Source organism: Lethenteron reissneri, chromosome 1 (assembly GCF_015708825.2).
Source record: "Lethenteron reissneri isolate LAM-NWPU_2019-01 chromosome 1, ASM1570882v1, whole genome shotgun sequence".
NCBI lineage: Eukaryota > Metazoa > Chordata > Hyperoartia > Petromyzontiformes > Petromyzontidae > Lethenteron > Lethenteron reissneri.
In genome coordinates, this window is record NC_083779.1 from 9897730 (window position 1) to 9968178 (window position 70449).

A 70449-nucleotide genomic window follows, 5' to 3' on the forward strand; every position below is an offset into this window, starting at 1 on the left:
CTACCCCCCCTACTCCACCACCCCTACTCCACCACCCCTACTCCACCGCCCCTACTCCACCACCCCTCCTCCACCACCCCTCCTCCACCACCCTCCTCCACCACCCCTACTCAACCCCTACTCCACCACCCCTCCTCCACCACCCTTACTCCACCACCCCTACTCAACCCCTACTCCACCACCCCTACTCCACCGCCCCTACTCCACCACCCCTCCTCCACCACCCCTCCTCCACCACCCCCTCCACCCACCACTACTCAACCCCTACTCCACCACCCCTCCTCCACCACCTCCTCCACCACCCTACTCCACCACCCCTCCTCCACCACCCCTCCTCCACCACCCCTCCTCCACCACCCCTACTCAACCCCTACTCAACCCCTACGCCACCACCCTCCACCACCCCTACTCCACCACCCCTACTCCACCGCCCCTACTCAACCCCTACTCAACCCCTACTCCACCGCCCCTACTCCACCACCCCTCCTCCAACCCATACTCCACCACCCCTACTCATACCCATACTCCACACCCTCCTCCACCACCCCTCCTCCACCACCCCTACTCCACCCTACTCCACCCCTACTCCACCACCCCTACTCCACCACCCCTACTCCACCGCCCCTACTCCACCACCCCTCCTCCACCACCCCTCCTCCACCACCCCTCCTCCACCACCCCTACTCAACCCCTCCTCCACCACCCCTCCTCCACCACCCCTACTCACACCTACTCCACACCCCTACTCACCCCTACTCCACCGCCCCTACTCCACCACCCCTCCTCCACCACCCCTACTTCCACCACCCCTAACTCCTCCACCACCCCTACTCCACCACCCCTACTCCACCGCCCCTACTCCACCAACCCTACTCCACCGCCCCTCCTCCACCAACCCTCCTCCACCAACCCTCCTCCACACCCCTCCTCACCACCCCTACTCCACCGCCCCTACTCCACCAACCCTACTCCACCACCCTACTCCACCGCCCTACTCCACCACCCCTCCTCCACCACCCCTACTCAACCCCTACTCCCCACCCCTACTCCACCACCCCATCTCCACCACCCCTACTCCACCACCCCTCCTCCACCACTCCATCGCCACCACCCCTACGCAACCCCTACTCCACCACCCCCTCCTCTACACCCCTCCTCCACCACCCCTACTCCACCACCCCCTCCTCCACCACCCCATCTCCACCACCACCTCCTCCACCACCCCTCCTCCACCACCCCTACTCCACCGCCCCTACTCCACCACCCCTACTCCACCGCCCCTACTCCACCACCCCTCCTCCACCACCCCTCCTCCACCACCCCTACTCAACCCCTACTCCACCACCCCATCTCCACCACCCCTACTACCACCACCCCTACTCCACGCCCCTACTCCACCACCCCTCCTCCACCACCCCTACTCCACCGCCCCTACTCCACCACCCCTCCTCCACCACCCCTACTCCACCACCCCTACTCAACCCCTACTCCACCACCCCTCCTCCACCGCCCCTACTCCACCACCCCTACTCCACCACCCCTCCTCCACCACCCCTACTCCACCCCTACTCCACCACCCCTACTCCACCGCCCCTACTCCACCACCCCTCCTCCACCCACCCCTCCTCCACCGCCCCTACTCCACCACCCCCTACTCCACCACCCCTACTCCACCACCCCTACTCCACCAACCCTACTCCACCGCCCCTCCTCCACCACCCCTACTCAACCCCTACTCCACCACCCCATCTCCACCACCCCTGATGGCGCTGGTGATGCGGCCCGTTGGCTTTACCCGCGATGGTGTAGAGTGCTGTCACCACCAGCATGAGCACCGTGGAGAGGTAGAGGTTCCACCCGAGACACACGTGGATGAACAGCGCCCCCGAGTAGAGGTCGGTCTGCGGGCGCGGCGAGGGTGGGCGAGGGGTTGGTTGCGACGTGGCTAGCGCACTGCTCTTATCAACCCGCATCCCGAGTTTAATCTCCGCTTATGGCTATCAACGGTGACGAAAATCTGAACGGGGCGAGGTCCTCTCCCAAGTCAACTCAGTCTGTGATTGAGTACTTGGTTTGGCGTGTAATCATCAGCCCTGGTGAGACAAATGCGGCCTGGCGTGGTCCTGGCCACCACCTCGTACCGTGCTCGCCTGAATAGATGCTCGCTAAGATGAGCACTTGCTTGCCGCAACAACCCGTTAAGGCTAAAACGGCAGTATTTGTGTGGAGACACAGGGAGTGTGTAACCCGTAAGGCTAAAACGGCAGTATTTGTGTGGAGACACAGGGAGTGTGTAACCCGTTAAGGCTAAAACGGGCAGTGTTCGTGTGGAGACACAGGGAGTGTGTAACCAGGTGAGAGCCCAAGAGAGTCTCGTGTGCAAGAGTGACCTGGCCACTAACATGACAAGAGCATGAAGTGAGGAGGGGGAGGGTGGGCGCGCAATGTGCGCGGAGTGTGTGTGGGAGAGGTGGGGGGCGCAGGGGAAACGCGGGCGCGACTCTCACGGAAATCTTGGTGAAGACGGAGAGCAGGAGGGAGAGCGCGGACAGGTACATGCGGATGCGCTCCCCGCCGAAACGCTTCTGCAGGTACTCGGGCATCGTCACGATCTGCAGCCCCACACAGCGCGACGCGCCCTTCGCTGGGACCTGGAGTCGAACCTGATTTGGAGCTCCCAGCCCCGAGCTCACTGACCCACTCTCTCATCCACTCATTCCTTCACCCAACCATTCACCGCACTGCAGGTCATCTCACTTCCCTTCTGCTGCTTCTCTCGCTCTGCTTCACGGTGGAATTCCCTCCTCCCATCGTCGTCCCTTTCCCCCAAGCTCTTAGAATAATAATAATAATACTCACTTTGCTCAATGCAAGAAACGCGTGAACCCCCGAACCTATTCCAGAAAACTCAACACATTTCTCAGGGACACTATTTGTGTGTGGTCTTCAAAATAAATGTATCTACTGGGCGACGTTTTAGGCAATGGCCTTTCCTACTCGAAAAGTCGCCTGTTATACATCATGTTTGTAACACCCCCCCCCCCCCCACAGTGGTATTGGTGAATGTGATGAGTTGTGTTATTTGTGCACCACTGCCAACGGAGTACAGTATCGCAAACTTAGTGCTGTTTGTTGCTGGCTGCTTGACGTTTGGGCCTGTGTCGACACAGCGAGGCGGCGAGTGGGGGAGTAGGGGCGAGCGGGTAAAAGGAATGGGGGTGGGTGGAGGGGAAAGGGGGTGTGGGGGGGGGAGCCCTACCTCTGCTGAGATGTACACGGGCACGAACACCCAGGCGAGCGCCAGGAGCACGTAGGTGGCCTGGGAAGGATCGGAAAGACGCGGTTCGGTGAGGGGGGTAGTGAGGGGGTAGTGGGAGGGGTAGTGAGGGGGGTAGTGAGGGGGGTAGTGAGGGGGGTAGTGAGGGGGTAGTGAGGGTGGTATGTGAGGGGGTAGTGAGGAGGGGTAGTGAGGGGGTAGTGAGGGGGGTAGTGAGGGGGTAGTGAGGGGGTAGTGAAGGGGGTATGAGGCTGAGGGGGTAGTGAAGGGGGGTAGTGAGGGGGGTAGTGAGGGGGTAGTGAGGGGGTAGTATGGGAGGGGGTAGTGAGGGGGTAGTGAGGGGGTAGTGAGGGGGGTAGTGAGGGGGTAGTGAGGGTGGTAGTGAGGGGGTAGTGGGGAGGGGTAGTGGGAGGGGGTATGAGGGGTAGTGAGGGGGGTAGTGAGGGGGGTAGTGATGGGGTAGTGAGGGGTGTAGTGAGGGGGGTAGTGAGGGGGTAGTGGAGGGGTAGTGAGGGGGGTAGTGGGGGGGTAGTGAGGGGGGTAGTGAGGGTGGTAGTGAGGGGGGTAGTGAGGGGGGTAGTGAGGGGGGTAGTGAGGGGGGTAGTGAGGGGGTAGTGAGGGGGGTTGGTGGGGGGGTAGTGAGGGGGGTAGTGAGGGGGTAGTGAGGGGGGTAGTGGGTAGGGGTAGTGAGGGGGTATGAGGGGGTAGTGAGGGGGGTAGTGAGGGTGGTAGTGAGGGGGTAGTGGAGGGGGGTTGTGAGGGGGGTAGTGAGGGGGTAGTGAGGGAGGTAATGAGGGGGGTAGTGGGAGGGGTAGTGAGGGGGTAGTGAGGGGGGGGTAAGTGAGCGGGTAGTGAGGGGGGTAGTGAGGGGGGTAGTGAGGGGGTAGTGAGGGTGTAGTGAGGGGGTAGTGAGGGGGGTTGTGAGGGGGGTAGTGAGGGGGGTAGTGAGGGGGTAGTGAGGGGGGTTGTGAGGGGGTAGTGAGGGGGGTAGTGAGGGGGTAGTGGGAGGGTAGTGAGGGGGGTAGTGAGGGGGTATGAGGGGGTAGTGAGGAGGGTAGTGAGGGGGGTAGTGAGGGGTGTAGTGAGGGGGGTAGTGAGGGGGTAGTGGGAGGGGTAGTGAGGGGGGTAGTGAGGGGCGTAGTGAGGGGGTAGTGAGGGTGGTAGTGAGGGGTAGTGAGGGGGGTTGTGAGGGGGGTAGTGAGGGGGGCAGTGAGGGGGTAGTGAGGGGGGTTGTGAGAGGGGTAGTGAGGGGGGTAGTGAGGGGGTAGTGAGGGGGGTAGTGAGGGGGTAGTGAGGGGGGTAGTGAAGGGGTTGTGAGGGGGTAGTGAGGGGGTTGTGAGGGGGGTAGTGAGGGGGGTAGTGAGGGGGTAGTGAGGGGGGTTGTGAGGGGGGTAGTGAGGGGGTAGTGAGGGGGGTTGTGAGGGGGTAGTGAGGGGTAGTGAGGGGGGTAGTGAGGGGGTTGTGAGGGGGTAGTGAGGGGGGTAGTGAGGGGGTAGTGAGGGGGGTGTGAGGGGGGTAGTGAGGGGGGTAGTGAGGGGGTAGTGAGGGGGGTAGTGGGGGTAGTGAGGGGGTAGTGAGGGGGGTAGTGAGGGGGTAGTGAGGGGGGTTGTGAGGGGGGTAGTGAGGGGGGTAGTGAGGGGGTGTGAGGGGGTAGGGAGGGGTGTGAGGGGGTAGTGAGGGGGTAGTGAGGGGGGTAGTGAGGGGGCAGTGAGGGGGTAGTGAGGGGGGTAGTGAGGGGGTAGTGAGGGGGTAGTGAGGGGGGTAGTGAGGGGGGTAGTGAGGGGGGTAGTGAGGGGTAGTGAGGGGGGTAGTGGGGGGTAGTGGGGGGGTAGTGAGGGGGTAGTGAGGGGGGTAGTGAGGGGGGTAGTGAGGGGGTAGTGAGGGGTGTAGTGAGGGGGGTAGTGAGGGGGTAGTGGGAGGGGTAGTGAGGGGGTAGTGAGGGGGGTAGTGAGGGGGTAGGGAGGGGTAGTGAGGGGGGTAGTGAGGGGGTAGTGAGGGTGGTAGTGAGGGGGTAGTGAGGGGTAGGGGAGGGGTAGTGAGGGGGTAGTGAGGGGGGTAGTGAGGGGGTAGTGAGGGGTGTAGTGAGGGGGGTAGTGAGGGGGGTAGTGAGGGGGTAGTGAGGTGGTAGTGAGGGGGTAGTGAGGGGGGTTGTGAGGGGGGTAGTGAGGGGGTAGTGAGGGGGTAGTGAGGGTGGTAGTGAGGGGGTAGTGAGGGGGGTAGTAGGGGGTAGTGAGGGGGTAGTGAGGGTGTAGTGAGGGGGTAATGAGGGGGGTGTAGGGGGGTAGTGAGGGGGTAGTGAGGGGGTAGTGGGGGGGTTGTGAGGGGGGGTAGTGAGGGGGTAGTGAGGGGGTTAGTGGGAGGGGTAGTGAGGGGGTAGTGAGGGGGGTAGTGAGGGGGGTAGTGAGGGGGTAGTGAGGGTGGTAGTGAAGGGGGTAGTGAGGGGGGTTGTGAGGGGGGGTAGTGAGGGGGTAGTGAGGGGGTAGTGAGGGGGGTTGTGAGGGGGTAGTGAGGGGGGTAGTGAGGGGGGTAGTGAGGGGGGGTTAGTGGGAGGGGGTAGTGAGGGGGTAGTGAGGGGGTGTGAGGGGGGGTTAGTGAGGGGGGTAGTGAGGGGGGTAGTGAGGGGGTAGTGAGGGGGTAGTGAGGGTGGTAGTGAGGGGGTAGTGAGGGGGTTGTGAGGGGGGGTAGTGAGGGTGGTAGTGAGGGGGTAGTGAGGGGGTTGTGAGGGGGTAGTGAGGGGGGTAGTGAGGGGGGTAGTGAGGGGGGTAGTGGGAGGGGTAGTGAGGGGGTAGTGAGGGGGTAGTGAGGGGGTAGTGAGGGGTAGTGGATGGGGGTAGTGAGGGGGGTAGTGAGGGGGGTAGTGAGGGGTAGTGAGGGGGGTAGTGAGGGGGTAGTGAGGGGGGTAATGAGGGGGTAGTGAGGGGGGTAGTGAGGGGGTAGTGAGGGGGTAGTGAGGGGTAATGAGGGGGGGTAGTGAGGGGGGTAGTGAGGGGGTAGTGAGGGGGTGTAGTGAGGGGGTAGTGAGGGGGTAGTGAGGGGGGTAGTGAGGGGGTCGTGAGGGGGTAGTGAGGGGGGTAGTGAGGGGGTAGTGAGGGGGGTAGTGAGGGGGTAGTGAGGGGGTAGTGGGAGGGGTAGTGAGGGGGTAGTGCGGGGGGTAGTGAGGGGGTAGTGAGGGGGGTAGTGAGGGGGGTAGTGAGGGGGTAGTGAGGGGGGGTAGTGAGGGGGGTAGTGAGGGGGGGTAGTGAGGGGGGTAGTGAGGGGGTAGTGAGGGGGGTAGTGAGGGGGTAGTGAGGGGGTAGTGAGGGGGGTAGTGAGGGGGTAGTGAGGGGGTAGTGAGGGTAGGGGGGTAGTGAGGGGGGTAGTGAGGGGGTGGTAGTGAGGGGTAGTGAGGGGTAGTGAGGGGGTAGTTGAGGGGGTAGTGAGGGGGTAGTGAGGGGTAGTGAGGGGGTATGTGAGGGGCTAGTGAGGGGGTAGTGAGGGGGTTAGTGAGGGGGGTAGTGAGGGGGTCTGTGAGGGGGGTAGTGAGGGGGGTAGTGAGGGGGTAGTGAGGGGGGTAGTGAGGGGGTAGTGAGGGGGGGTAGTGAGGGGGGTAGTGAGGGGAGTAGTGAGGGGGTAGTGAGGGGGTAGTGAGGGGCTAGTGAGGGGGTAGTGAGGGGGGTAGTGAGGGGGTAGTGAGGGGGTAGTGAGGGGGGTAGTGAGGGGGTAGTGAGGGGGTAGTGAGGGGGTAGTGAGGGGGTAGTGAGGGGGTAGTGAGGGGGTAGGTGTCTTCCACATGTTGCTCTACCGCCCTCTCCTGGCGAGCCGGGGTATGGATCCTCGATGCCCACAGAAAATAAATTCACAACTTTTGTGTGATGCACCAACCATCACTGACTCCACAGTGCTGCATCACAGGCGCGTGCCACCACCGTCCGGCTTCAAATGCCTCGACTCAGCCGAGCCTTTCCCTTAACGTCTTCTTAACACCGCCCAACGCCCCATACAGATCCCGCGCTGGTGTGTGCCCAGTACGGGGTGAGACTGCCGGAGCGCGGGGTGGTCCCTACGTTCCACTCGAACCCCGCCACCGCGATGCCGCTTGCTGCGCCGGTCCCCGCGAGGCCGATGAAGAGCCCCGAGCCCTCGCTGCTGGCGAACAGAGACGCTCCGATCTGCGCAGACGCGGGGGGACGTGGGGACTCAAACTCAACCTCCACTCTGCTGCTCCTCCACCCCACTGGGGCAAGCCTGCAACCAGCCCCCCTCCCCTTACCGGTCCCCACCCAGCCCCTTCCCTTGATGTTGATTTTATTATTCGCACAAGAATAGTTAGTGAAAAACAAACAGTGCAAATTTAAATAAACAAGGTCAAAAGGTGTGCAAGTGAGGTTGGAAACTCAAGAGGGGCATATGAAACCCACTCCAAAAAAATAACAATGTTTTTACAAAACAGATTGTTCGATCGATTAAACAAATCATACTAATTACAATTAAACATGTTAAACTCAGTGTTCAAAAAACGACGTGTTTGCGTGCGCATGTGTGCTTATGCGTGTGTGTGTGGGAGTTAGGCTACATGGAGGAGACTACTGGGTAGTTTGGCTCATCAGGCTGACCCGGAGTCTATGCTTGAAGTTATTGAGGGATGATGATATTTTGGCAATGTGAAGATAGGAATTCCAGAGTAGGGAACCTCTGTATCTGATGCAGAATTGACTTTGTGTGGTGCGGCAATGGGGAGGGTGAAGGTTGTATCGGAGTGTCTTGTGTTGTATGCATGGAATTTGGAATTAACCTGGAAGAATACTTTGCAGGGTTTCGGTACGATGTCTTGGAGTTAAGTGCATTTAGAGATGAACGTGCATATTTTGAGTATGATATTGAGCTTCTTGAACATTGGGGCAAATGGTGCCAAGTAGTTAGAGGAGGTGGCCAGTTCTTTTGGATGGTGTAATTCATGTAGGTAGGAAGAATATGTATTAGCCCAGACAATATTGCGGTAGATGAGATATGGGTAAATTAAGCTGTAGTATAGAGTATGTAGCATAGTTAGGAAGCAAGCCTGATGAACCAAACCAGCCCCTCCCCTGACCGCCCCCACCCAGCCCTTCACCTTACCGGCCACCACGCCATGTCCCTCCCGGCGAGGAAGTAGCCCTGCAAGGTGTTGCGGCTCACGCGGCACGATGACTACAAGGAGCCCGGGGGGAGGGGGGGGGGGAGGGAATGGTACATAGTCGGTCTCGCCCTGAAGATGGCCCAGATCCGAAAGCGCCGATCGACACCGCTGAGCCCGGGGTTCGACCCCAGGCAACGCGGCTCGTAATATATGACACGGGAACTGTGCAAGTTGATGCTCTCAGCCCTGGCCACCGATGATTACCCTTCATTTGGATAAATTCCCACTAAATTGTGAGAATTAAAAACATATCAGAAATACGAAAAATGAAAATAGCACATGATTCACGACGGCGCTAATGATTATCTTGAGTTAAATATTCAGAGCATCGGGTTGATCATCGTATAGAGGATGACGTGTGGGAGAGTGCCCTCCCTTGCTGTGAAAGGACAACAAAGCCACTTGAATGGCTGCGAGAGAGGTTCTGTGAAACCCTCTTCCACGGGTCACTCTGTGACACAGATTAGGTGGTGCTCTGTAAGATTTCCTAATGGATTCCTGGCATCAGGACGTCATGTCTATAGTACCTCTGGAACATGTAGGAGTTATTTTTGCTCCGGCGAGTTTGCACTACCACCCTACGATTTTCTGTAAGTCTATAGATATATCTGTAACTCTATGCACCTCCATGTAACTCTATGTAACTACAATGCTCTGTAACTGCCAGCACTGCCCAGGGTAATGAATTGTGATCGTCCTTGTGACAGAGTTGCTCAGCTCAATGCACCTCACCATCTGAGATAAAGTCTGTGTCTGTCAAGTTGGCAGGGCCAATGAGCCAATGAAAATCCGAGACAGCACAAGCCGCTGCTCACGGCCACGAATTGGTGACTCATTGTCCAAGGCGCGCGCCCCCTGTTAACGCGTAACGGAGCAGACTGAATGCATGCGCCCCAGCTCGTCAGCAGTGAAACCCGCTGAGTGCGTGTGTGGGAGACTGCGTGGGAATAGCGTCAGGTGTTATAGGCTCGGGCCACGAGATGAGCATCGGATGGCAATACAGCAAGCCAGCTGTGTGGAGTGTGACGTGTTACCTCCTCGCATGCGTGGGTTTTCTCCTGCACACGGGGCTCGAATTAAACATTCATTGGCCCAATAAGCCGAACGCAGCAGCGCGTTTTTGTAACAGTTAAGGGTCTTGTGTCATCTTCCCTGGATACAGAGAATCATTACCTTAATGACAAGCAGTCGCGCACCCTCACCCACCCTCATCCACCATCACTGGACCTGTCGCGACCGCCCCAATCACTCACCCACCCTCAATCATCCTCACCGACGCCCACCCTCACCCACCCTCACCGACCCTCACCGACCCTCACTCACCCTCACTCTCCATCATCTTCCCCCCTCCCTCACCTCCTCCTTCCGCGCTCACCCCACGGCCCCACGCTCACCCCACGCACCCACGCTCACCCCACGCTCACCCCACGCCCCCACACTCACCCACACGCCCACGAGGACGTTGAGCGCGAAGTAGGCGGCGATCACCACGATGTCGGCGGTGCTGAATGAGGCGCCCATCCCGTACCCGGGCTCCGTCTCGTTCCCCGGGCGGTGGCTGCTGCTGTTCCCCTCCTCCATCTCGGCCCTTGCTGCTGCTGCTGCTGTCGCCTCCAGCACGCAAGTGGGACGAGGTGAGGCCCCTCGCGGCGGGGCCGGTGAGGGGGGACAGGATGGGAGGGGGGACACCGGGACACGCATCGCCGCGCAATTGACAACACCCCCCTCGCCCCAGCGCCGGCTTGCCGAGCTCCGTCCCCCGTGTTTGTTCCCCTCGTTAACCCCTCGCGAGGATCACGGAGGGGCGGAGGGAGGTAATGGTCTGGAAAAGTCGGAGTGGTGGATAGTGGTGCCATGTGTCGCCCGGCCGTGCCCGTGTGTTCTCTCATCGTACAGGACACATCCACCTGTCACGACCTCCCACCACCAACAGGCAGACTCACACACACACAGCTGCTACACTCACCCAAACAGGCAAAGACAAAGATCTAACATTTTTACCTAAACACACTGTTGGGGCAAGTGCCGTTAGCGAGCACATATGAAGGCCGGCACGCCACAAGAGGGTGGCCAGCACCACGCCTGGCCACCTTTGTCTCCCCAGTTCTGATGTTTACTCATTGCACCTGGCACTCATTTGAAGCTGAGTCGACCTAGGGGAGGCCCAGGACTGGTTCAGATATGTGTTTGCTGTGTACGTGTCGTTTGCCTCTCTGGGTGCCCTTACAAACGAGACGCAATGGATTCTCCAGGTGAACAGTTGAATAAATGATAAACACAAATACGTGCTGAGGCTGCAAGAGAAACGGAGCTCACCGGTAATCGGCTCGGGAAGAGGGCCGAGTGCCTCATGAGTTCGCACGAAGCAGGTGACCCGGATTCACACAGTGACTGTGCACAGGAGTCGGCTTCCTCCCGTGGCTGTCTCCACATAAAACATCCTTTTTTAAATCCTTTATATTAAGTTCGCTTGCTTGCTTGCGTGCTTGTGTGCTTGCTTGCTTGCTTACGACCGTGCAAATCTTTCGGTCGTTTTTTAACCCACTTCCCGTGATCCAATCGAGCTGACATTTTCCACACAGACTCGTTGTGCGTGACAATTAATTTTCGTGAAATTTTTGTTCCAAAATTTGACACTGTTTAGGGAATTTTTTTAAAATATTTAATTACCAATTGCTTAATGCTGGCAGACAATCATCTGATCCACAGGTGGCAGCCATCTCAAGCCAGAGGACGAGAGGACTCTAGCCGCCACGCATATGAAGGATTTATAGTGAAAAACTTTGTTTTTACGGGTTAATTTTTACACATTCCATCAGCCACCCGGTTTTCCGGGAGTGGATACTTCCAGCAGCAAGCACAACTCTGTAGCGGTGTTACAGCAAGGAGCCTCCTCTGTTATAGATGGGTCTTGGTTCGATGCAAAACTCTGGAATCCACAACGCAGAATATTCACTCGCGTCACTGTAGAGAATATAAATAACAAACTAACGACGCAGCCAATTTGCCTCCTTCACATTTCCGTATCTCCACTTAAAAACCGTTGGTTCAAGCAAGCCTCACTGCTGATGAGATACTGACTATCGAAACCGGTAAATATATTTGCTCGTGTTGAACCACTGCTGTTGAAATGATGCACTCCCACTGAGGGCTGTGTGTGGAGCCGCGGGAGGACGGATGCGGGAGGAGGAGGCGGCGCTCTCCTCCTGCTCGCTGGGCGGTCCGATGCTTCCCTCTACCGGGCCCACGTGGCGGTAACCGCGGAGAGTCGTGGCTTCAAGCGCCAAGTGTATTTGTGTCGTCAGGTAAAAACTCAGGATACCAGGATGGGTCTCATTTGCAAGAGTGACTCGGGACATGAGTCTGCCAGTCGGGCGCAATGATTGCTGCTGGGTGTAGAGTCCCAATCGCGTAATTTGCGGGTAACTTTTACATTTGGCAAATGTGGACCCTAACGTTGACACGCAATGGTCTACTCTTGCGAATGACGTCAGGGGGTCTTTCACATCCACTGCGAATCATCAGCGCATAGTAGCATTGTGGTGAATGACACCCGCAGTAATAACCAGGGCAGCCGCTGCATTTGAACGTCTGCAACAAGTGGTGAATGCGCTACCGCTGGGCCACGCGTCCACCCACTCATGCGACCATCTCCGTAGGATTTTGAGCCGATGCTAGACATTCGACATTTCCGTGGCAGAATCCGGCGTTTAAATATGTTGGACAACCACTGTCGACATCCACTCGCTGTGACGGTACTAATTGTATTGCTCCCAAGAGGATTATGATCGGCGGAGTTAAACTCGCTGATGGCGGGGTAACGTGTGGGTACGCGCACCTCTCCAAACACGTCTGGTGAGCGAGTATACCAAATTCCCTCTCGATCTCCCTCTAGTGGAGGCCCTACCGTCAGCATTGGGGTGAGCGAGCACTTGCAGTGCCGCGCCTTTGCTCGCCGTCTCGCTGTCTCTGCTCGCTACGCGCGAATCTCGGCTGCCTCGTTTGGCGCCCATTGTCGAGTCCGGCGCTGGCTCAGCGGTGGAGCGAACAATCCAAAAGTCGCGAGATCTAATTTTGATTGGAGGTGGACTCAACCCACCATCCTTCCCGCCGGAGTCGATAACATTTAACTTTTTGGATAAGTGGTAGTTGTCTTGTGCTTGTGTGTACTTGTGTGTGTGTACTTGTGCGTGTGTGTACTTGTGTGTGTGTGTACTTGTGTGTGTGTGCACGTGTGTGTGTGTACTTGTGTGTGTGTACTTTTGTGTGTGTGTGCTTGTGCGTGTGTGTACTTGTGTGTGTGCTTGTGCGTATGTGTACTTGTGTGTATACTTGTGCGTGTGTACGTGTGTGTGTGTACTTGGGTGTGTGTGTACTTGTGCGTGTGTTACTTGTGCGTGTGTGCACGTGTGTGTACTGGTGTGTGCGTACTTGTGTGTGTGTGTGTGTGCGTTCGAGATGAATATTGTTGTGCAAGCTCACTTGTCGGCGTATTGGGTGACACCGAACACCTCTCGCGACGAGGGGTCCGCGCCATGGCGCCCCGGGGTTTCCAGAGGTCGCGTCTGTAACTCGAGAGACGAAATTATCATCGCATAGGTGGAGACGACATCCGAGTGTGCACCATGGGGCCCTGCTTGTTATCAGATTCAGTCTTCAATTTGCTCATGAACAGTTACCCATTCGTTCCATGAAAAAGGAGCATTGTCCGAAACGTCACCTATTATATATGTATAGTTGCTGGCCCTTGGCGTTTTAAACCCGTGCTCAGCAAATGCGACAATAAACATCTCGATATGTTTCTCACGAGGCCACGCCTCCTCGTCGTCGTTGCTGGCGAGCACGGCGCCGGTCGCCCGAGTCCGCGTGCCACGGGAGACGCCGCGGGCCAAGAATCGCACGAGCGGATTCTTCTCACGCAGAGAATATTCATGGCAGAGAGAGGACGACTCAGTGGCGCGAGGACGACCCACAGACGAGTGGGAAGGCGGCGGCAGCGAGCCGGTGGTGGAGAAGAAGTTTACAACATTCGTGTGCTCCACCGACTCTCGCTGCCCCCACACAATGGCGGGGGGGGGGCAACCCCTCCAGCAATGAAACATGATAGAGGAGTTGTTAGTAAGAAGAAAGGACTTGTCCCTTGCTTTTTATTCGACGCGTGTGCGGCGATGGCGCAGCCGTCGATCGAGGGTCGAATTCGAACCGCGTCGTGTGATCGGCATCGCCCTCCCTGAAGGTGAATGTCCTGTGTACGCAACTGCGCACAATTCTGGGTCACTTATAACTGATTTGCCGTTACCTATTGCCAATTATGGACTCAGACTATTGTACGATCATCCCATAGAGTGCCTGGCACTTAATAATATGCTACACAGTGGCAGTGGGGGTCGCAAAATGCCGATTTGTTACTAATAAAACCCAATGATCCGATTGGATCATTGGGGGGGGGGGGCACGTGCCATCCCCCCCCCCCCCCCCCCCCCCCACTGGCTCCGCCAGTGCCCCCACAGTGCTGGATCACAGGTAACCCACCACCGCCCTGCGAACCACGCCGCTGACGTGCCCGGGGGGTGTGACGGGGCTTCGATGCGGGGCTCCGGCAGGGGGCGCGAGCGCCTCCCCAGCCGCCCCCATGAGCCGGCCCCCCTCCACTCGGCCCCCCTCCACTCGGCCCCCCTCCACTCGGCCCCCCTCCACTCGGCCCCCCTCCACTCGGCCCCGCGCGGCGCCCAGTGGTGCGAGGGAGGGAGGGCGAGTCCATCCATAGGACTACCGCGTTTGACTTACCCACAAATTGGTGATCATTTTATCGAACCCAAAAAGAGGGATAATGATGAGCTGATTCAACCTCCAATCAGGATTTGAACTTGCAACCTTCCCAGAGCGGGCCGCTCGCTCGAACCAGGTTCGCGAGTGGTGCAGTGTGAGTGAGTCATGTAGTGAGTCATGTAGTGTAAGTGAGTCATGTAGTGAGTTATGTAGTGAGTAGTGTAGTGTGAGTGAGTGGTGCAGTGTAAGTGAGTCATGTAGTGAGTCATGTAGTGTAAGTGAGTCATGTAGTGAGTCATGTAGTGTAAGTGAGTCATGTAGTGAGTCGTGTAGTGAGTAGTGCAGTGTAAGTGAGTGGTGTAGTGAGTAGTGTAGTGAGTCGTGTAGTGAGTCATGTAGTGAGTGGTACAGTGTAAGTGAGTCATGTAGTGAGTCATGTAGTGTAAGTGAGTCATTTAGTGAGTCATGTAGTGAGTGGTGCAGTGTAAGTGAGTCGTGTAGTGAGTCATGTAGTGAGTCATGTAGTGAGTCATGTAGTGCAAGTGAGTCATGTAGTGAGTAGTGTAGTGAGTGGTGCAGTGTAAGTGAGTCGTGTAGTGAGTCGTGTAGTGAGTCATGTAGTGAGTCATGTAGTGCAAGTGAGTCATGTAGTGAGTAGTGTAGTGAGTGGTGCAGTGTAAGTGAGTCGTGTAGTGAGTCGTGTAGTGAGTCATGTAGTGCAAGTGAGTCATGTAGTGCAAGTGAGTCATGTAGTGAGTCATGTAGTGAGTCATGTAGTGCAAGTGAGTCATGTAGTGAGTAGTGTAGTGAGTGGTGCAGTGTAAGTGAGTCGTGTAGTGAGTCGTGTAGTGAGTCATGTAGTGAGTGGTGCAGTGTAAGTGAGTCGTGTAGTGAGTCGTGTAGTGAGTCATGTAGTGAGTCATGTAGTGCAAGTGAGTCATGTAGTGAGTAGTGTAGTGAGTGGTGCAGTGTGAGTGAGTCGTGTAGTGAGTCGTGTAGTGTAAGTGAGTCATGTAGTGAGTCATGTAGTGTAAGTGAGTCATGTAGTGAGTCGTGTAGTGAGTGGTGCAGTGTAAGTGAGTCGTGTAGTGAGTCGTGTAGTGAGTGAGTCATGTAGTGAGTAATGTAGTGTAAGTGAGTCATGTAGTGAGTCGTGTAGTGAGTAGTGCAGTGTAAGTGAGTCGTGTAGTGAGTCGTGTAGTGAGTCGTGTAGTGAGTGGTGCAGTGTGAGTGAGTCATGTAGTGAGTAGTGTAGTGTAAGTGAGTCGTGTAGTGAGTAGTGCAGTGTAAGTGAGTCGTGTAGTGAGTCGTGTAGTGAGTCGTGTAGTGAGTGGTGCAGTGTGAGTGAGTCATGTAGTGAGTAGTGTAGTGTAAGTGAGTGGTGTAGTGAGTAGTGTAGTGAGTCGTGTAGTGAGTAGTGCAGTGTGAGTGAGTCGTGTAGTGAGTCGTGTAGTGAGTCGTGTAGTGAGTAGTGCAGTGTGAGTGAGTCGTGTAGTGAGTCGTGTAGTGAGTCGTGCAGTGAGTCGTGTAGTGAGTAGTGCAGTGTAAGTGAGTCGTGTAGTGAGTAGTGCAGTGTAAGTGAGTCGTGTAGTGAGTAGTGCAGTGAGTAGTGCAGTGTAAGTGAGTGGTGTAGTGAGTAGTGTAGTGCAAGTGAGTCGTGTAGTGAGTCGTGTAGTGAGTAGTGCAGTGTAAGTGAGTCGTGTAGTGAGTAGTGCAGTGTAAGTGAGCCGTGTAGTGAGTAGTGCAGTGTAAGTGAGTCGTGTAGTGAGTAGTGCAGTGAGAAGTACGTGTGCAGTGAGTGCTCGATGACGGGGTGAAGTCAGGTGATGAGGTGGGGCTGTCGACAATGAGCGTGGAGTTTCGTGAAGGGGGTTGGCTGAGCGATGGGGAGAGGCTTTACATGATCACTAATCAGACAAGTCAGCCCCTCCCGTATCTGCTCTTACACATCCCATCCGTCACGTGGCCTTCTGGGAGTGCACGATTTCAGTCGTGTTGGTTTATTACAAGCAACCTCTGGACCGTTTTAAACATTCAGTGCCTCATCAGCAGTGTCAGGCTTGCTGAAACCAAGGGTGTGCTTGTGGTGTATGTATGTTGAACTTCTTTCGCACCGTATGTAGCCAACCGTGCTAATCGGCGAGTGAGGTTTGTGTGCGGGGGAAGGACAACAAACGAGATACACAAAATCAATGGCGCTGAAAAAATCACTCCAATGAGGCGGTGTGGCTGGTGGGATGTGTAAAAATGCGTTGATGTGGAGGGACAGACGTGGGAAGATTGCGATTTGTCTGCTCAGTGATTGTGTAATATATTCTAGATTTGAAGTTTTCGTGACTGCAAGGATCCATACTTTTGGTTTTTTCGGTAAAGTCACGTAGGTGAAACATTAAATAAATTTAAATGAAAACAACTAAATTAAGTCACGACGTTTCGAAAGCAACACAAGCCTCCGTCTTCAGGTGGATCCGCCACAGTAAAATTGCTGTAGTGAATACAATTGAGTTGTTTTCATTTTAATTTGTTTAATTTTTTACCTACGTGACTTTACCGAAAAAACAAAAAGTATCGTGTTATATTCTCCAGTGACGTTCGTGATGGTGTTGAGATGATGTAGGCAGTGGTGGAAATGTGTATTGTAGAGTTGCCACTGAAACATCTTCCTCCTGCAGCCGAGTTCACAGCCACAAAGACATTCACACTCCGCCACCCTCATCCACACACTCATCCACACACCCTCATCCACACACGCCCTCTCACGTTACCCACCCTATCACACATTCACACCCCGTCACCCTCATCCACACACTCTCACCCACACTCGCACGCACACGTTACCCACCCTATCACACATTCACAAACCGTCTCACACTCACCCACACACCCTCACCCACACACGCACGCACACGTTACTCACCCTATCACACATTCACACCACGTCACCCTCATCCACACACTCTCACCCACACACTCTCACCCACACACTCTCATCCACACACTCTCACCCACACACGCACGCACACGTTACCCACCCTATCACACATTCACAAACCGTCTCACACTCACTCTCACTGCTGTTTCCCCTCTGCGGAGACCCCGCACTGCAGGGATAGGAGGAGCCGTTGTGAGCCGTGCCGGTGCGTGTGTGCGGTGCGGTGAGCAGAGTGCCGGGGTGGGTGCAGACCGACCGCCGCGTACCGTGCACATCGTCACCAATGGGTGTCGGTGGTGGAGACAGGGCCAGGTGACAGCGGTTGAGTCATTGCCTTACCGGCCACGCAGATTACTGCAGGGCGGGTTTCATACAGCACCAGGCTCGCCACTGAAACATACGCGGCGCTAGGGGGGGCTCACGGAACTGCGAGTGGAGCCCTCGGCCCGCCGGCCGCCGCGTGATTGATCCGCGACGGCCTCAGCGGCCGTGGCAGACACCGCGAGCGGCTCCGAGGCGTGGGCGAAACTCGTGGCGGCGGAGACGAGGGCGGCGCGGCTCACAAACCGGACTGGCCGGCACGCCCTGCCCAGCTCGGTTTCTCCCACCGCCACCACCGCCGCCACCGCCACGACACTGTCCGAGTCGCGTCGATTGAGATCAAGCCACGCACGTTAACCAACACCACTCAATGCAGTCGTCAGTGACACTCTGGCCAAGGTGACGTTTCGGGCGGTGGCCTTTTCCTCAATTGTTAAGGGCCATTGCCCAAACGTTGCCTCCCAGTACATTTCGCTCTCACTCGTTCTGCAATCACTCGCACTACACTACACACGACGTATATTTACAATTTAAAGCATTATTATTGCCTTTCATAGTTCATGAAGTGATATTGCCTGAAACGTCGCCTATTATATCGTTTTCCTTTTAAGGCCACAGTGTTATCGACGAATGTTGTGTTGAGTGTGTTTCATCACGATGCTTGTGCGCCACAGCCAAGGCAGCAGCACCATGTGACACGAGCACTGCCCGCGCATTTGCGTGAAGCATAACCTCAATGAGAAGCAAGTGATGTGGATTCCGCGACTGTTGCAATCGGCCTGAGGTTCTTAGCGTGACGATTCTGCGAGAAATCTGTCCGTGGACGCGTCGACAGGAAGAATTCGCCCTCGTCGTGTTCACAGCGCCGAGCTGCAGTTGGCTGTGAACACGCGGTGCCCTGAGCTGCGTGCGGGGAGCGGTGGCGCAGCGGTTAGCGCGCTGTGCTACGAACCCGGCGACCAGAGTGCCATTCCCGCTCACGATCAATAACAGTGGCGAATATCTGAACCGGTCCTAGGCCTCCCCTAAGTCGACTCAGCCTCAAATGAGTGCCTGATGCGATGTGTAAAAATTGCCACTGGGGAGGCAAAGGCGGCCGCGCGTGGTCAGGGCCACCGACCTCCTCGTGTCCCATGCCGGCCTTCATTGGTGCTCGATAACAGCATTTGCCACAACAGTCTGCTAAGGGGCTTTGTCTTTGTACTTAGCTACGCGAGCCTTGAACCAGTCGTGTTGGGCTGATTATTTTGTATTGTCCATTAACAGGAGTTTGGTTTTGCGTGGGATTTTCCTTCTTCTGGCTACCTAGCAGCCCAAACTCTACACCTGGCATTGGCAAGGAGTCCCCGTACAAGCAAACACGCATCAAGCAGACTCAATTCTGGCTACCACCTGAAGAAGCTGGTTGTAATCAGCAGCGAAACGTCGTACTCGAATTGTAAATGTTGTGAGTTTCCTCTCCAATGCACCGCTGTGCTGAAGTAGTAACTAATTGGCACTTTTTGTTTACATGACAAACTTTACTAATTGGCTGTGTCGGGTGGTGGCGAGTTTAACGGCACATTTATATTTACGCGATCTAACCCAAAAACACGTGATCAACCTGCTTAATTTCCGACGTGTGGTGAGATTGGGCGCGCTCGGGGTGCCTCGTGAAAGAGGCGATTTCAAAGCACCACGAGACGCAGTCGTTCCGACAAATATTTTCAACGGTGGCATTTCAAGATGTGTTGTCAGCAAGTATGGCATTCACAGCGGGGCACGCATGGGGCGGGGGGCGGGGTGGATGGGTGGGGGCGCAGTGCTGGAGGGCCTCGCCTTTGGGGAGCGGTGGCGCAATAGTTAGAGCAATGCGCTACGAACTCGGAGACCTGAATTCGAAACGCGCTCACCACCAACATCGGTGACGAAGATTTGAACAGGTGTGGTGGGTAAACATCAGATTTTAGAAGGCAAAGGCGTCCGTCCGTGTATGGTAAAGGCCATCCCACTCCCTCGTGTGCCGTTCCTGCCTTAATAGGTGCTTGCTAACAGCACTTGCACCAAGAGTATGTTAAAGACTATAAGGGGAGCTTTGTCCTGCCTGCGCTAGATGCTAGGGTGGCCGTCTTTTCCACGCAGAGCGAGCCCGGGCACGGGTCTAGACAGTCCGCCTCGACTTCTCGCCACCACTGTCTAGTCTCCTGCGATCTCGGTACAAATCAATCCCTGCCGCCCGAACACAGCAGACGCCGATTCCTGGACCATCCGGATCAAACCCGGACAAATGGCGACCCCAGGTGACAGTGAGTGACAATTCTCCTCGATTCGTTTCGCATTGCATGAAGGCGGTGGCAGTTTGGGAGGGGAGCAATCGATGGAGCTCGTCTGGGTAGCGGCCTCTGCGCGGCCCCGCGGCCCAGCCACGGAGTTTTCTGCAGGAAACTCGCGGATCTGGCAGCTCTTGGGAACGACCCCCTGGGGGAGGCAGGGGAAGGGAGAGAAGGGCGGGGCAGGGGGCAGTTGGAGGGAGGGGGCTGCAGCTGGAGGTTGGGGGGTGGGCTGCAGCTGGGGGGGGGGGTCTTAGATATTTGAACAGTCACGTGACGCCGGGAGGTTGGGGGAGAAGTTTAGAATCATAACAAGAGCAGTGATTGGCTGGAGGCCTGCGAAGTGAGCGCGGGGACCGAAATAACGAGGCGGAGCATTCGCCTCCTCCACCTCCATCCGTCCCCCCACAAAATACAATTCAAGTATTTATTTGCACATTCCATCAGCGACACGACCTGCGAGCGCATAGTTTCAGCAGCATTGGCTCGGCACAATAAAATTCTGAGCCGATTTCGACATTTAGTGTTTGATCAGCAGTCGGGCTCGCTTGAGTTCATGCTACAACACGAGCACGCGTCTCCAGGCACCCGCCGATCGCCGTGAAACGGATCACGGGGCCCATCGCCCGTGCCGCCCTCCTCGCCGTCTCCCTTCCCCGCGCGCTGCCGCGCCGCTCTGTCTTTGTGAGCCGAGCGCTGCGCTCTGCTGCTGCTGCTGCCTGGAGGCGACGCTTGGACGGACATAGCCCCACCCGTGCCACGGGCAGACAATGATCCCCGGTGTCGTTGTTTACAGACTTTTCGGGCTAGTGCTGTGAGCGAGCACCTTTGAAGACCGGCACTGCATTCAAGAAGGTGGATGGCCAACATCACGCCGGGTCGTCTTTGTCTCCCCAGTACTGATGTTTACACACCGCACCATATTCTCATTTGAGTCCACATACACACATAGACAAATATCCCCCCTATAGCCTTGAACAGAATGTTAGGGCACAGACGTATAGACACAGACACACACGGACGTGGAAACTCGAACTCACATCCACACGCGAGCCACTCCTATTGCCCTCGCCACGCCCTTATTCTCCCTCGGGGAAGACCCCCCCCCCTCAGACCGCGTCCCACAACCCAAGCCGAGCTCCACCTGGCGCGACTCCAACGACCCCCCTACTCCCCCCGCTCCCTCCTCCACCAACCGCCCCCCGCCAACACTGCCCCCCAACTCACTCGTCCCGCCACGCCCGGGTCGCTGCTACTGCTGCAGGTTTACCGGCGCGGGAATAATGTGTGATGAACCGCACCACCATCATCCCATCAATATCTCCCACCAAAATCCTCCCATCATCCTCCTACCACGATTCTCCCATCACCATACTCCCGTCATCACCTCCTACCACAAGTTTGCTGAGGAAAATAAACGATGGGAGAGTGAATTCCAAAGTGGAGCAGTGCGAGGGAAGGAGGAGAAAGAAAAGTGAGGTGACCTGCGGTGTGGTGGTGGTTACGTGAGTGGGTGAGTTAGTGGGTGGGTTAGTGGGTGGGTTAGTGGGTGGGTTAGTGGGTTAGTGGGTTAGTGGGTGAGTGGGTGGGTTAGTGGGTGAGTTAGTGGGTGGGTTAGTGGGTGAGTTAGTGGGTGGGTTAGTGGGTGGGTTAGTGGGTGGGTTAGGGGGTTAGTGGGTTAGTGGGTGAGTTAGTGGGTGGGTTAGTGGGTTAGTGGGTGATTTAGTGGGTGAGTTAGTGGGTGGGTTAGTGGGTGGGTTAGTGGGTGGGTTAGTGGGTGGGTTAGTGGGTTAGTGGGTGGGTTAGTGGGTTAGTGGGTTAGTGGGTGGGTTAGTGGGTTAGTGGGTGGGTTAGTGGGTGGGTTAGTGGGTTAGTGGGTGAGTTAGTGGGTGGGTTAGTGGGTTAGTGGGTGACTTAGTGGGTGAGTTAGTGGGTGGGTTAGTGGGTGGGTTAGTGGGTGGGTTAGTGGGTTAGTGGGTGGGTTAGTGGGTTAGTGGGTGGGTTAGTGGGTGAGTTAGTGGGTGGGTTAGTGGGTGGGTTAGTGGGTGGGTTAGTGGGTGGGTTAGTGGGTTAGTGTGTGAGTTAGTGGGTGGGTTAGTGGGTTAGTGGGTGGGTTAGTGGGTTAGTGGGTTAGTGGGTGATTTAGTGGGTGAGTTAGTGGGTGGGTTAGTGGGTGGGTTAGTGGGTTAGTGGGTGGGTTAGTGGGTGGGTTAGTGGGTGAGTTAGTGGGTTAGTGGGTTAGTGGGTGAGTTAGTGGGTGGGTTAGTGGGTGGGTTAGTGGGTTAGTGGGTGATTTAGTGGGTGAGTTAGTGGGTGGGTTAGTGGGTGGGTTAGTGGGTGGGTTAGTGGGTTAGTGGGTGGGTTAGTGGGTGGGTTAGTGGGTGATTTAGTGGGTGAGTTAGTGGGTGGGTTAGTGGGTGGGTTAGTGGGTTAGTGGGTGGGTTAGTGGGTGGGTTAGTGGGTTGGTTAGTGGGTGGGTTAGTGGGTGGGTTAGTGGGTGGGTTAGTGGGTGAGTTAGTGGGTGAGTTAGTGGGTGGGTTAGTGGGTTAGTGGGTGGGTTAGTGGGTGGGTTAGTGGGTGGGTTAGTGGGTTAGTGGGTGGGTTAGTGGGTGGGTTAGTGGGTGGGTTGGTGGGTGGGTTAGTGGGTGGGTTAGTGGGTTAGTGGGTGGGTTAGTGGGTGGGTTAGTGGGTGGGTTAGTGGGCGGGTTAGTGGGTTTGTTAGTGGGTTAGTGGGTGGGTTAGTGGGTTAGTGGGTGAGTGGGTGGGTTAGTGGGTGGGATAGTGGGTGGGTTAGTGGGTGGGTTAGTGGGTGGATTAGTGGGTGGGTTAGTGGGTTAGTGGGTGGGTTAGTGGGTGGGTTAGTGGGTGGGTTAGTGGGTGGGTTAGTGGGCGGGTTAGTGGGTTTGTTAGTGGGTTAGTGTGTGGGTTAGTGGGTTAGTGGGTGGGTTAGTGGGTGGGTTAGTGGGTGAGTTAGTGGGTGGGTTAGTGGGTGGGTTAGTGGGTGGGTTAGTGGGTGGGTTAGTGGGTAGGTTAGTGGGTGGGTTAGTGGGTGAGTTAGTGGGTGGGTTAGTGGGTGGGTTAGTGGGTGGGTTAGTGGGTGGGTTAGTGGGCGGGTTAGTGGGTTTGTTAGTGGGTTAGTGGGTGGGTTAGTGGGTTAGTGGGTGAGTGGGTGGGTTAGTCGGTGGGTTAGTGGGTGGGTTAGTGGGTGGGTTAGTGGGTTAGTGGGTTAGTGGGTGGGTTAGTGGGTAGATTAGTGGGTGGGTTAGTGGGTTAGTGGGTGGGTTAGTGGGTGGGTTAGTGGGTTAGTGGGTGGGTTAGTGGGTGGGTTAGTGGGCGGGTTAGTGGGTTTGTTAGTGGGTTAGTGGGTGGGTTAGTGGGTTAGTGGGTTAGTGGGTGGGTTAGTGGGTGGGTTAGTGGGTGGGTTAGTGGGTTAGTGGGTGGATTAGTGGGTGGGTTATTGGGTTAGTGGGTGGGTTAGTGGGTGGGTTAGTGGGTTAGTGGGTGGGTTAGTGGGTGGGTTAGTGGGTGGGTTAGTGGGCGAGTTAGTGGGTTTGTTAGTGGGTTAGTGGGTGGGTTAGTGGGTTAGTGGCTGGGTTAGTGGCTGGGTTAGTGGGTTAGTGGGTGGGTTAGTGGCTGGGTTAGTGGGTGGGTTAGTGGGTTAGTGGGTGGGAGTGATTGAGGGCGCCCGAAGGCGAGATGTTAACTCGCCTGTTATGGAGGAGGTCGCGGGTTCGAACCCGACCCTGACACATATATTTAGAATTTGCATGTTCTCCACGTGGTCGCGTGGATTTTTCTCCAGCCTTTCGGTTTTCCTCCACATTTAGAAAAACTCGTTTATAGCATTTGGCTTTTTACATTTCTACATGATGATAAGCCACTTCGTTGAACTATCATTTGTGGCCAGGTCGCTTCTGAAAAAGAGCTTTATAGTTCAGTGGGTCTTATTCTAGTAGAATGAAAAAAATGTTAATCGAGGGAATGTGTTGTACTTGGGCAGTGTGCTTATGACCGGCTCCGCTTTGGCAGCAGAGGTCTTACTCCGAATCAGTCGAGTGGTATTATCTTTTCATCAGCTGCGTAAGGTTGTGTGGATACTACCTGGCATGTCGCTCCATACGAAGCTCCGGGTCATGTCGGTCGCAGTTATGCCCTCTCTTCTCTAAGCTTGTGGAACGTGGAGCCGTTAAAAATAACATCTGCGCCGGTTTGAAACATTCAGTCTAACCTGCCTACGATCCATCCTGGGTTTAACCACATTGGATTGTATGAACAGCTTACGGATCCTTGAAAGATCTGGACACCGTTCCATCATCGGTGAGCTCCTCCAGCAAGAGAGACTGCGTTGGCTGGGTCATGTAGTCCTCATGACCAGCTAACGCATGCGCAAAGCACTTCTGTTTGATCGGATAGAGGGGGATTAACGGGCGCGGCACGGGCTGGAGAATATGTGGAGGAGGTTCGTGACAAAAGCTCCTGGGCAGTTGGAGGTAGTCGCCCTGCAGCAACAACGGAGTGCGGAGGAGTGACGCTCACAACAACGAGCGGATCGCGCCGGGAAAATAAAATGCAACAAGTTGGCACAGAGAGGATCATAGTTTATGCATCTGCACCTTCGCTTAGCACGGTTGGTTACGTGTGGCGCGAAATAAATTAAGCATCCATACATCTGCCAGTCAGTCAACGCATGGCACCTGCATGGGTCTGTTCGTGACCTCCTTCCGACGAGCCTTCGACAACTCAAGTAGCCCCAAAGTGGACCGAGCGTGGCACACGCATCGTGGTGAAGTCATCGCCACTTAATAGCTTACGGCGGTTGTACGTATATATGTTGAACTTCGTTTGCACCGTACGTAGCCAACCGTGCTAATCGGAGGTGCGGGGGAAGGACAACAAACTAAACACAAAAGGCTGTTTTAAAGAAATGAGTTGTGACCTGCAATGTTGTGGTGGTTGAACACAGTTTGGATGAGACGAAACAGCCATTGTCTGGTAAAACCGAGTTTTTAACTTGGTGGAGGAATCATATAACCATTGAATGTAGTTCACAAGAAGCAGTAGTAGACAGGAGAGTGATAGGGAGGCGACTGACCAGCAGTGACTTCTGGGTCACCAATCAACCCGACTGCTTCAGGAATTCACGAGCAAAGCCACAGGGCGGCAGTGGATGTGTGCATGTGGGGAGCGGTCGTCTCGCGGTTAGCGCGCTGCGCTACGAACCCTGCGAGCCGAGCTTGATACCCGAACAGTGATGATTACCAGAACAGGTTCTGGGACTCCCCTTGGTCGACTCAGCCTCAAATGAGTACCTGGTGCGGTGTGTAAACATCGCCACTAGGGGGACAAAAGCGGCCGGGCGTGGTGCTGGCCACCAACTCCCTCGCGTGCCGTGCCGGCCTTCATAGGTGCTCGCTAACAGCACTTGCCCCAACAGTTTGTTAAGGCTACACGGGGGATCTTTGTCTTTATGTGCACGCTGCACTTGAGAGGACGCCTAACGCGCCGACCACAATGCCCCTTTGTCGGGCCCGCAACCCGCAGAGCGAGGGGAACACTGCCCCTCTTTGATGCCGGCAGTCCGCCCGCCGGAGCGAGGCTCCAGTCTTCTTCTGCTCTCGTGTGGCCTATGGAGACCACAGCTACTACATTATACTGCAATACTGTAACTGGTTCTGCAGTTCCTTGCTTTGTTTGCGAGTGGGTGAATAGCAACTGCACCCACCCACACACCACCACCGCCGTGTGGTTGGGGCAGTGGCGAGTTGCAGTGTCCGAGGGTTGGTGTATTCATGGCCGCGGTCGCACACGGTGGAGGGAGTTTCCGAGACAGCCGCGGACCCCTCTCGCAGGAGGAGGAGGGGTAGGTCTGTGTCGGCAATAGCCCCCGGCGGCACTGCCTCGCGTATTGGAGTAGAAGCTGGCCCCGTCCCTTGTGTGGTCCTTCAACCCCGGTGCAGTCGGGGTGTAGACAGCTGAACGTAGAGCTGACGGAGCGGGGAGGCAATGCGCTCTGTGTGTGAGCGGCGCTTAAGGGGACGGATCCTCAGCCATGAGGAGGCGCTCTCTAGACCACAGAGCGGGGCTCCATTGCTGGGATGGGGGGACATCCCCACCCCTCCCTCCCACCAACCCCCACCCTTCCCCTCACACCAGCCCCAACCCCTCCCCTCACACCAACCCCCACCCCTCACACCAACCCCCACCCCTCACACCAGCCCCAACCCCTCCTCCCCCCGGGCGTTCTCTTACAGGACAGAGGACGCGGGGGCCACGTGCCCCAGCGAGCGCGGGCGGCGCGGGCGAGTGCGCACTCGTCAGTGTCGAGTTCATTAGCCACACCCTGCCCCCCCCCTATCCCCCACTCTCCGCGGCACCTCACCTCCCTCACACACTCACTCACCCACACACTCACACACACTCACCCACACACTCACCCACCCACACACTCACCCACCAACACACTCACACTCACCCACACACTCACTCACACACTCACTCACACACTCTCACACACACACACTCACACACACTCACACACACACTCACTCACACACTCACACACACACTCACACACTCTCACACACACACTCACACACTCACACACACACTCACTCACACACTCACACACTCTCACACACACACTCACACACACACTCACACACTCTCACACACACACACTCACACACACTCACACACACTCACACACACTCACACACACACTCACTCACACACTCACACACACACTCACACACTCACACACACACTCACACACACACACTCACACACACACTCACACACTCACACACACACTCACTCACACACTCACACTCACCCACACACTCACTCACGCACTCACACACTCACTCACACCCTCGCACACACACTCACACACTCACTCACACACTCACCCACTCACACACTCACACACACACTCACTCACACACTCACACACACACTCACACACACACTCACACACTCACTCACACACTCACCCACTCACACACTCACTCACCCACAACACTCCCCTCAGTCACAGGGCTCCCTTAAGCATCGCAGACTGTACGCTCACCGCCAACACCCTCTTCTCACTGCCACACCCTTCAAGCCACCCCTCAATTACACCCTCCCCACACCAGGTCACAACACTCACCCACTCACTCACCGCCTCTGCTCACCCCTGCTCACCCACCCCCACCCGAATCCTCAGCCGCCCATCCACCCCTCACCCTCCTCCCGCCCCTCAGCCACAGCCGCCTCCTCCACTGCCTCTGCACACCCGTGGACTCACCCGTGGACTCGCCCGCGCAGTGATTCACGGTCGTGCGAGGTGCTTCCTCGGCCATCACTGGAGTCGGCGTGCGACACGCGGCCGGAGTCTTCTTCGCCTCGTAGAGCAACTCGCGTGGAAGGAGGACGCAGGCCACGAGTTTGGACTCGGTCTTAGCCGCTCTCGATCCCGTCCGATGACTGCGGCTCGGATGTTCGAGATGACCGTCGCTCCCTACTGGCAGGCCGGGTCCCGAGTAACCTTGTGCCGCACAGGGACAGCTGCCACTGGGGAGCCCTTCCAATGTTTGAGATGCGATGCAAGGCGCCGATAATTGCTGAGGCGTATACGCGAGTTCCATATGAATGCATACTCTGATAAAGAATGCGATAATAATGACGGAGTGGTGGAGATGTGCCGGTGCACTGCATTCTGGCACTCGTCACTGCACCACGCGCGCGAACCGGCACTCCCCGCCACACACGCAGGAATCGCCACGTTCACGTCTCCAATCTCTAAAGTGCGGGGCCTCCGCAGTGAGAGTGCGTTTGTCTTTGTGAGAGAGTAGCGAGTGGGTGTGACGAGTGTGTGTGAGCTTGGGCTGCACGGGAGGCAGGCCTCATATCGGCGCCCATGCCCTCACGCCACGACTACAGCATCGGGCGCCACGGGGAAGCGAATCCCAGCGGGAATGTACTCAGCAAACCAATCCACGAACCGACACCGAGTACCACACACGCCGTCTCCTTCCCACACGAAGGATAAAATATGTTTACACAACCCATCAGCCACACTGTCTTTAGGAGTGTGATCACAATTACAACTCTGCACCGGTTTCAACATTCAGTATCTCATCAGCAGGGTCAGACTTGCTTGCAGTAATGCTGATGAACTGACAAATGTTTGTTGGCAAGGACCCTGTCTCTGTTAGAAACGGGACGTAGTTCTACGCCAAACTCTGCAATACACAGCACAGAATATTCACTGGCGTTATTGTGAAAAGTTCACCAATGCTGCCGAAAATATGCATTCCCAGAAGGTCGTATGGCTGATGGGATGTAGAAATAAATGTATTTTATGTGCAGAGACAGATAAGGAAAGGGGGTAGATTGTCTGTTTCTCTCGTTTTACAGGGAACACGTTTACATTGGAACGAGCCGAGTGAGTGCGCTCTGCTGCTTCTTGCAGGTGGAATCCAGAGGCAGAGAGCGCCTCCACCCCACTGGGCGCAGGCGAGGAACTCACAAACTGGAGAATCATCAGAGACCGCATCAGAATACAAGTTTTACTGGCTGGCTGGCTGGCGGCGTGGGCAGGCGCGTGCGTGGTGGTGGTGACGCCATCGCGCACATCGGCGCAATGATGTCACCCGAATCTCACACCGTCGACTCCACAACCTCCTCTCACGCATTATGCGCAGGCTATGCGAGTATTGTAATAACGATTGAAAACATTCGGTTAGGCATCGTATTGATCTGGCTGCCCTCGCCCACCCGATACAGTCAAATAAATTAAATTATCACGTGGCGTAGAACGGTCTACGCTCCAGTTATGATTGTTTCAGCATCCTCATTGGTAAGTTAGAGAACACTTCTCACTCACCGGTGAATTGGAGAACACTTCTCACTTTTCACTCACACACCCACCCACCCACTACATGACGCTCGCTTAAACAGCCAAAACATTCTGAGCGCCGGACATCGCATCTCAAACATCCGAAGGGCACCCCCAGTGCGCGGGACCATGTGGCTCAGGGGGGGGCATTCGTCTGCCATTCAGGGGCGATGATTGCTGCGATGTGTCATCTCAATTGAGTAATTTGCGGTGAAGTTAAAAAAATGTGAATCGTAACGCCGGCACACAATGGCCGACTGTTTTGCGAATGACGCTGGGGGATCTTCACGTTCCACTGTGAGTGAACAAATGGCGAGCATTGCTCTGATTAACTTGGGCGTCCTACCGAATTCGAACCTCTGCAACAAGCGGCAAACGCCTTCCGTTGTGCGTCGGCAGGGGGGACCCCACCACCAGCACCGGCATTCCAGAGCCCTCGTCATCACAAACCCACACGGCGCGGCGGGTGCTCCACCAGGCACGCTCTCTCCCCTCATCCTCCCTCGACCCGAACCTCCTCTCCCACCACCTTCTCCCGTGAGCTTATCTCTGCTCGCTCGATCTCCCCCCCTCACCCCTTTCTCCCCTCACCCTGTCTCCCATCACCGTCTCCCGTTATCCCCTCTCTCTCCCCCTTCGTCCACCCTCCCCTCACCCTCTACCCCTTTCCTCCCTCCGTAATCCCATCGCAGCCTCCCACCCCCCTCTTGGCTCCGTGGCACGGGGTGGGTGGGAGGCGGAGGGTGGCGCTGGTTTCCGCTCGGCACGGGAGTGGGGGTAGGGGGCGGGGTGGGGGAGGGGCGCATATGGGAAGCACATGTTGGTGGGGGAGGGGGGAGAGGGCCCCCCGGGGTTCAGCCAGCACGTACACAGTGTATGTGTGTGCGCATATCACGAGGCTTTAGAGTGCACCTAGTCTGGCACCAGCGCCGAGGTGACATCACCGCCACTTCTGTTGTGTCGGTAGCGCTTGTTGTGCACGGGGAGCGGGGCGCAGTGGTTGTAGCGCACTGCGCTACGAGCCCGGCTGTCTGCGTTCGATTTATTAACCGGCCCTGTGCCTTCCCTAAGTCAACTCAGCCTTAAATGAGTACCTGGCGCGGTGTGTACTCAGCAGTGGAGAGACAGAGGCGGCCAGACTGGTTTTAGTCACACCACCTCCGTGCGCCGCGTCGGCTTTCTGAGGTGCTCGCGAACAACTCTCTATGTGCAGACTGTATGGTGGACTTCTTTCGCACCGTACACAGCCAACCGTGCAAATCGGAGGTGCGGAGGCAGGACAAACTAATCACAAAAAGCAGTTCTTAAGAAATTGGTATTAAATATAGACTTAGAGAAAGGCGCGCGTATTACGACATGGGTATTCCGCGGCCCCACGTTAGCCGATGCACTATGGGCATTCCGATATCTGTATGACCCCGTGCCTCTGCTCGTACGCTGCGTAGTCCGCTAACCGATTCAACTGCTCATCCCAAACCCCGCGGCCGCATTCCCTTCCAATCGCCTCCACTGCTCAGCATCACCTCCGACGGGAATCGACGGGGACGGATGCGCGTGGTAGATGGGGGGTGGAGCCGCTCTGGTGGAGGGTTCACATCGGTAACCGTTTTCAAAATCGATGACCGGTTCCTAAAGTCAATTCCTAAAGTCAGGAACAAAAAACCAACCCGATCTTAGCAGCCATAGTCTGGTGCTATAAAATGGCGTGGACTGGCTGGGTGGATGAGCGTTTGGCGTTTACTCGTAGGCCTGGATGGGGGCAGGGTCGAAGGCAGAATCGGGTGTTGTGGGGGGTCGTAGTCACAAACGCGGCGAGGTGTTTATGTCGAGGCCGTGGTTGGTGTCTGCTCGAGACTCTGTTTCGCCAGGAGCTCCCGGCGGCAGCAGCCGCTACCAGAGCGGGGAATGAGGCAGAGGAGGCGTCACCGCGCGCATAGACGCCAGGGAGAGAGAGGGAGAGCACACGGGACCTGAGAAGAGGCGGCACGGAGACACGGGGAAATGTATGGACGTATGTTGAACTTCTTTGGCACCGTACGTAGCCAACCGTACTAATGTGACGCGCAGGGGAATGACAAGTAAACACAAAAAGCAGTTCTAAAGATATGGGATAGTCCGAGGGCGACACTGGGACATCGGTGGGTGGACACGTGCTGTGGACACGTGCTGTGGACACGTGCTGTGGACACGTGCTGTGGACACGTGCTGTGGACACGTGCTGTGGACACGTGCTGTGGAAACACTTCCCCTAACTTCTCTGAACCCTTTCCCGATCCTCACCCTGACCCTGCCCGCACCTCGACGCTAACTCTGCCCCTGCGCACGCCCTCTGCCTCCCTCTGCCTCGCGTCTCTCCCCGTCACAAACCCTGGCTCGTGTCGGACGTGACACCTTCCCCGTACACGTGCAGGCGCGTTCTCATTTGAACTCAAGATATTAAATAACAAAATAAACAGGCCACATCCCTCCTTCCCAAATGTCCATATCATATATTTACACATCCCATCAATCACACGCCCTTTTGGGAGTGAATAACTTCAGCGTAATTGACTCGACTCAAGTACAACTGGACCGGTTTCGACCTTCAATGGCTCATCAGCAAGGTCAGGCTTGCCTGAATGAATGCTACTTGACTGTCCGATGTTTACAAAGCGAGGGAGTCACACGGCTTCTGCTGCTGCATCGCTGTGTCACTGGCCTCGCCGAAGCCAGTCACGATCAGTGAGGCAATCCGCGTGACCTCACCCCACGCTAAACAACTCCGCCCTGAGGATTGTCTCATTGGTCTCTCCAACCCAGCGACGATGTCAATGATTTTGCAATTGACACTCAAGGCTTGCGACGAGGGATTCCTGGGCGGTCACGCGCCGCGCCCAGCTGCGCCATTACCCCGTCAATCACACTCACTGCCGACATCGCCCGCCGCAATCACAACCACCCCGCGTCCTGGGGGGGGGCGCCCCCCCTCACATTGTATTGGTCGCGAATGTCGAAGAGCCACTGCCTCGGTGTGGCTGCCACGAGAACCGCTCCTGAATCCCCAGCTCGGCCGTGAGCCCCGGTCCCGGACACAGGAGCCGTGACTCGAGATACAGGAGCCGCGCTCGGCTCCATAAAAGATGGTCGCGACCTTCATATCTCTCAGCCCCTTATCAGCGCCTACCTTTTTACAAACCAATTCAGACCTTATTGGTCACCCCGTGCCCTAAGGAGCCGTCCATAAATGGCGTCACACGATTTTTGACGATTTTATACCCCCCCCCCCCCCACTCGTCACACGGCGTCACAAAGAGTCAAACCCCCCTCAAATATGACGTCACAAAGCTCTGCCCCCCCCCCAAACCATATTTCCATTTTGAAAATGAAACATGCTTCAAATCGCTTTAAACTATTGTCATTGTAGTGCGTATTTAATGTGGCGCTGCACTCTGATGTTGTAGGAGCGTTGTTATAACAATTAGTGTTGTTATAACAATTCTGTATTTATTTAAAGTTGCGCATTTTTATGTGACGTCACATTTATCACCCCCCCCCCTCGTCACACATCGTCACAAATGTCTGACCCGCCCCCCCCCCTAGGTGCATGACGTCATTTATGGACGGCCCCCAATCGCAACGTTCATCCTAAAAAGTCCCATCACAAGGGAGAAACACAGACAAATGGACAAAGCGTGTTTTTTGCGCGTATTGAAACGGCTGTACGTCGTATGGACCTGAAAACGCAATTTACCTCTACAAGAATACGGGCAACCCGTATAGGTTGACAGGTATGGGCCGTACGTCCCTTTCACGCGCGTACACCCGCCCCGCCACGTGGTTACACGCGCGGACTCATCCCGCGAGCCTCGCGCCGCGCGCCCCACTTGAGGGCAGCGCGTGGCGGAACATTCCACAACAACGACAGCATTCCTCCTCCACAGACCCGCCCCCAGTATCTAATTCTCTCAGACTCATCTTCAGACTGTTTAATATGCATACAAACACCGCGGCGCGTGAACATAACGGAGAGGCTATTTACCCGGGCACGCCTACAAATAAACCCGAGAGAAAATGCAATGACGTGGGCCACAAAAAGTTGTGTTCCACATCGAAAATATCATGGGGCGGTAAGTCACGACCACGACCGTTTACGGACGAGCGCAACGAGTCCAAAGTTGACTCCCTCGGTCCCTCAGCCCCGCCCGACCGGACACGCGGCCGCGGTGACTGAGCCAACCCGGCCGCCTGCCTCACCCCATCCTCAGTAGCAGAGCCCCCCATCCCCCACAACAGAATGACATCCCTTAGTGACGGCTCTGCCAACACGGCAATGTGATGATGTGATGGTGCTGTATCATAGTTGTACCTGACACGTGTCCCTGTCTGTTCACACACGCGTCCATTTCTCACCCTCACGCTATTTCTCATATTGCCCCACGTGTCACCTCCTGTGCCCCACGTGCCACCTCCTGTGTCCACCTCCTGTGCCCCACGTGTCCACCTCCTGTGCCCCAAGTGTCACCTCCTGTGCCCACGTGTCCACCTCCTGTGCCCACGTGTCACCTCCTGTGTCCCAAGTGTCGCCTCCTGTGCCCCACGTGTCCACCTCCTGTGCCCACGTGTCACCTCCTGTGTCCCAAGTGTCGCCTCCTGTGCCCCACGTGTCCACCTCCTGTGCCCCAAGTGTCCACCTCCTGTGCCCCAAGTGTCCACCTCCTGTGCCCCACGTGTCCACCTCCTGTGCCCACCGGGCGAGCGAGGCCGAGTGGGTGCGGTGATCTGTGGGAGTGGCGCCCAGAACCGCACCCATCAGCGACTCCTCGACGTGACTGCTGTCGATGTGATGACGATGATCTGAGGGTGACGTGATGGTGCGGGGGATGACGTGATGATTATGTTATGATGGTGTGAGGGTGATGTGATTTTAGATATGAAACATTTAGTGTCCGAAGGTGTCTATGTGATGTGAGGGTAATATGCTGATGGTGATTATGGTGATACGATGGTGATGATGGTCATGCGAAGGTAATTCCATGGAATGACTTCACGCAGCTCCGAGTCGTGGTGCGTAGGAGAGCGGGGGGGGGGATTTCCTCTCCGTCTCTCCGCGCTCTCGTTTGGAACAACAGCCCCGCCATCGCTAGGCGTGGTGCCGGCCCCGTGACGGCGCCGTGAGTCACGGCCGCGCGGAGGCTTCGCGCCCAACGCCATCACGAGCACCACGCCCTGTAACTGGAGCCCTGCACCACGCTCTCCCCTCGCTCTCGACTCACTCTCTTCCCTCAAACGCCTCACGTGCACCCTCACACTCCACTCACTCCGTGAACGATAACCACGCTGCCCTCACACTCCCCACACCAGGGCTCAGGGCAAGGCGGCAGCCTCCCTCACGCCCCTCGAGCCACCAACAGTAGCAGCCACTGCGCGTTTCGTTTGTACCAATTCGACTTTAAGTTTGGCCAAATTTGATAATTCCCCGCAAATCACTCAATCGGGATGGATCACAGCAGCAGTAGCAGCAGCATTCATCGGCCCCCTAATGGCAGACTCGGCTTGCAGACCAGGTAGCGAAGTCATCTGGCGGCACACATGGGCAGCTGCTGCCCTTTGAAATGTTCTGAGCTGAGATGCGATGTCGGGCGCTCTATCGACAACAAATCATGGTCGTTGTGATTACACAGCGGGTATCACTACGAGCGCGCGTTCTCACGACAACCCCCCCCCCCCGCTGTGAAGAGAGGGCCCTGGGCGGACCCCCTGCCAGAGCGCTGAGGGGGGGGGGGGTGTAGCCTCAGCTGTCATCGATAGGGAGGGAGGGGGCAAAGGCCTCGGGTGGGGGTATCCCCCCCCCCACGCGAAGATGTTTGAGGGCCATAGAAGCGAGGTGCGTCGGCCCCCCAGCCTGGCGCGTAGCGAGCCCCCCGCCTACACTCGTGGCCAGAAGCCAAATAAACACGCGGACAATTCGCTTCCTTCTTCACGTATTTGTGTGGCCACATAAAACATGCAAGAATGTCTCTACACGTCCCATCAGCCACACGGCCTTCTGACAGTGATTTTTTTTTAAAAGCAGAATTGGTTCAATCCGAGCAATCTGTGTCTCATCAGCAGTCACTGCTTCAAGTATATCCTGACTGCTGATGAGATATTGACGATAAAAACCGGTTTCCAAAGTTTTGTTGTATTAGCCCAATGCTGCTTAAATTGTGCACTCCTCGATTGCCGCGTGACTGATGAGATGTGTACGACATTGATGTATTCTCTATGTGCAAGGAGAGATGTGGCAAGGATGGCGCACTGACATTGTATACTCGCTTTGTGATGCTGCGGTAAAATAAATCCAGCCTCGCTTCCTTCACCTTCATCCCTCACTCTCCCCACACACTCTCTCCTCACTCTCCCCTCACTCTCCTCATCCTCCCACACTCTCCTCACCCTCCCCACACCCTCCCCACACACACACTCCCCTCACTCTCCCCACACTCCCCTCACACTCCCCTCACTCTCCCTACACACTCTCTCCTCACTCTCCCCACACTCCCCTCACCCTCCCCTCACTCTCCCCACACACACTCTCCGCTCACGCTCCCACACTCCCCTCACACTCCCCTCACTCTCCCCACACTCCCCTCACCCTCCCCTCACTCTCCCCACACACACTCTCCCCTCACTCTCCCACACTCCCCTCACACTCGCCTCACTCTCCCCACACTCTCCCACACTCTCCTCACCCTCCCCACACCCTCCCCACACACACACTCCTCTCACTCTCCCCTCACACCCCTCACACTCCCCTCACTCTCCCACACTCTCCCCTCACTTTCCCCACACTCTCCTCACCCTCCCCACACACACTCCCCTCACTCTCCCACCCTCACTCTCCTCACCCTGCCCACACGCACCCATTATTCCCTCACTCACTCCCCTCACTCTCCCCACACTCTCTCCTCACTATCTCCACACACACTCTCTCCACACTCTCACCCTCCCCACACACACTCTCCCCTCACTCTCCCCTCACTCTCCCCACATACACTCCCCTCACTCTCACCCTCCCCCCACACACACTCCCCTCACTCTCCCCACTCTCTCCTCACCCTCCCCACACACACCCATGATCCCCTCACTCCGCTCACTCTCTGTGAGCTAGCGGAGCTGTGGCTGCCCGAAGAGAGGGGCCTCTCAGTGGGGGGGAGTCCTCGTCGGCTGTGTGAGGAGGGGCCAGTGGGGGCGATGGGAGGGAGGGGGTGGGGTGGGCGCATATAACCCGACTCCGCACGCGGAGCTCAGCTCCTCCTGCCACCGCTGCCCCCGTTGCGAAGTGAAGCGAAGAGGCGAAGTTAAGAGGTGAAGTGAAGAGTTGAAGAGGTAAGGCTGCAGCGGCCGCGTCTCTGCCTCGGGGTGGGGAGGGGGGGTCGCGCTCTCGGCTGCTGCTCTCATCGCGGTCTCTGCCGCCGTCTCCCCGTCTCCTCCCGTGGCTCCCGCTGCCTCCCCGTGCGTCTCGCCGTCTCCCCGTTTCCCCTGCTGTCTCCCCGTATCTCCCCAGTGTCTCCTCGCTGTATGTATGTTGAACTTCTTTCGCACCGTACGTAGCCAACTGTGCTAATAGGAGGTGTGGACATCTGGGTGCCGCGGTTGAGGAGTAGTTTGCTTGGGGAATCACGGGGTCCTCTCTCCGTGTCCCTCGCCACGGCCCCACGAGTCACTCTCCGAGTCGTTCCCTCCGAGTCGTTCCCTCCGAGTCCTTCCCTCTCGAAGTGTCGGTTTCTGTGCGTGGCTTGGCTCTGAACTCTATCGGCGCGAAGCCCCGGGGCTCATAAACATTCTCGAGACGGGGTCCCGCCCTTTGCGTGAATTCAGTGCTACCCATAAACTACCCCTATACTACTGCCCCTAACACACCCCTCAACTAACATCACCCCTAAAACCACACCCGATCCCTAAAGCCACACCCTGCCCTTAAACTTAACCCTAAAACCATCGCCTACCCCTAAAACCACACCCTATCCTTAAACGTAACCCTAAAACTACACCCGACCCCAAAAACCACACCCTACCCTTAAACCTAACTCTAAAACCATAGCCTACCCCTAAAACCACACCCTATCCTTAAATTTAACCCTAAAACAACACCCGACCCCTAAAATAACTCCTTACCCCTAAACCAACCCTTAAAACCACGCCCTACCCCTAAACCAACCCATTACACCTACCCTTAAAACCACTCCTTACCCCTAAACCAACCCCTAAAACCACTCTCTACCCCTAAACCTACCTAAAACCACGCCCTACTAAACCTACCCCTAAAGCCACGCTCTACTAAACCTACCCCTAAAACCACGCCCTACTAAACCTACTCCTAAAACCACTCCCTACCCCTAAACCTACCCCTAAAACCACGCCCTACTAAACCTACCCCTAAAACCACGCCCTACTAAACCTACCCCTAAACCAACCCCTACAGCCCGCCCGCCTTACCCCTCAACCTACCGCTAAAGCCGCCACCCTTCCCCGAACCCGACCGCGGGAGGGATTTGCCGATCCCAGCCACGAACTCCGAAGCGCGGATCGGGCGTCGCTCAGAGCGCGGTGCCCGCGGAGCCGCGACGCTCCACCGCCCCACCGCTCAGTTTCACGGCGCATCACAAACCACTCCGTCACCCCCCCCCTGCCCACTCGCTGCTGTCACCAAAATAACACCGCGTCCCAAGCCCCGGCAACCCGCACCGCACCCGCCAGAGCGAGATCACGCGTGGGCGACTCATGACGGCTAAGAGGGGAGATCGGCCCATGTCTGTATATCCCTGTGTCTCTGTCTTTCTGTTTGCCTGTGTGTCGGAATCCCTCTGTCTGTGTATCCCTGCATCTCTGTGTACCCCTGCGTCTCTGTGCTCCTGTGTCTCTCTACCAATGTGTCTCTGTCTGTGTCCCTGTGTCTCTGTACCACTGTGTCTCTGTACCACCGTGTCTCTGTTTGTGTCCCTGAGTCCCTGTGTCTCTGTACCACCGTGTCTCTGTCTGTGTCCCTGGTAGAGTTTAGCGGTCTTGGGCTGGGCCTAACTCCAGTGTGAGTTACAAAGGACTGCATTATTTTGGGACACAGCCCATGATACCGAGTCTTCCCGCCCTGGTAGCAATAATGGTTGTGATGTTGGTTATGATGATTGTTGTGATGATGATGGTTGTGATGATGATTGTGATGATGGTTATGATGATTGTTGTGATGATGATGATGATGGTTGTGATGATGGTTATGATTATTGTTGTGATGATGATTGTGATGATGGTTGTGATGATGATGATGGTTGTGATGATGGTTATGATTATTGCTGTGATGATGGTTGTGATGATGGTTATGATGATTGTTGTGATGATGTTGGTTGTGATGATGGTTAGGATGATGGTTGTGATGATAATGGTTGTGATGATGGTTATGATGATGGTTGTGATGATGGTTGGGATGATGATAATTGTGATGATGGTTATGATGATTGTTGTGATGATTGGTGTGATGATGGTTGTGATGATGGTTATGATGATCGTTGTGATGATGATCGTTGTGATGATGGTTATGATGATGGTTATGATGATCTTTGTGATGATGATGGTTGTGATGATGGTTATGATGATGGTTGTGATGATGGTTGGGATGATGATAATTGTGATGATGGTTATGATGATTGTTGTGATGATGGTTGTGATGATGGTTATTATGAACTTTGTGATGATGATGGTTATGATGATGGTTATGATGATTGTTGTGATGATGATTGTTGTGATGATGATGGTTGTGATGATGGTTGGGATGATCGTTGTGATGATGGTTGTGATGATGGTTATGATGATTGTTGTGATGATGGTTGTGATGATGGTTATGATGATCGTTGTGATGATGATGGTTGTGATGATGGTTATGATGATGGTTGTGATGATGGTTGGGATGATGATTATTGTGATGATGGTTATGATGATTGTTGTGATGATGGTTGTGATGATGGTTATGATGATCTTTGTGATGATGATGGTTGTGATGATGGTTATGATGATTGTTGTGATGATGATTGTTGTGATGATGATGGTTGTGATTATGGTTGGGATGATCGTTGGGATGATGATGGTTGTGATGATGGTTATGATGATTGTTGTGATAATGGTTGTGATGATGGTTATGATGATCGTTGTGATGATGGTTATGATTATTGTTGTGATGATGGTTGTGATGATGGTTATGATGATTGTTGTGATGATGATGGTTGTGATGATGGTTGTGATGATGGTTGTGATGATGGTTGTTATGATGATGATGATGATGGTTGCACGTGCGCAGCGTATCATCCAGGGAGCGTTACCTCTACGCCATGAAGCTCCTCCTGCTCGCCATCGCCATCATCCATGTGGCGGCGCTGGTCCTGCTCTTCATCGCCACCATAGACAACGTGAGTGCCTCCGCGGTCCGGCGTGTCACCCTTCGCATAACGAGGCGAGAACTCAAGTGGCCAGTGAGGCTCCATCGCAAGCGTAGTCAACCTGGGTCACCAACATAACAGCAAAAACATACAAACATAATACAGCAGTGACGCGAATAGCACTCGGAGCATAAACATAACAAATAGCAACGGCAGCAGAGACAACTACGTTACAAAATAAATATAAAAGTGCACAAACAGAACGAAGATTACATGCATTTTCCAGTAGAGAGAGTCGGCTCGGACAAATGACTTGAAACCCATGCGCAGTGAAATGAGGCGACAGGAACATCAACTCGGAGTCAGGGTGATCACTGCACTATCAGGGGTCCACGGGAGCTGAGTAACACAGTGAGGGTGCACGGGAGCTGAGTAACACAGTGGGAGCTGAGTAACACAGTGAGAGCTGAGTAACACAGTGGGAGCTGAGTAACACAGTGAGAGCTGAGTAACACAGTGGGAGCTGAGTAACACAGTGAGGGTGCACGGGAGCTGAGTAACACAGTGGGAGCTGAGTAACACAGTGAGAGCTGAGTAACACAGTGGGAGCTGAGTAACACAGTGAGGGCTGAGTAACACAGTGGGAGCTGAGTAACACAGTGGGAGCTGAGTAACACAGTGAGGGCTGAGTAACACAGTGGGAGCTGAGTAACACAGCGGGAGCTGAGTAACACAGTGAGAGCTGAGTAACACAGCGGGAGCTGAGTAACACAGCGGGAGCTGAGTAACACAGTGGGAGCTGAGTAACACAGTGAGAGCTGAGTAACACAGTGGGAGCTGAGTAACACAGTGAGGGCTGAGTAACACAGTGGGAGCTGAGTAACACAGTGGAAGCTGAGTAACACAGTGAGAGCTGAGTAACACAGCGGGAGCTGAGTAACACAGCGGGAGCTGAGTAACACAGTGGGAGCTAAGTAACACAGTGAGAGCTGAGTAACACAGTGAGGGCTGAGTAACACAGTGAGGGCTGAGTAACACAGTGAGAGCTGAGTAACACAGTGAGAGCTGAGTAACACAGTGAGAGCTGAGTAACACAGCGGGAGCTGAGTAACACAGTGGGGGTCCATGGGAGCTGAGTAACACAGTGGGAGCTGAGTAACACAGTGGGGGCTGAGTAACACAGCGGGAGCTGAGTAACACAGTGGGGGTCCATGGGAGCTGAGTAACACAGTGGGGGCTGAGTAACACAGTGAGGGCTGAGTAACACAGCGGGAGCTGAGTAACACAGTGGGGGCTGAGTAACACAGCGGGAGCTGAGTAACACAGTGAGAGCTGAGTAACACAGTGAGAGCTGAGTAACACAGTGGGGGCTGAGTAACACAGCGGGAGCTGAGTAACACAGTGAGAGCTGAGTAACACAGCGGGAGCTGAGTAACACAGCGGGAGCTGAGTAACACAGTGAGAGCTGAGTAACACAGTGGGGGTCCATGGGAGCTGAGTAACACAGTGGGAGCTGAGTAACACAGTGAGAGCTGAGTAACACAGTGGGAGCTGAGTAACACAGTGAGCGCTGAGTAACACAGCGGGAGCTGAGTAACACAGTGAGGGCTGAGTAACACAGTGAGAGCTGAGTAACACAGTGGGAGCTGAGTAACACAGTGAGAGCTGAGTAACACAGTGGGGGTCCATGGGAGCTGAGTAACACAGTGGGAGCTGAGTAACACAGTGGGAGTTGAGTAACACAGCGGGAGCTGAGTAACACAGTGGGGGTCCATGGGATCTGAGTAACACAGTGAGGGCTGCGTAACACAGTGAGAGCTGAGTAACACAGTGGGAGCTGAGTAACACAGTGGGAGCTGAGTAACACAGTGGGAGCTGAGTAACACAGTGAGGGCTGAGTAACATAGTGAGGGCTGAGTAACACAGCGGGAGCTGAGTAACACAGTAGTGGTCCATGGGAGCTGAGTAACACAGCGGGAGCTGAGTAACACAGCGGGAGCTGAGTAACACAGCGGGAGCTGAGTAACACAGTGGGGGTCCATGGGAGCTGAGTAACACAGTGGGAGCTGAGTAACACAGTGAGAGCTGAGTAACACAGTGAGAGCTGAGTAACACAGTGGGAGCTGAGTAACACAGTGAGAGCTGAGTAACACAGTGGGAGCTGAGTAACACAGTGGGAGCTGAGTAACACAGTGAGAGCTGAGTAACACAGTGGGGGCTGAGTAACACAGTGAGGGCTGAGTAACACAGCGGGAGCTGAGTAACACAGTGGGGGTCCATGGGAGCTGAGTAACACAGTGGGGGCTGAGTAACACAGTGAGGGCTGAGTAACACAGCGGGAGCTGAGTAACACAGCGGGAGCTGAGTAACACAGTGAGAGCTGAGTAACACAGTGAGAGCTGAGTAACACAGTGGGGGCTGAGTAACACAGCGGGAGCTGAGTAACACAGCGGGAGCTGAGTAACACAGTGAGAGCTGAGTAACACAGTGAGAGCTGAGTAACACAGTGGGGGTCCATGGGAGCTGAGTAACACAGTGAGAGCTGAGTAACACAGTGAGCGCCGAGTAACACAGCGGGAGCTGAGTAACACAGTGAGGGCTGAGTAACACAGTGAGAGCTGAGTAACACAGTGGGAGCTGAGTAACACAGTGAGCGCTGAGTAACACAGCGGGAGCTGAGTAACACAGTGAGGGCTGAGTAACACAGTGAGCGCTGAGTAACACAGTGGGAGTTGAGTAACACAGTGGTAGTTGAGTAACACAGTGGGAGTTGAGTAACACAGTGGGGGTCCATGGGATCTGAGTAACACAGTGAGGGCTGCGTAACACAGTGAGAGCTGAGTAACACAGTGGGAGCTGAGTAACACAGCGGGAGCTGAGTAACACAGCGGGAGCTGAGTAACACAGTGAGAGCTGAGTAACACAGTGGGGGTCCATGGGAGCTGAGTAACACAGTGGGAGCTGAGTAACACAGTGAGAGCTGAGTAACACAGTGGGAGCTGAGTAACACAGTGAGCGCTGAGTAACACAGCGGGAGCTGAGTAACACAGTGAGGGCTGAGTAACACAGTGAGAGCTGAGTAACACAGTGGGAGCTGAGTAACACAGTGAGAGCTGAGTAACACAGTGGGGGTCCATGGGAGCTGAGTAACACAGTGGGAGCTGAGTAACACAGTGGGAGTTGAGTAACACAGCGGGAGCTGAGTAACACAGTGGGGGTCCATGGGATCTGAGTAACACAGTGAGGGCTGCGTAACACAGTGAGAGCTGAGTAACACAGTGGGAGCTGAGTAACACAGTGGGAGCTGAGTAACACAGTGGGAGCTGAGTAACACAGTGAGGGCTGAGTAACATAGTGAGGGCTGAGTAACACAGCGGGAGCTGAGTAACACAGTAGGGGTCCATGGGAGCTGAGTAACACAGCGGGAGCTGAGTAACACAGCGGGAGCTGAGTAACACAGCGGGAGCTGAGTAACACAGTGGGGGTCCATGGGAGCTGAGTAACACAGTGGGAGCTGAGTAACACAGTGAGGGCTGAGTAACACAGCGGGAGCTGAGTAACACAGTGGGGGTCCATGAGAGCTGAGTAACACAGTGGGGGCTGAGTAACACAGTGAGGGCTGAGTAACACAGCGGGAGCTGAGTAACACAGTGTGGGTCCATGGGAGCTGAGTAACACAGTGGGGGCTGAGTAACACAGTGAGGGCTGAGTAACACAGCGGGAGCTGAGTAACACAGCGGGAGCTGAGTAACACAGCGGGAGCTGAGTAACACAGTGAGAGCTGAGTAACACAGTGAGAGCTGAGTAACACAGCGGGAGCTGAGTAACACAGCGGGAGCTGAGTAACACAGTGAGAGCTGAGTAACACAGTGAGAGCTGAGTAACACAGTGGGGGTCCATGGGAGCTGAGTAACACAGTGAGAGCTGAGTAACACAGTGAGCGCTGAGTAACACAGCGGGAGCTGAGTAACACAGTGAGGGCTGAGTAACACAGTGAGCGCTGAGTAACACAGTGGGAGTTGAGTAACACAGTGGGAGTTGAGTAACACAGTGGGAGTTGAGTAACACAGTGGGAGTTGAGTAACACAGCGGGAGCTGAGTAACACAGTGGGGGTCCATGGGATCTGAGTAACACAGTGAGGGCTGCGTAACACAGTGAGAGCTGAGTAACACAGTGGGAGCTGAGTAACACAGTGGGAGCTGAGTAACACAGTGGGAGCTGAGTAACACAGTGGGAGTTGAGTAACACAGTGGTAGTTGAGTAACACAGTGGGAGTTGAGTAACACAGTGGGGGTCCATGGGATCTGAGTAACACAGTGAGGGCTGCGTAACACAGTGAGAGCTGAGTAACACAGTGGGAGCTGAGTAACACAGCGGGAGCTGAGTAACACAGCGGGAGCTGAGTAACACAGTGAGAGCTGAGTAACACAGTGGGGGTCCATGGGAGCTGAGTAACACAGTGGGAGCTGAGTAACACAGTGAGAGCTGAGTAACACAGTGGGAGCTGAGTAACACAGTGAGCGCTGAGTAACACAGCGGGAGCTGAGTAACACAGTGAGGGCTGAGTAACACAGTGAGAGCTGAGTAACACAGTGGGAGCTGAGTAACACAGTGAGAGCTGAGTAACACAGTGGGGGTCCATGGGAGCTGAGTAACACAGTGGGAGCTGAGTAACACAGTGGGAGTTGAGTAACACAGCGGGAGCTGAGTAACACAGTGGGGGTCCATGGGATCTGAGTAACACAGTGAGGGCTGCGTAACACAGTGAGAGCTGAGTAACACAGTGGGAGCTGAGTAACACAGTGGGAGCTGAGTAACACAGTGGGAGCTGAGTAACACAGTGAGGGCTGAGTAACATAGTGAGGGCTGAGTAACACAGCGGGAGCTGAGTAACACAGTAGGGGTCCATGGGAGCTGAGTAACACAGCGGGAGCTGAGTAACACAGCGGGAGCTGAGTAACACAGCGGGAGCTGAGTAACACAGTGGGGGTCCATGGGAGCTGAGTAACACAGTGGGAGCTGAGTAACACAGTGAGGGCTGAGTAACACAGCGGGAGCTGAGTAACACAGTGGGGGTCCATGAGAGCTGAGTAACACAGTGGGGGCTGAGTAACACAGTGAGGGCTGAGTAACACAGCGGGAGCTGAGTAACACAGTGTGGGTCCATGGGAGCTGAGTAACACAGTGGGGGCTGAGTAACACAGTGAGGGCTGAGTAACACAGCGGGAGCTGAGTAACACAGCGGGAGCTGAGTAACACAGCGGGAGCTGAGTAACACAGTGAGAGCTGAGTAACACAGTGAGAGCTGAGTAACACAGCGGGAGCTGAGTAACACAGCGGGAGCTGAGTAACACAGTGAGAGCTGAGTAACACAGTGAGAGCTGAGTAACACAGTGGGGGTCCATGGGAGCTGAGTAACACAGTGAGAGCTGAGTAACACAGTGAGCGCTGAGTAACACAGCGGGAGCTGAGTAACACAGTGAGGGCTGAGTAACACAGTGAGCGCTGAGTAACACAGTGGGAGTTGAGTAACACAGTGGGAGTTGAGTAACACAGTGGGAGTTGAGTAACACAGTGGGAGTTGAGTAACACAGCGGGAGCTGAGTAACACAGTGGGGGTCCATGGGATCTGAGTAACACAGTGAGGGCTGCGTAACACAGTGAGAGCTGAGTAACACAGTGGGAGCTGAGTAACACAGTGGGAGCTGAGTAACACAGTGGGAGCTGAGTAACACAGTGAGGGCTGAGTAACACAGTGAGGGCTGAGTAACACAGCGGGAGCTGAGTAACACAGTAGGGGTCCATGGGAGCTGAGTAACACAGCGGGAGCTGAGTAACACAGCCGGAGCTGAGTAACACAGCGGGAGCTGAGTAACACAGTGGGGGTCCATGGGAGCTGAGTAACACAGTGGGAGCTGAGTAACACAGTGAGAGCTGAGTAACACAGTGGGGGCTGAGTAACACAGTGAGGGCTGAGTAACACAGCGGGAGCTGAGTAACACAGTGGGGGTCCATGGGAGCTGAGTAACACAGTGGGGGCTGAGTAACACAGTGAGGGCTGAGTAACACAGCGGGAGCTGAGTAACACAGCGGGAGCTGAGTAACACAGCGGGAGCTGAGTAACACAGTGAGAGCTGAGTAACACAGTGAGAGCTGAGTAACACAGTGGGGGCTGAGTAACACAGCGGGAGCTGAGTAACACAGCGGGAGCTGAGTAACACAGCGGGAGCTGAGTAACACAGTGGGGGTCCATGGGAGCTGAGTAACACAGTGGGAGCTGAGTAACACAGTGAGAGCTGAGTAACACAGTGGGGGCTGAGTAACACAGTGAGGGCTGAGTAACACAGCGGGAGCTGAGTAACACAGTAGGGGTCCATGGGAGCTGAGTAACACAGCGGGAGCTGAGTAACACAGCGGGAGCTGAGTAACACAGTGAGAGCTGAGTAACACAGTGAGAGCTGAGTAACACAGTGGGGGTCCATGGGAGCTGAGTAACACAGTGAGAGCTGAGTAACACAGTGAGAGCTGAGTAACACAGTGGGAGCTGAGTAACACAGTGAGAGCTGAGTAACTAAGTGAGAGCTGAGTAACACAGCGGGAGCTGAGTAACACAGTGAGGGCTGAGAAACACAGTGAGAGCTGAGTAACACAGTGGGGGTCCATGGGAGCTGAGTAACACAGTGGGAGCTGAGTAACACAGTGGGGGTCCATGGGAGCTGAGTAACACAGTGAGGGCTGAGTAACACAGTGGGGGTCCATGGGAGCTGAGTAACACAGTGGGAGCTGAGTAACACAGTGGGGGTCCATGGGAGCTGAGTAACACAGTGGGAGCTGAGTAACACAGTGGGAGCTGAGTAACACAGTGAGGGCTGAGTAACACAGCGGGAGCTGAGTAACACAGTGGGAGCTGAGTAACACAGTGGGGGTCCATGGGAGCTGAGTAACACAGTGGGAGCTGAGTAACACAGTGGGAGCTGAGTAACACAGTGAGGGCTGAGTAACACAGCGGGAGCTGAGTAACACAGCGGGAGCTGAGTAACACAGCGGGGGTTCTGCGTGCTGTGCGGATTCACGCTGGGTGGGTGGGGGGCTCTAGAAATCTGTCCACGCTCATCGTGGTCGCTCGTGACGAGGTCTCTGCACTGGGTGACGCTCCTGACTTGTGCTGCTAACACCTGCGTTCCACTCGCGGTGGCATGTGGTGCGACTGGAGCGGTGTGGCTGACAACGTGGTGTGTCGTGGTGTGGCATGCAGGCCTGGTGGTACAACAGCAATGTTCAGAACGCCACGAGCCAGAGTGTGGACTTGTGGAAGAAGTGCAACTACGTTGACAACCAATGGATCTGCGGATCGAACGGGCACGATGTCCCTCTCTCAGGTGACTCACGCTCTCAGCGAGGGTCGGTCTACATGGGCCTGAAGCCCCCCCCCCCCCCCCCCCACGGGCCTGGGGGGTCCCCTTGACCCACCAGGGCCGCGCCCAACCACCTTTCTGGAGGCCTCTTGGGTTCGCTGTTTGTTGCAGAGGTTTTTGGTTCGAATCCTGCAACTCTCCCTTGTTATAACTGCGATGGGTGTTTAGTATGATTCACGCACAGCAGACCTAAAAGATCACATTACGTCATTCAAAATGAGTAGGCGATGTGTGATTGCGTTATGATCCAAATTTGCCAATTCAAATAAAGAAACCACTCAATTGTGATTGTACAAAGCAACATCGCCCCCTCCTGCGACACGACGGTAGATTGCGCCTGTGGAACATCAATACCAAAAGGCGTGATGCTCGCCTTTTGGAATTGACGCATATACTAAATCCTCGCACGATTTTATCCGTTCAAACTATGGTCATAGGCTCATAGCCAAGGCTCGCGCTGCCCCCTTGTGGCGGTTGGAGGCTAGAATCAGACCCCTTGGCCGAGCCATTCCTTCCCCGGTGCGTGTGATCTCCATTGCCCCCCGGGGGCTCATATGCCTTGAGCGATCGTCAAACTTTGCCCAGGGATGCCACTGCCCTGAGCCCCTGCTATGGCCATCGCTCGCAGAGATACCGACACGTGATGGCACCACAAGATCCCGGGTTTGGAATCACTGGAGTGAAATTACAAAAACATTAACACATTCTGTGTAAATAATAACACTGTGTGGTCTTCCAAGGAAACATCTAATAGGCGACATTTCGGGCAATGCCCTTGCTGACAGGACGTAATGTGTGTGTATATGTTTATCGGTGAGTACAGTGAGTGTAGATTTGTGATACTGGGCGATCCATCTATAGACGCGCCACTGATTCCTAGTGATGCTCAGGCGATGGCTTGGTCTCAGACGCACGAGAGTACTGCCATGGGTAACGCGTGTGCTCGGATCGGTGGCAGGAGTGATCTTGTGTGCGGCGTGAGAGGGTGTATGTGTCTGTGTGCTACCCCCTAGCAGCCCTTGCCCCAACAGTCTATTGAGGCTGCATGAGGGATCTGTATCTCTGTATGTGTCTCTGCGTCTCTCTGTATGTATGGAGATGTATGTATGGAGATGCCGATGTTTGTGACAAAATAAACAAGAAGACACTTCACCTCCTTCCCATATCTGTCCCTTCGCATAAAAAATAAAAGTTGTTTTACACATCCCATCAGCTAAACGACCTTCTTGGAGTCAATCTTATCAGTAGCATTGGTTCAATGCAAGCAGAACTCTGGATCGGTTTCAACATTTAGTGTCTCATCAGCAGAGTCTGGCTCACTTGAACCAATGCTGGGCAAAGATCCTCGTCATTAGATATGGGTCCCAGTTCAATGTGGTGCGAGATACAACCCCCAGCACGAGATGACAGTGATGTTTGTGCCTGTCCCCACCGCAGACTGGATACAGGCCGTGCAGGCCTTCATGATCTTGTCCGTGATCTTCTGCTCCGCGTCGCTCATCATCTTCACGGCGCAGCTCTTCCGCCTCGAGAAGGGTGGCATGTTCCACTTCACGGGGGCTTTCCAGCTGCTCGCCTGTGCGTAACCGCACTGCACGTAACCACACCACACATAGCCCTCAAGCGCTCCCTGCACGACACGTCACTGCACTGTATTGCACCGTATCGTTAACGAGCGTGCAGTTCCCCTCGCTAACCACTCCCCGCTCTCCGCGCCGCTCGCAGGTTTGTGCGTGATGGTGGCCGCCTCGATGTACGCGGCGCAGTTCAACTACACCACCAGCGGCGGGTACGGCTACTGCTTCATTCTCGCCTGGATCGCGTTCCCGCTCACGCTCATCAGCGGCGTCCTCTACTGCATCCTGCGCAAGAAGTGATGGCCCCCACCCCCTCGCCCAGCATGGGCGCAGGGCACGGCGCCCCCCTCCGCACGGCAGCTCCTCATCCCGATCCACGGGGCCCACACAGCCCACACGGCTCTCGGGGCCCACACATAGGAACGCCACTCTCACCCTGGAAATCAGATTTAAAAATCACGGGGGGATTTTATAATAGACGGAAAATTGTCTGGAATGTTATTTGCTCGTCGGGTTTTGGTAAGGTAGCATAGATGTTGAATTGTAACACCCGCAGCCCTGTAGCTTTTACAACGTGTACTCATCTTGCCCCCTCCCCACCTCGTCCCCCGTAATCGGCATGCCCTCTCCCCAACCCCGTAATCATCATGCCCCCCCCCCCCGGTAGTGATGGTGCCTGTGCCCATGTGCCTTCGCCTCGTGTCCCACTTCCCAGTCGCCACGTGCCGCGTCCGATTGCTGTGACGTGGCCACTTCTCATGGCGAGTGGCAGCCGCTCCACGACACGGCGAGGGACGCGGGCTGTGTTCAGCAGAACGCACTACGCGTGACTCTCGCTCCAGCCGTACATATGCGGGGATTCACCTCCACATATCTGTGTCTCTGCACATAAATACAATTATATTTTGTACACATCAACCATACACGGTCTTCTGGGAGTGCATCATTTCAGCAGCACTGGTTTACAACAAGCAAGAACTCTGGACCGGTTTCGACATGCAGTGTCTCATCAGCAGAGTCCGGCTTTGCTTGAACCAATGCTGGTGAACTGCCAGATGCTTAGAGGCAAGGACCCTGTCTGTTCGATATAGAATTGCAAAACTATATCAATCACAGCGAACAATCAGGATGCGCGTGTTAACAGGTGGCGTGCGTTGCGCGTGTAAGGAGGGAGGGTGGAATGGTATTTTGTATAAAACATATAACTTGCCTCACTCTTGTCCTGGCTCTCTGATGTCCATCTTCTCCTGGAAACCACGCAGCCACCTCATGAGCCTGGCTCGTGCTTGGTAGTGCATTGCACGGGAATGGAAGTGTAGAATCACGTTGTTTGGGCCACCATTGTTTCTAAGGTCGCCACCAGTCCTAAAATCAGCGTCTGTTGTGGTCGGATGGCACGGATAGATTTTACCGAGATCTGGTTCTGGTGACCGTGTTGAACTCTGTCGCAGGAGATTGCACGGCAGTGTCGATACACCTCGGCCAACGGAGACATCAGGCCGGGTTTGCGCTGTAGAGACGGTGGCGAGCCGAGCTCTGGGCGCGTGGCTGTTGCAAAGCCCAGGGAAGGAGGGAGGGAGGCTGGGTTCAAACCCTGGCACTGGACACACATTCTTTCGGGCCGGTGGACGCGGCCGAACTCTGACACAGCAAGTCACCCTGTAGCTTACAGGAATGGGACGACTCTTCGATTAAAATCGATCGTGAGGCTCTCATTGAATGTACCCGATTGTCCTCGTGATTCTTGCAGACTCGGACACGTCCATGCAATCGACACAGTCACAGATTGTACAGCTCACAGCCTCACAGCGCATTACTGCAGCTCCAAGGAAATGCCGTACTGGACTTGCAATCCAGAAGTCGCCGATCCGATTCCATCTCCTGGCACGGCAGTTGAAACAACGAGGCAGTTTTCTAAAATCCTACCCACCACTTCTGTCCAAACAGCAGTAATTAGGTTCAGCACTATTAGTTTATGATCGGCAAAGTCGAGTGTGGTGGGGTAAATTATGGGTACGCACACCGCTTCAAACACGTCTGCTCACAGTGTGGGAGGGTACATTAAATGCACTCCAGAGTTCGCTCAATAGGAGCTCCTTCCGCCAGCAGTGGCGTGAGGGATCACTTGCAGGGCCGCACCTTTACGTTTTCCTTCAGACTCTACATCCGCCACAAGGCCAAACACAAGCACATCCATGACCCCAAGTCGCGCAGTGGTTCAATGTGCGTGCACTTCCTTAGCAAGCTGGTGGCGCTATTCGACCATGCGCACACGCGGCGCACGGGTCCTCGGCCAGTGGAAAAAGCAGGATCTGTCCCGTGCCGTGATCGCTTGGCCTCCTTATAATCCTGTACCAAATTTTGACTTTAAACTTTCAGACTGCAGGAATTCATATTCTTTGGTTCTTTCGGTAAAGTCACGTAGATAAAGAAAATAAAATAAAAACTACGTTTCCATCACAACACAAGCGAGTGTCTGCAGGAGGAAAAAGACGATCGCTTGTGTTGTGATCGAAACGTCGTAGTTTTTATTTTATTTACTTTTATAATTTTTATACTTTACCGAAAGAACCAAATAATATGAATCCTGTACCAGCTTGAGCTGCAGCGTCAGATCCCTATCGGCCCAGTGTCTATTTAGCACCATGGCCCAGTGCGGCGCAGTGGCGCACAAAGATACAGAGACGAGGAGAGTGCGTGGAGAGTGCGTGGAGTAAGTGTCGACTCGAACCGCGCGCACTCGGACGAGAGCTGAGCCGAGTACATCGGTGCTGAGGGTTTGTGGTGAAGGCTGTGGGCGGCTAGTCCCGCACGGAGCAGTGACAGCGGGCCTCGCAGCCCTCCGCACCATCGATTTACGGTGCGCGTCGTCGTCGTCTTAGAGAAATCCGCGGGAGCCTTATCCCTGTCGTGCCGCAGCTCGACGTTACGGCTGATGTAAGTGACTGAATGGACCCCGAATCCTCATTTGACACGCGACCCTGCAGACGATGCTAGTGGTGATGGTGGAGATGATGACGATGGTGGCGGCACAGTAGGCAGCACAGGTGGCGCATCTGCCAGTCAACACGTGGCACCTGGGTCAGTCCCATGATCTCCTGCTAGCGATCCTTCGACACTTCACGGGGCCTCAAAGTGCACCTAGCCTGGAGCAAGTGCCGTGGAGACGTCACCGCTACTTAGTCGCGATGGCGGCTGTTGTTGGTGGGGATGATGGTGGTGATGACAATGCCAACGAAGATGTAGGGGACGTTGGGGCGATGAGCACACGGGATAAAACGATCCACATTGCTGCACTCTCAGAAGGCCGCATGGCTGATGGGACGTGTGGAAAATCCCTGCATTTTTACGAGTAGCGACAGACACGTCGAGGAGGCGAGTTGTGTGCTTATTTGTGTAATGGCAGGGTGCCACCTGTCGGCCTGAAGGGGTAATCGCGGTTATGGGCAAGTTACGTAATAATGTCTAATCATGAGGGGGGCGTGTCTGCTGGGGTAAAGGTGAGAGGCGGAGTCAGTCGGGAGGCTCCGGGAACCTGCTCGAAGGTTCGGAGGCGGGGCTGGAGGCGGGGCTTGGCCGCGCCGGGGTGTATATAAGGGGGACCGAACTCGAGGTTCTCTGCTGTTGCAGGTCCTGGCTGCGTCGCTGCTCGCCGTCATCCCTCTGCGTCGTCCGGCCACGTGGCCGGTCTTCTGCAAGGTTCTCATCGTCACACAGCTGTGTAGGTGGACGCCGACGCTGGGGTTGCGTAGAAGGGTCGGCTCTGTGTTGCTACGTAGAGACGTTACATCGATGTATCGCCCAGGGTTGTGCTCAAAGTGTGAGAATAGAAAGGAAGACTTCTACACGACGTGTCTCGGAATTGGCTCACTACGTTTGTATTGTTACTTTCCACACCGCCCCTCGTGGTTACTTTCACCACATCGTCAATAACACTGGGGTCTTGAAAGGAAAACGATATAATAGGCGACGTTTTGGGCAATGGCCCTTTCGAGCCACATCGCCTGTTTGCCCTGAGCTCTGTGGGTCACTCCGAGAGCACCTGGCTCACAAGCCGCCAGTTGCAGAACCATGCCCCTTTGCTGATTTCTGTGCCAAGTTGTCACACATGCTCAGAGTCAACGTGTTCTGATTATATTATCCATGAAAAAGGCAGTGTTATTGACGACCGTGTTGAGTTTGATGTATGTGCACCACTGCCAGCATCACTAGATCGCTTGTTTATTGGTTCACTATTATTGGTTCAAGCAACCCGGATTCTGCTGACGAGACACGGAACGTCGAAACCGGTACAGAATGTTCTTGTGTTGAACCAATACTCCTGATATTGTGCACTCCCAGAAGGTCTTGTGGCTTAACGGATGTTTGGACAATATTGCGTTGGGACAGCTGTGTGGAGGAGGCGGATCAACTGCTTGGTTTCTGTGTCGTTTACATTCTCCACGACGACGTTGATGAGCGGCTCGTGACAGGCGGAGTGACTGCTCGCCCCGTTCCACGAGGTCGTGGGGCTGGGAGAGGAGCGCACGCAACAGATGGGAACTCCATCCGCGTGTCCGGCGTGAAGTCGCAGCAATATACAGAGTACAACAATGCAGCAAATATAAATCGTCGCAAAACAACCATGTTACAAAACAAATTTAAAGCACAAACATTCAATGGAATAAAATAAACCCACGTGGCCTCGTGGGTGGCGGAGTGGCGGAGTCTCCCCCCACGTGACCGCCACTTTACAGGCCGGCGCGCCCCCCCCCCCCCCCCCCTAGAGGGAGGGGGGGTGTCGTGCGGAACCCTCCTGCGGCAGCACTTTGCCCTCGGCGCGGTTATCTCATCTCCCAAGGCGAGCACCTCCGCGCCATCTGCAGTCGTTCTTTGCTGGGTTACTCATTAACTGGGACCGTGACAACACGGCCCCATCCGGCGGCCCATTCCGTGCCGCCCCCCTCGGGCCACACACGCGAGGGACGCGCCGCGGGAACGGAGCGCGCAGCCATGGGCGCCGCGGCACTGGCCACGCTGGGGTGGGCGACGCTGGGGTGGGTGACGCTGGGGTGGATGCACGCCGGGGTAGACGGAAGGACGCCCGCCGTCTATACGATGAACGTCATTCTCATCGTGGATAACAACACCGCGTGGTCGATGAACACCGTTCGTCCCGCCATCGAGCTCGCCATGGATGACGTGAACACGAGACTGTTAGCAGGTGAGATCACGGCGAGGCACACCTGGGGGCAGCACGCACACCTGCACACACCCCACACACCCCAGTGTGTGTAGAGGGGCGTGCGCCGGAGAAGGGACCCCGAGTTAGACTCCAGTCCCCGGACTGGAGTCTAACTCGCGCGCGATTCGGCTTCGTGGAGATGCGACCGTAGCGCCGCGTCACACGGGTCCGAGTGTCCTGCCACTCACTCTGACCCCCCCCCCCCCCTGCGGCAACGCTCCCTGCCGCAGCTGCTGCCCGCCCCGCCTGGCACGCGCGCGACGCGGCGCGAGGCGGCGACGTCTGCCCCACCCAGCAGCGGGAGAGCAGCGCGATGTGGGGGGTCACGTCCCCATGTTGTCTCTGGGGCTGGGAGGGTTCGGGGGTTCGCTTCGCCTCCACGCGCCCGCGTGACCTCGCGCTTGCTCACTGAGTCGGCACCGTATGGGGTGGCAATTGCTGCAGTGCCCACCACGGGCCGTGCCCACCGCAGTCAGGCTGAGAGAGAATACCCTCGCCGCTTTCTCGACTCGCTTCCTGCTTGTGCTCATATTCCGTGCGTCCTCGACATCACGACGTCTCTATCGCAAACACCACTGCGCCCCTGTCTTACTCGAGCTACTCTACTTTTGCACGGCTCCCACGGTCGCCGTGCTCTCACATATTCATGATCGAGAGATAACACGCTGCGAGGGACACGTTGTGAGCATTGGTACCGATCAACCACGTGTGGGTCAGGAACCGTAATGGGTCAAACGAGTCATTCCCCTACCTCGGGTGCTTTGACTAATCGTCGCAATTTATCGTCTCGTCGTGTTTGTCGTGTTTTTATTTAGCCTGCGTGGCACCATTCGTATTCAAATAGAAACTGCACGAATCGATGTTCACCTTGGGGTTTCACGCAGCTGTTCACGTCGTGCGCCAGGATACAAATAAACTGCGCGACATTACCCCCCGCGCAGTAGCCCCGCACGACGGCTCGTGTCAACAGCTCGTAATAGGCGCGCTACTGGCAACAGCAGGGGCACTTCGGCCATAAACCAACTCGCGTGCGGGTTCGCGTCGCTACCTGCCCCAAGACCTGGCCCACTGCACGCTTTCAAATCCGATGTCTCACCACGAGAGGGAAACAACTCGGTGACGGCAAACGCGTCAGCATTCAAGTTTATTTGTTAACTCAGGCGATAACTCAAGAGAATGGGATGAGTCTTAAAATAATAGAAGCACAACACATATTAAATAAAGCATAACAACAAACCAAATATAAATCAGAGCAAAAATAACTGCATTCCAGAATAAACAACATTTAATTTCCAGTAACGAGAATCGGCACTTGAAACCCATTCACGGTTTAATGAAGCGATAGGAACATCAACTCCGGGTGGTCACTGCACTTCGTGCATAAACACACCAGACCATGCGTCCAGCAAGTGACGTGTTCGTCCAAAATATTTCATCTCGCATCAAACTGTGATGCAGACGGGAGAGTAAGCAAAGACATGTTTGAAGCGATGGAATCCCAGGAGTTTGGGGCATTCACAGGGAATGAAAGCCAACTGGTCAACAAAGCGGCGCAGACAACACTGGCTACAAGGAAACGAAGCCACGTATCTGATCCACGTCACAGAAAAACAATTAAGCAGATATGATTTCATAAAGAGACCAGGTGGCAGAAACGTAATGGATTATTACATCTGCATGTGTGGACTTTCGAGTGGTGCCCCTATTCGTTTGCATGTTTCCTCCCATACACCAAACACGCATTCCTGGCATCTCCCGATATAAACCCTTCTCGATAAAATATTGTGTTGATTCTCTGTGAGTATTTCCTGCATAAAAGGCATTGTTATAAAATTAGCAACATTTATGGGGCAGTCAACAGAAACGAGGAATTGCCACTGAGAGCGCAGGGATTGAAATGGAGGTGGGCACCACCCCTGCGCTCAGTTTCTCACTGATCGCACTGAACACCGATCGTCATCTCACGACGCTGCTTCCCACTCGTGGTGAGATACAAAGTGCGTTGGTTTTGAAAGTGTGCAGCGACGCTAACCTGCACACGAGGCGGTTTATGACCGAAGTGTCCCAGCTGTGGCACCTCCAATTAGCACGGTTGGCTGCATACGGTGCGAAAGAAGCTCAATGTGCATCGACACACGCAGCAGAAAGAGTTCTCACGCGCGCTGTCGTCTCACGCCAGGCACGGGCGTCAGGCTCAACGCAACGTTTGACTGCTACAGCTCCGAGTGGCTGGAGAGCAAAGCCTCGAGCTGCGAGGACACGGACTGCGAGGCCAGGGAGCTGGTCAAGGCGCTCAAGGTGAGGAGGACGCCTCGAGGCCCGACACGCACACAGCGCCGCGGCATCACGTGGCAGAGAGTCACGGTCCCCATGCACGCGCGTCTGACGAGGCCGCCTCAATCACTGCAAGGCAGGAAGCAGCGATGGTGCGAGACATCTCTGATGGATGCCCCTACATCTCCAGCTCTTTAAAGAGGGCCCTGCATGACCAATATTAACACGTTGTACCCGAATAGAGACGAGGATGTAATGGATGGAAAAAGAGCCAGGAACGGGAAAGAGAAGGGAGACCGGGATAAAAGTCCCCAAGATGGACAGAGAGGGCATGTCTCAAGATGAGCATCAGAAAAAGAGAAGGAGGAGTGCCAGGCAGGAAGTCGAGGACGAGAAAGAGTGACTGGGACGAGATGTCGGGATGAGAGGGTGATGAGAGGAGGAAGGAGCGAACAGAAGTGAGTCGCAAGGAGGAGCAGCGTCCGTTCTCACCGGGGGGCGGCGGTGAGAGTGTAGGGAATCAGTGGGAGTGGCCTCCCACAGAGAAGCCGCATTATATATGGGAGGCTTGAGCTGGATCGATACACATTTAAACATTGTGATTTTGCCCAAGGCAGTTCACGGGATCACGGGACCCTGCGTCTGTGTTGCTGCTCCAGCGATCACCTGCACGCACCGTGCCCTCTGGATGTTTACGAGGATCTGACCTCACGCGTGAATCGCAGGGCCTTGCGCATTTGCCAGCGAATGAACTGGAGGCTTTCTGGTTGAGTGCTATCAAGGTCAGGCCGGGGCTCTGCGGCTGTACTACTGCACGGACGTTGCGGACGTCATCGGCGGAGTGGGGGACTTGAACGCGGCGGCCCCCTTCTGGCTCCAGCCCCTCGCTGCCCCCCTTTGTCTTCCCAATGCAATGTTGGCTGATTACCTTTCAGCCCCCAGCTTTTCTGTCGCCCCCCATCAAAACTACTCCACGTACAATAACAATTCTTTATTTCAAATTGTCATGCTATGTATAAATTTATAATTGCTGTAAAACACCTGGGTGAAGGTGCTATATTAATCTCATTAAGATAAGAACATACATACGTACAAGTGGTATTGGCCAAACATCCCAATTTTGAAAAATCACCTGCTTATTACTCAATTAGGATCACACACTAACCATCGCCCCATAATTTGACAGCCTGGCAGTCTGTTATGCTGTTTATCATGATGTATACACTGTGTATCTTAGAGCCGTTCCTCGACCAACGACCGGATTTGGGAAAATAGTCCAGGTAGAGGCGATCAGATTTGGCTCTGCTGGGCTGAGGTCGCACAATAACTCGTGTGTGCGGCGGGGTGACATTCGTAAACGGTGCAGAACCCCTTGACACTCACTCAGCAGCGCTGTCTGTGTGCTCCTCACCGCAGGCCAACGATCAGCTGGGATGCGTGATCGTGGGCCCGTCCTGCCAGTACTCCTCCTACTCCCTTCTCAGGTGCGTGCGTTAGTGGAGAGAAAGGGAGTGGTAGTGCTGATTGTGGCTGGGTTGCAGCTGTCACTGTGCTGGACGGTGTGTCGAGCCCACGGGCTCTGTGTGAACGAGGCCCAGCTCCTTTATGGTTGGGGGGCCACCATAACTGTGATATTCACCGCCAAGGTGAGCGAGCTGCGTTTAACTAAAGTAGGTGCAGGGCCCACCGCAGCAGAAATGAAGCCGAGGCTGCGCTCTCGCTTGGGAACATCTGTCGTCGTGACGGCCGTGAAATGGATTTGTGTTTCCTTTGTAGGAGCCGTCGAGACGCTGGCCGTGCCGCGCGTGGCGAGCGGTCTCCGTCTCGGCGGCGGCCACGCACGCGGCCTGCAGGCTGGCGCCGCAGAGGCAACTGCGAGGCCTAATATTTGAATAATTCCTGGGCCTCTCTAAGGGCGACTCCGCTTTAAACGAAAACCTGGTATAGAGTGTAAAACATCAGCACTGGGGAGACAAAGGCAGCCCGACGTGATGTTGGCCACCCAACAGACTTAGTGAGGTTCTCCTGGGTAAATAAGCTTACATATATTCTTTGGGTCTTTCGGTAAAGTCACGTAGATAGGTTCAAAGAAAATAACAAAAAACTACGACGTTTCGATCACAACACAAGCGATTGAAACGTCGTAGTTTATTGTTATTTTCTTTGAACCTATCTACGTGACTTTACCGAAAGACCCAAAGAATATGAATTCGTGCAGTCACGAAAGCTTTAAGTCAAGCTCACGTATTTTATGTATTTAAAGTGTGACCGTGACCCGGACACGTGCGGCTGTCTGCGCCAGGTCCCAGAGCGTGTTCAATCGGCCCGTGATCGCGGCAGGCAGCTTCGGGCTATCCACTACCTACAGCGCCATCCTGAGCCGCACGCTCGTGCCTGCCACCAAGATTTCGACGATGCTCACGCGCCTGTGGGCGCACGCGGACGCGCGCAAGCAGTTCGCCTGGCGCACGGCCATTGTCTTCACCGAGGGCAACAACGACGCCAACGTCTGCTTCTGGTGGGCACCGCGCTCGCCTCACGCCGCCAAGGCAGCTTGCTGCCCGGTTGAGCGTCCAGGCATCGGTGCTCATGTCCTGTGTACGGCCCTTCAGAGTCGGTGGTAGGAATCCCACTGCTCTATGGTTGGGGCGAGTCTATCCAGAGGACAACCGCCATTGATCTTCCCCGCAAAGTGGTGCTCGTTTACTCATTGTGTCGACCCCGGAAGGAGAGGTGATGATTGGCTGAGTTGATCCTCGAACGGGATTTTAATTTGCCACCTTGCGACTATGATCCACTTGTTCCACCGCTCGGCCGCCTGGCGGGATCAGCATTGTGAGTTACGTGATGTAAACAGTAAATATGATAAACTTTCACTGAAGCTGGGTCCTCTTTGTTTCAGAGGGAACCTGCGTTACAGATGTGATTGCCCGTGCCGCCGCGACTCTGTGTACGTGTCTGCGGGTGAAGGTACCTGCAGGCCCTGCTCGAGAACGTGCAGGGGCCCCTGGGTCAGAATTTCATGTCGCTGCGCGGGCTGCTCGGCAAGGATCACGTCCTGGCGCTCGACACGTTCGCGCGCTTCAACACGACGCTCAGCGGGACGCGGCACAGCAACGGTACCGCGGGGCGGGGGTGCCGGGCGTGCGCCCACTCCGTAGCACGGCACGTGCCACCACGCCGAACTCTCCGCGTTTCGTGACCCCGCGATCTCCGCCCAACAGTGATCATCATGTGCGCCAGCCTGACCCGGGCGGAGGAGGTCATCAAGGGACTCGGGCACTTGTCTGCGGACACGCGCGAGCAACTGGTGTTCGTGGTGATCGACCTGTTTGGGTGAGCGTTCCCTGGGGGGTGGGGGGGGGGTCACCACGAGGCGCCCCCCCATACGGGGAAAGCTCTGCACTGCCGGATCCGTCGGCTCCTGGCTCGGGGGGCTGGGTTTTAATTCGGGCTGCTAAAACGTCAACCCACTAGCCGCTGCAAACCATTTACTGTGCCGGGAGCTGGTGACCGATTCCTGTGAACCGTAGGGAATGCGCTGATCGGCTCGTGCTGATGTACAAACTGGCGTGGTTCATTTGCTCCCGAATCTCAGTTAAAAGGTAAAGGTGCAAGCCTGCAAGTGCTCGCTCAATCCACTGCTGGCAGAAGGGCCTCCACTAGAGGGAGCTCTAGAATGCATTTGGTCGACTCTTGAACCAAGGTGCCTCCCTTCCCCATCCCCTCTCCCCCGCATCGTCCCTCTGCCCCTCTCTGCCCCCCATCCAGCCTGGACTACTATAAGACGTACGAGAACCACAGCTCGGCGCTGGAGCGAGCGCTCATCGTGACGCTGCCCGAGAGGCAGGCCACAGCCTTCGGCGAGAAATTCAACCTCACCGTGAGATGCGAGCGGCAGCGCGCGGCAGTCGCACCGTACTCTGCGCACTCCTCGGCTCTCGCCCCGTAACCAATTATAATGCTCCATCTCCGATTAGCACAGCTGGCTACGTGGGGTTGGCTACGTACGGTGTGGAAGAAGTTCAACAAACATACATATCTAAATCAGCTCAAGCTCCCGTAAATCACGTGACTTCTGTGTGACCATCCCCCCCATTCTGAATCCCTTCCCTCTCCTCACCACCCCTTGTGAAAACAGACACGGCTCCTTCGTGCAGCTCACTGCTGCCCGCTCCTTCTCTCTTCGCCCCCTCTGATCATCACCACCCTCTCATCCCCGACATCTTGGCCCTGCCATTCATTCTCCTCCATCTCCTGCCCGGTGCTCCTTTTTAGTCCTTGCTGCTAATCTTGAGCTGTGCACTGTTTGTCCGTCTTGAGGACTTCCAGCATAGCTTCCCTTTCCTGCTCCTCGTGTGGACTGTCTATTGACCTTTTGTGCCACCACTTTACTGCCCTTTTCGTGCTGTGACACGTGGACAAAGTTTGATTGACTATGCTTGATATTAATGCCACACTTACAACGCAGGGCTATCACAGGGCTTTACGCATTGCAGGTCACAACAACAACGCAACCACCACACTGCTGGTCACAACTCTTTATTTCTGTAATCTGAGCCTCTGTGTGTGGTGTGAACCTGGTCTCTGTGCTCGCTGTACTCTTTGTGCTCCGTCTCTGTGCTGCAGAGCAACCACTTCGTGGTGGGCTACTACGACAGCGTGCTGCTGTATGGCTCGGTGCTGCGCAGGGGCCTTCAGCAGGGCAGCTACTCGTGCAGCAGCGCGGACGCTCACAGTTTTCGAAATCTGCACTTCCAAGGTCGTTGCTAATGAAGTACCCGTCGAGGACGCTTGACAACGGAGTTGAGGCACACGTATATTTATTTAACAAGTTGCCAGTACAGGACAGCCCTAGAGGGGGTAGCGGCCCCCTCACCCGTATAACTCAGGGAATACCCCTAGCTATCCATAGCCTATCCCCTGAGTCCTCCACTAAGAGCTAGGGGAGGCTGTCTGGCCCGACACTGGTAATCGGGCTCGGTACCCGGAGTCCCAGAGCACTGGCTCTGGTTCACGGGACCACGCCACTGGCTCGAGCCTGATCCCGTGGGGCCCTGATAAGGGCGGCGATCAGGGGGAGTCCAGGGCTCTAGCTACGACGTCTTCCGACTTCTTAGCTTAACTATAACATAACTGACTAAGCCCATATAACGACCCCTTTTTATACCCAACCCTCCTTGAGGGGTGGGGCCCCGGGGGATCGTAACGCCGAACCAGCCCCCCCCCAGGGTGTCTGGCTCGGACGTCGCAGAGGGCATCTCCCTGTGCACACACGTAGCCCCGCCCACTGTGTTTCTTTCCCATAGGCTGCCATGCATAACGGCCCTCTCTCCAACATCCCTACATCACTCCCCCCCGCATAGCTCGCAGCCGTCCCGGCTGCAACAATTTCAACAAATGAATCTTTACCCCTTGACTCCCCCCGTGTGTGCCCCATATTTTCCATTTAACAGAACGAGAATTAACAACAACACTAACAATGCCCCTAAAGGGAGAACAAACCGACGCGCCCCCCCCCCCCGAATAAATACGAAATCCGTAGAGGCAAGATATGTACATTTCCCGGAACCCTCAGCGCACGCACAACACGCACACAAGACGCACACACACACACAGCCATAATACAACAACGCGCCAAGAGCGCCACACGAACGCAGCGTCCAGCAACAATAGCACACGAAAGTGTACCAGAAAACGCAAAAAAAAATAAAAAAAATTTTTTTTCTTATTTTCGTTTCGTTTTCACTTCTTGTTCGCGTTTCAGTGTTTTTATAAGAGTCTGCGCATTTTAGCGCGCGTCCTTGCCGCAGGCCCGTCACAAGGGCCAACCTCAGATGGCGGACCATTCGGTGGCCGCTGTCCCATCCGAGGCGAGTCCGCAATTGGAGTGGCGGGACCCTCGGCATCCCCCGTGAGGGATGTGCGCGAGCCCGTCATTCCGGGAGAACCTGGGGGCGGGGCAACCGGCAAGACGTCAGGTGAGATCAACAGAGGCGGACCCTCCGGGTCGGTCGACCCCTCACATGCTTGGCCCTGCGCGTGTGGAGCAGAGTCCCGCACCGCAACGAAGGGTTTTAGTCTAGAGGGGTGAACGAACCACCGGCGCCTCCCCCACTTGATACGAACGCACTGCGGTCGCAAAACCTCGACCACCTCGACGGGGCCCCGCCATGGCCGTACCAGTTTCGAGGAGGTCGCAAGCGGTACCTGGGGACAGTGCAGCCATGCCCTGTCCCCTGGCTTCCACTGCAGCACGTGCGCGCGCGCGAGTCTGAGGCGCTCATTCGCCTTTTGGCGCATGCGGGAATTGAGCATGGCAGCATCCCGCGCCTCAGTTAGCTTTTGAAGGTTAAATTTAACGTGCTCGTCCAATTTAATTTTACCTAGAGGCGCGGGGATCTGCAGCTGTGCCCGAACAGGTGGGTCATGTTCGCGACCATACATGAGAAAGAAGGGTGAAAATCCCGTGGCAGCATGGGGGGCCAATCGATATGCTGCCAGGACCCCTTGAATTTGCAAGTCCCAATTGGTCTGTGACTCCGAAACCAGGTGCGACAACATAGACGTGATGGTACGATGCAGACGCTCGACCATCCCGTCAGTTTGTGGGTGATAGGGAGAGGTACGAATCTTCTTTGTACCTAGGAGATCACAGACTTGTTTGAGGAGGTTCCCGGAAAAATTTTTACCCTGGTCGGTCAGCAGCCGCTCCGGAGCACCTTTGTCCATGACGTAGCCTTGGACAAAGGCGTCCACGATGGCTGCTGCCGACTGATTTGCCAGGGGCCAGGCCATAGGCCAGCGTGTGAAGTATTCGACCCCTGTTAGCAAATATCTATTGCCCCTAGGGGTGGCGGGAAACGGCCCCAGGATATCCAACGCTACGAGTTCGTTCACCCTGGAGACTGTGATGGACTGCAACGGCGGGTTCGACTCCCGAGCTGGTGGTTTGCGTTGCGCACACCGGGGGCATGCTGCCAGGAGATCCGTGACATCCCGTGTCATGCCCGGCCAAAAAAAAATCCAGCTGGAGCGAGGCGAGGGTCTTTTGGGTACCCAGGTGGAGGAGGCGCTCATGAGCAGCCCACACCACCTTACCCCGTAACCCCGCAGGAACTACCAGCCGGTGACGGTGGGATTTACCGTCCCAATGCATGAGCAAGCCCGCGTGTATTTCCCAATTGTCGGCATCACCCGTCCCACACCCCCTCTCCCTGGCGCGACGACGCAGCGCGAGGAGGGAGGCGTCCTCCATCTGGAGGCGTCCCCACTCAATCACAGGCAACCCAAGCAGGGAATCCCTTCCCTGTTTCCCGATCTCATCGGGGAGCGATGTGTCAACATCGGCGGCGGCCGCCAGGACTGGAACCGTCATGTCCCCAGCTGGCTTGCAACGCCCCGACCCCAGGAGGCATGCGCATTCGGAGGTGGTTGGCATGCGCGACAGAGCGTCCGCATTTGTGTGGCGAATGCCCTTACGATAGGTGGTGTCAAAATCGAAATCCTGGAGGACCTCCAGCCATCGGGACAATTGTCCCGATGGCTGTTGAACCTTCAGGGCGTACTGCAGTGCCGCATGATCCGTACGGACAGTGAAATGCTGACCGTACAGATATGGGCGGTACTGTTGGATGAAGAAAACAATTGCCAACAGTTCTCTACGGGTGACACAATATTTTTGCTCCGCTGGAGACAACACCCGACTGCCGTACGCAACCACCCGTTCCACGCCATCAACCACCTGGGAAAGCACGCCTCCGATACCTGTGTTGCTCGCGTCGGTGTCGAGCAAAAACGGCCTCGAAAAATCGGGGTAAGTCAAAGGAGGAGCCTTCACCAATGCATCCCGAAGGGAGCAGAAAGCTACTTCCTCATCCCGACCCCAGTGGAACCGAACCCCTTTTGATGTCAAAGCATGTAGGGGTTTGGCAATTGTAGCAAAATTAGCGACGAACCGTCGGTAATATGAAGCGAAGCCAATAAAACTCCTCACCTCCCCCACCGAGGTCGGAATTGGCCAGGAGCTGACACACTGCGTTTTGGCGGGATCGGTAGCAATACCCGAGCGCCCCACGATGTGCCCCAAATAACGCACTGACTCGCGAAACAAATAGCATTTTTGGGGCTTAAATTTCAAATTAGCAGCCCGCATCCTTTGGAAAACCGCCCGCAGCCTCTGGAGATGTTCGTCAAAGGTTCTTCCAAAAACAATTACGTCATCCAAATAAATCAGGCACGATTCCCATTGCAATCCAGCCAAAACCAATTCCATCAACCGCTGGAAGGTTGCCGGCGCTGAGTGTAAGCCCATCGGCAACCGGTTGAATTGGAACAGGCCGTGCGGTGTACGGAAAGCGGTTTTAGGCTTCGAATCATCGTCCAGAGGAAGCTGCCAGAATCCCGAAAGTAAATCTAGTGTGGAGAAGAATCGCGCTCCCGCCAAGGCGTCCAGCGATTCGTCCATCCGTGGGAGCGGGTATGCGTCGGCAACCGAAACCTTATTAAGGCGACGGAAATCTACGCAAAACCGCAACGAGCCATCCTGTTTCTTAACCAGGACAATCGGTGCTCCCCAAGGGCTGGTAGAGGGAGAGATAATGTCGGCGGCTAACATGTCATCGACAGCCGATTTGACATGGTCCTTTTCGGCGGGACTCAACCGAAAAGGATTTTGGCGAATAGGCGCGCTGTCACCCGTGTCAATATGGTGACGCAGCAGGTGAGTACAACCCAAATCGTATTTATTCCGACTGAAAACGTCGGAAAATTCCTTTAGCAGCGATCTAAGCCGTTGGCGCTCTAAATTGGACAGGTTCGTCGATCCCGCACAAAGCGCGTCGAGCCACCCTTCATCGCCGTCCGAATGCGGGTGCGTCCGAGCAGCAGTGTCAATGTGGTTCACGGCAGGTTCCTCGCAGGGCACCGGCGTCGCGTGAGCGAGCACAGTCCCTTGGGGAACCACTACTGTCTGCGACCCGACATTGAGGACCGCGATGAAGGGATCCTCGTCCCCCCTTACGATGGTCTGGGCCGGAATTAAATGAGGCCCATTAACCCCGGCCCTAGACGGCCCCAGCACAACACCCTGATCCCCAACACCCTTAGCGAAGGGCCTACGAAGTTTAAGAGGTACCAGCATTTGTGCCCCCGGCGGCACACGCACTGTTTTTACGACGAACGCCGGTACCGTCGCGAACGCCGTCCGAGTCGCTACAGGGGAAGGCAGGAACGCCATACGTCGCCCCGACGGAAGCTCAATGCATCCTTGGTCGATCAAAATACGAATTGGCATCCTGCCCAAGAAGTCCGTCCCCAGCAGGCACGGAACTGCCAGTGAGGAGGAGACAAAAATCGGCCCCGACAATTTGATGTCCCCGATAGAAATTTGCGCTCGAATCTGTCCCACGATGCCGAGAGAGCCCCCGTTAGCGGCATAGAAAGGGACATTAACCGGTAGCAAAGGACGGCTCTGCACCGGTAGAATATTGTAAATTAGTTCCGAAATAATTGTCGCCGATGCCCCTGTATCGACTATGATGCGTACCTCCACCCCATCAATGTAACCGACCACGGCCGACGATCCCGACGCCGCGGCCACCACGCGATGGGCCAACACGGACCACCGCTCGGGCTCGATTTGAGTCCCCGCAGTGATCCGTGCCGGTCCATCGCAGCGCCCCACCGGCCCCCCGTTCGTTACGGTGCGAGAGTGTGCGACAGGTGGGTGCGTTGGCCAAACATGTGAGGTGCCGCGACTCGCCGGATCATGGTGCTGGAGCTTGGGAGGAGGAAGAGGAGGGCCGGCGTCCTGTCGAGGCGTCGTCCCCCGCTGTCGAGGAGAACGGCACCCCGAGGCGACATGGCCCCGGATGCCGCAGTTGAAGCACCGCGGGAGCGCCGATGGAGACGATGGACGGTCGAAACGCCTCGGCCCGTCCCGACCCGGCCGCGCCCCCGTCGTCTGTTGCCGTCGATGGTCGACGGCATAAAGTTCTTCTGACGGAAGGGTGGCTGCAGCCACCGCACGCCCAGCCGATGCCCTGTTTGCCTTTCGCCGCTGCTGCAGAAGGTTGGCGTGGAGGAGTCGCGCAGCCTGGAGGGAGGTCATTTCTGCATCCCCTTGTGCGATGACGACGATGTCGAGGTCGTCCGCCAAGAGGAGGATCTTCTCCGCGACCATTGCGTCCACGCCGTCGTCGTCCATGCGGGGAAAGGCTGTTTTTGCCAGCGCCAGAAGACTTGTCCGGAAAGCCAGAGGCGACTCTTTTTCACCCCGCCTGCGATCGTAGAACTGCTGACGGCATTCGGCTGAAGGTCCATAGACCCCGGCCAGCAGCTGTAGCGCCATTGGTAATGTAGCCCGCTTCTCTTTTGGCGCCGACGTGAGTGCGGCGAGCGCGTCCCCATCGAGGAGCGCCGGCAGCGCGCAAAGGGCCTCCTCGTCGGACCACCGCGCCATCTCCTGATGGGCGAGGAAGCGTCGCCGGAAGCCGCCCCAGTCACCCTCCGCACCGATGAATTCCTTCAGCGGGGGCAGCCTTTGGTGAAGCGCAGCGGTCGATGTGGACTCCCGCAGGTTGCTTTCACCTCCCTTTGGCGGTGCCTCGGCGCGACTGGCCGATGGCATCGCCTGTCGCGGCAGCGATGACGCATCCTTCGGCTGCGATGACGCTGCAGCCCCGGCGACGGCGATGTCGGAGCCGATGTCTAAGCTGGCCACGCCCCGAACAGCCGCGGCGTCCATGGCGGGAAATTCAAATTGTGAAGTCGCTGAAATGGCGGGAAAGTGCTCCGGCCGCCGGTTCTCCTCGCCCTGCGGTGGACCACCAGCCCCCAACCGCGTAATGCCTTCCAGTGTGGCGGCAGCGGCATAAAGTAGCTCCGCCAGCCGTTCGTGAGCCAGTCGTAGTGCATCTGGCTGCGGCCCCTCTCCATGCTGACGTCCCGGTGAGAAGGCGCCAGGCTCCGGCTGCACCCCATCTTGTTGCTCTGTCTCGGGCTCGGCGATCTCCGCGGCGTCCTCCTCTTGTGGTACCCTGGTCCGAGCTGTATGGCGCGTTTCCATTTTTACCACTTCTGACGCCAGATGAAGTACCCGTCGAGGACGCTTGACAACGGAGTTGAGGCACACGTATATTTATTTAACAAGTTGCCAGTACAGGACAGCCCTAGAGGGGGTAGCGGCCCCCTCACCCGTATAACTCAGGGAATACCCCTAGCTATCCATAGCCTATCCCCTGAGTCCTCCACTAAGAGCTAGGGGAGGCTGTCTGGCCCGACACTGGTAATCGGGCTCGGTACCCGGAGTCCCAGAGCACTGGCTCTGGTTCACGGGACCACGCCACTGGCTCGAGCCTGATCCCGTGGGGCCCTGATAAGGGCGGCGATCAGGGGGAGTCCAGGGCTCTAGCTACGACGTCTTCCGACTTCTTAGCTTAACTATAACATAACTGACTAAGCCCATATAACGACCCCTTTTTATACCCAACCCTCCTTGAGGGGTGGGGCCCCGGGGGATCGTAACGCCGAACCAGCCCCCCCCCAGGGTGTCTGGCTCGGACGTCGCAGAGGGCATCTCCCTGTGCACACACGTAGCCCCGCCCACTGTGTTTCTTTCCCATAGGCTGCCATGCATAACGGCCCTCTCTCCAACATCCCTACACTAACACACGACCCCACGGCATGCTGCAGTGCCACCGCGTATAGACAAGGGTAGTTGTGTTACCGGTAACCGCGTGAAGAAAATGGTTAAACCTGTTTCATCGCTTGTATAGAGACGTCTCGCGCATTTGGTTATTCACTGGGATGTGAAGGCAGCTGCTGCTATCGCAGCGGTGGTGCGGCTGTGAGCAGTGCGCCAGACTCAGACCCCATAGGTCGCCGGTTCGATTTCATCTCCTGGTGTGTGACGGGACAGGGGCACGTGATGACGCGTCGCTCCGTGTGACAGGACAAGGGCACGTGGTGATACATCGCCCCGTGTGATGGAACAGGGGCACGTTGTGACGCGTCGCTCCGTGTGACAGGACAAGGGCACGTTGTGACGCGTCGCCCCATGTGACGCGACAGGGGCACGTGGTAACACGTCGCCGTGTGTGATGGGACAGGCCTGGAGGAGGAAATCTATCTCGATGAGAACGGCGACCGGGACACGAATATTAAGATCCTCAACCTCCGCGGCAACAAGGTTCCCCTCCATATGCCAGCACCAGAGGCTGGCGCCGAGTTGCCAGCCTCATTGCTCATTCTTCATCAGCAACACTGCCTTCAAAGAAAACAACGGCCCTTCTTCATGGCATATGCGCTTAATCAGGGCCATTTCCTGAAACGTCACCAATTGCATATTTATTTTATTTACTTTATCAACATTTTTGATGTGCAGTTCATTCCAACCATAAACATGCGGTCCGGCGCTATAAGTCGTGCTCGAGTTAAAGAGCTCATTGCTGGGATTGTTCTGGGTTGGCTAAGCTTTTGTCAAAAATAAACACGTGGTGGGTTGGTAAGAGGAGGTGGGGTAGTGGGTGAAATGTGGGAGGGCAGGGATCTGCGCATGTTGGCTGGGGGTGATCTAATACAGTGTACAAGGTGTGGAGTGCTCTTCCTTTTAAGTAAGTGCTCATAGCGCATTATGTGCGATGCAGAAGGGCCATTGCCTAAAACGTCACCTACTTTTCGATTTAAAGCTTTCGTGACTGCAGGGATTCATCTTCTTGGTTCTTTCGGTAAAGTCACGTAGAAGGGAAGTAATAAAATAATAAAATAAAACATAATAAAACAATTCTCACGACGTTTCGGCCACAACGCAAGCAGCCGTCCTCAGGTGAAACCAGGTCCGTCGAGGCGACAGAGTCTGAATGAAACAGCACACGAGCTTGGAGTATATATATAAGCTGGGCGCATTGACAAAGGAATTTGCATATCAAAAGGAATTTAGCATATTTATGGGAAATGCAGGAATGTGATTAGTACTGCATATGCATGTGCATTATGCAGGATTAACAGCATCAAAGAGAGCTGCAGTTACTGCTGCTGCAGTTTCTGCTGCTGCTGCAGTTGCTGCTGCTGCTGCAGTTGCTGCTGCTGCTGCACTTGCTGCTGCTGCTGCACTTGCTGCTGCTGCTGCACTTGCTGCTGCTGCTGCAGTTGCTGCCTTATCCATTTTAATATAACACTATGTATTATTCTACCCACCCTAATGTGTATCATACTGCTATATGTTTACTGTACAATTACGACACCATACATTACTCTGCACACTGCACCATGCCAGTGAGTGGAACGCGGTCTGAAAGTCACCGTAAACGTGAACACAATCAGTTAAGATCCGAAATGGTTTATTACGTCCTTCCAATGATTGCTAAGCCAGAATCCATCTTCTCGGTTGAAATTGTCTCTGTGTTTGTATATGTGGATCGCCTCATGAACGAATCTCTCATGATAGCCAGATGGCTTGCAGAGAACCTCTGTCTTGCAGAAGTCAATGTCATGTGAGCCCACTGAATTGTAACAGTGATCTGCCACGGCTGAGGTGTTTGTCCTACCGTGTTTCAGGTCTGCCTTATGTTCACAGATGCGGTCCGAGACATGTCGTTTGGTTTCCCCAATGTAACTGCTACCACAGAGGCAACTTAGTTTGTAGACGCCAGGGTACTGTATGTCTGGAACCACATCTTTTACAGACGGGACCAGATCACGGATTTTATGTACTGTGTTGAATCGGACCTGGATCTTGTGTTTAATCAGGATTTTGGAGATCTTTTTTGTGACCCCAGCAATGTAGGGTAAGGTGATGGTCTTGAAAGGCTCCTCAACAGGATCCTTCTTGATGGTTGGAGTGATGGCTTTGCGGATTGTGTAGTCGGAGTAACCATTAGCCTTAAGAGCTTGGCGTACGTGTTTGAGTTCACTGTAAATGTGTTCATGGTCGGAGATGCATTGGGCTCTATGATATAGAGTCTTGATGAGGGAATTCTTCTGGGATGGATGGTGGTGGGAATCCGGTTTAGATAGCATCCGTGTGGGTGGCTTTCCTGTAGACAGAGTGGCTCATTGAACCATCAGGTCTCCTTTTGATTAGGACATCCAAGCTACCCTTTTTGGATGTCCTAATCAAAAGGAGACCTGATGGTTCAATGAGCCACTCTGTCTACAGGAAAGCCACCCACACGGATGCTTATCTAAAACCGGATTCCCACCACCATCCATCCCAGAAGAATTCCCTCATCAAGACTCTATATCATAGAGCCCAATGCATCTCCGACCATGAACACATTTCCAGTGAACTCAAACACGTACGCCAAGCTCTTAAGGCTAATGGTTACTCCGACTACACAATCCGCAAAGCCATCACTCCAACCATCAAGAAGGATCCTGTTGAGGAGCCTTTCAAGACCATCACCTTACCCTACATTGCTGGGGTCACAAAAAAGATCTCCAAAATCCTGATTAAACACAAGATCCAGGTCCGATTCAACACAGTACATAAAATCCGTGATCTGGTCCCGTCTGTAAAAGATGTGGTTCCAGACATACAGTACCCTGGCGTCTACAAACTAAGTTGCCTATGTGGTAGCAGTTACATTGGGGAAACCAAACGACATGTCTCGGACCGCATCCGTGAACATAAGGCAGACCTGAAACACGGTAGGACAAACACCTCAGCCGTGGCAGATCACTGTTACAATTCAGTGGGCTCACATGACATTGACTTCTCCAAGACAGAGGTTCTCTGCAAGCCATCTGGCTATCATGAGAGATTCGTTCATGAGGCGATCCACATATACAAACACAGAGACAATTTCAACCGAGAAGATGGATTCTGGCTTAGCAATCATTGGAAGGACGTAATAAACCATTTCGGATCTTAACTGATTGTGTTCACGTTTACGGTGACTTTCAGACCGCGTTCCACTCACTGGCATGG

At 55.3% G+C, this 70449-nt stretch overlaps 3 protein-coding genes across 3 annotated transcripts in view; 2 read left to right on the forward strand and 1 right to left on the reverse strand.

Moving 5' to 3' along the window:
- Positions 1-10621, reverse strand: part of LOC133341968 (sodium/mannose cotransporter SLC5A10-like) — a 15601-nt gene extending 4980 nt beyond the window's left edge. The window contains exons 1-6 of the mRNA XM_061550846.1: positions 9876-10621; positions 8372-8443; positions 7321-7425; positions 3260-3319; positions 2508-2612; positions 1759-1901 (exon numbers count right to left, since the gene is read on the reverse strand). Coding sequence (XP_061406830.1) covers positions 1759-1901; positions 2508-2612; positions 3260-3319; positions 7321-7425; positions 8372-8443; positions 9876-10133 — 743 coding nt within the window. The 5' untranslated portion in view covers positions 10134-10621. The remainder of the gene's footprint in view (positions 1-1758; positions 1902-2507; positions 2613-3259; positions 3320-7320; positions 7426-8371; positions 8444-9875) is intronic.
- A 25216-nt stretch (positions 10622-35837) lies between these two features.
- On the forward strand, positions 35838-49232 carry LOC133340319 (peripheral myelin protein 22-like). The gene is made up of 5 exons (XM_061548490.1): positions 35838-35991; positions 38951-39059; positions 46286-46409; positions 47883-48023; positions 48171-49232. The coding sequence occupies exons 2-5, from the start codon at positions 38982-38984 to the stop codon at positions 48320-48322; spliced, it is 495 nt and encodes a 164-aa protein (XP_061404474.1). The 5' UTR covers positions 35838-35991; positions 38951-38981; the 3' UTR covers positions 48323-49232.
- Positions 49233-52995: 3763 nt separating this feature from the next.
- The window catches only part of LOC133342037 (guanylyl cyclase C-like), a 19115-nt gene continuing 1661 nt past the window's right edge, over positions 52996-70449 (forward strand). Inside the window, exons 1-9 of the mRNA XM_061550958.1 lie at positions 52996-53225; positions 55426-55544; positions 56937-57004; positions 57823-58038; positions 58491-58639; positions 58745-58856; positions 59292-59403; positions 60150-60282; positions 67631-67710. Coding sequence (XP_061406942.1) covers positions 53015-53225; positions 55426-55544; positions 56937-57004; positions 57823-58038; positions 58491-58639; positions 58745-58856; positions 59292-59403; positions 60150-60282; positions 67631-67710 — 1200 coding nt within the window. The 5' untranslated portion in view covers positions 52996-53014. The remainder of the gene's footprint in view (positions 53226-55425; positions 55545-56936; positions 57005-57822; positions 58039-58490; positions 58640-58744; positions 58857-59291; positions 59404-60149; positions 60283-67630; positions 67711-70449) is intronic.

Coding starts and splice junctions, on each gene's coding strand:
- LOC133340319 (XM_061548490.1), top strand. CDS start 38,982: ATGAAGCTCCTCCTGCTCGCCATCGCCATCATCCATGTGGCGGCGCTG. Junction 39,060..46,285: donor TCATCGCCACCATAGACAAC/GTGAGTGCCTCC, acceptor TGTGGCATGCAG/GCCTGGTGGTACAACAGCAA. Junction 48,024..48,170: donor GGCTTTCCAGCTGCTCGCCT/GTGCGTAACCGC, acceptor CGCCGCTCGCAG/GTTTGTGCGTGATGGTGGCC.